The sequence below is a fragment of the Toxorhynchites rutilus genome, chromosome 1, assembly GCF_029784135.1.
Source record: "Toxorhynchites rutilus septentrionalis strain SRP chromosome 1, ASM2978413v1, whole genome shotgun sequence".
NCBI lineage: Eukaryota > Metazoa > Arthropoda > Insecta > Diptera > Culicidae > Toxorhynchites > Toxorhynchites rutilus.
In genome coordinates, this window is record NC_073744.1 from 159185298 (window position 1) to 159256318 (window position 71021).

The 71021-nt window shown below is 42.9% G+C and overlaps 7 protein-coding genes across 7 annotated transcripts; 3 read left to right on the top strand and 4 right to left on the bottom strand.

The window, feature by feature from the left end:
• The first annotated feature begins 2427 nt into the window (after positions 1–2427).
• On the top strand, positions 2428–5274 carry LOC129773701 (transcription factor grauzone-like). Its single transcript, XM_055777347.1, has 5 exons — positions 2428–2832; positions 2897–3126; positions 3185–4738; positions 4804–5002; positions 5068–5274. The coding sequence occupies exons 1-5, from the start codon at positions 2701–2703 to the stop codon at positions 5218–5220; spliced, it is 2268 nt and encodes a 755-aa protein (XP_055633322.1). The 5' UTR covers positions 2428–2700; the 3' UTR covers positions 5221–5274.
• Positions 5275–11174: 5900 nt separating this feature from the next.
• LOC129769437 (transcription factor grauzone-like) lies at positions 11175–14858 on the bottom strand. The gene is given in 6 exon segments (XM_055771719.1): positions 11175–11360; positions 11429–12423; positions 12488–12683; positions 12743–14101; positions 14149–14384; positions 14443–14858. Coding segments are annotated over 5 exon segments (2076 nt in total). The 5' UTR covers positions 14575–14858; the 3' UTR covers positions 11175–11360; positions 11429–12270.
• Positions 14859–17869: 3011 nt separating this feature from the next.
• On the top strand, positions 17870–20941 carry LOC129769429 (zinc finger protein 62-like). The gene is made up of 5 exons (XM_055771707.1): positions 17870–18233; positions 18294–19228; positions 19288–19953; positions 20011–20386; positions 20453–20941. Exons 1-5 carry the CDS (start codon positions 18105–18107, stop codon positions 20603–20605), a joined length of 2259 nt encoding a protein of 752 aa, XP_055627682.1. The 5' UTR covers positions 17870–18104; the 3' UTR covers positions 20606–20941.
• A 3548-nt stretch (positions 20942–24489) lies between these two features.
• LOC129761538 (transcription factor grauzone-like) lies at positions 24490–26102 on the bottom strand. Its single transcript, XM_055759263.1, has 2 exons — positions 25965–26102; positions 24490–25908 (listed from the first exon to the last, which is right to left on the bottom strand). Exons 1-2 carry the CDS (start codon positions 26100–26102, stop codon positions 24490–24492), a joined length of 1557 nt encoding a protein of 518 aa, XP_055615238.1.
• LOC129769446 (transcription factor grauzone-like) lies at positions 25969–40736 on the bottom strand. The gene is made up of 3 exons (XM_055771729.1): positions 40518–40736; positions 35942–40462; positions 25969–26144 (listed from the first exon to the last, which is right to left on the bottom strand). The coding sequence occupies exons 1-2, from the start codon at positions 40656–40658 to the stop codon at positions 39083–39085; spliced, it is 1521 nt and encodes a 506-aa protein (XP_055627704.1). The 5' UTR covers positions 40659–40736; the 3' UTR covers positions 25969–26144; positions 35942–39082.
• A 5776-nt stretch (positions 40737–46512) lies between these two features.
• Positions 46513–50584, bottom strand: LOC129777601 (transcription factor grauzone-like). Its single transcript, XM_055783976.1, has 4 exons — positions 50425–50584; positions 48308–48492; positions 46847–48244; positions 46513–46788 (listed from the first exon to the last, which is right to left on the bottom strand). The coding sequence occupies exons 2-4, from the start codon at positions 48425–48427 to the stop codon at positions 46537–46539; spliced, it is 1770 nt and encodes a 589-aa protein (XP_055639951.1). The 5' UTR covers positions 48428–48492; positions 50425–50584; the 3' UTR covers positions 46513–46536.
• A 6270-nt stretch (positions 50585–56854) lies between these two features.
• LOC129768561 (zinc finger protein 62-like) lies at positions 56855–61069 on the top strand. The gene is made up of 5 exons (XM_055770296.1): positions 56855–56995; positions 57403–57556; positions 57704–60261; positions 60327–60507; positions 60567–61069. Exons 2-5 carry the CDS (start codon positions 57443–57445, stop codon positions 60756–60758), a joined length of 3045 nt encoding a protein of 1014 aa, XP_055626271.1. The 5' UTR covers positions 56855–56995; positions 57403–57442; the 3' UTR covers positions 60759–61069.
• The last annotated feature ends 9952 nt before the right edge of the window (positions 61070–71021 follow it).

Below are 71021 nucleotides of genomic sequence, written 5' to 3' on the forward strand. Positions count from 1 at the left end.
AATAAAATTTCGAGGCAAGCGTCATCTAATGTGCACGCGATGTTGGTGCAGTGAAAAGCGCTCGCACTGAACCGAGCCTTCGCGAGTGTGACACCGCATCGAACATTAGCCAAGTATGCGATTTCGGAGCGTCGGTCGAAAATGTAAACGCCGTTACCCAAGCAGCAACCAAAATCAAGCTCCCTCGCTAGTGGTGAAGGCGGTCGTTCTTGAAAAACTCATCAGCGAATTCGCATCGATGGGTGTTAAAGCAGTGTTACAGCAGTGCCAGAAAATTGTTTCGGGAATACCAAGCATGTTGAATGTCTTACTCGAATTATTTGGGTTCGCGTGCCGGTCGCAAAACTGCCTTCAACTAGGATGGCATTTGCGCTAATATTGATCATAATGAAGCATTGCTACTGTTTTCGAGGTTGTTATAACGAAAAGAGTTTATTTCGCTTATTTAGTCACCACAGTCACAGAAGTAAATGTCGTTCTGGAATTTTGTGTGGTTTCGCTTGCCAGTAGCAAAACTTCCTCCACTAAGGGTGACAGCTGCGCTTCTCTCGAGCATGATAAAGTAATGCAATTTTTTTCGAGCGCAAAATGATGAGAAGTGTTTATATTCCTAGTAGTTTCACTCACCAATGTATGGCGACTTATATAAAATAACAGTGTAGTTCTACGTCAACAATGCGGTCGTATCTTGGACACAACCTCCTATAATTTTTTGTTGCACATTAAATGTCTTCATAAATATACCAATGTCCAATGTCTTTTTCCAATAATCCAATGTCCACTTTTTGCAATTTGCAAGCACTTTTTTCCAACCAGTCTTTTTGCGTATCACTATTCCAATTAATTTGCTACCAACCAGCCAATCCACTCACTCGAATCCAGGGCACAGTTTACTTGCCAATTCGTTGACGAAAATCCTAACGCTATCCATATGGTATCCGGTTCGAAGGACCAAATGTTGATTCACCAAGCAGTGGACTGTATTTTGCTGCGATCCTGTCTGTGCGTGTTCGATCCAAATTTCCACAGCCGCCATGTCCACATTATGCCGAATGACGCCGATCGGCCTGTACCAGGCGGCATATTCGGTTCGTTATGTAATGTGGACGCCCCATCGGGTGCACGAAGCCGAAGTCCCATCGGATCCAAGAAGTCGTCACGAACACACGAAGCACAATGTCGTCAATGCTAATTTACTTCGTTTTGTTTTGGTTCGATTTTCTCGAACCGGACCCATTTGTTTCGGGTTGGGTTCTGTTTGATTCGAATCGGTTTTCGGCACGTCGGCAAGCCCGGGAGGTACGTTCACATTTAGTCGGCTTTACCGGGCGGCCAAGGCCGATTGGCGTGATGTGGACGCGTCTTATGAGTTCAGCAGATAAAAATAACTTCTTTCCAAAGCGGCGGTGGAACCTCAAGTTCCCTCCCTGCACGCAGTGCCGGTTGCTTGTGCTCGCAAAGCACTCTCCCCACGGGTGGGGCGTTTGATGGTATTTGTATGCTGTCTGCTTTACTCGTATCCTTGCGATCGTTGGTTTACTCCCTCCGCTATCCTGTCGAACGTACATTCACACATTCACACTGAACAATCCCAAATCCCAAATACGCATTTTCGTAGCACTAAAAAATGACAAAACACTGCATACAACAAGGCAACAACAATGTAGCGTTGCCTGAACGGTCTTGGCTTTCTTTCATACAACTAAAACTCGACCAATCGTTTTAGCGTGCAACTCTCGACTCTTTTATTTTTCCGAAATTAATTCTACAAACTAATTCTTCTACCTTCGAATTTCTGGGGAGGCGCTTGGAGTTACCCCGCTATATCTGCCGATAAATAATTACGCGCCGAGTAATCAAAAAATGTCCCGTGTGTGTTGAACTGCCACGAACCGAGTGGAAACTTGAGATTTGTTTCACTCGCACAAAAATAACAAAATTGATGTCAGGAAAAAAATGCAGACTCGGTAACAACGTAATTTGAACAAAAATGTAATTAGAGAAGTGTTCGATTTTCGACAAGGGTGATGCACTTTTGGATTTGACGACAAAGCGCAAGTGTGCTTCAATGAAATATGGAAAAATGGAGCGAAGCATTCTCCAAGCGTCTCTACATACATATATGGAGGAATTAGGGTCGCTTCAACAATACAAATAATATTTGAATGCGAACAATAAAAATGCTATCTATTATATTTCGACTCCAGTGACGCTAATACGAAACTATCGAATATTTCTATTGTTCGAATGTTCACAGTTGGACTGTTCACAGCGGGAGTGTTGATATGAGGCTTCCATTGTTGTGTTATTAATAGTGCCAATTACCGATGCAGCAGACTGAAAATGTGAGCGCTAGAATAACACACGAAGATGGTCAGTTGAGGGCCTTGAGTTACGAGCTCATGATCGTCCGCTTAGCAGCGGACACGCAACCAATTAGGCTACGAAGACCCCCTAAAAGTATTTTTTTCAATACAAAATACAATAAAATTTATTCGATACAAAATAGGGTAAATCCTGCCAAACGAACAATCCTAATTTGTTGTGTACAAGCTGTTGCGTCAAAACAAACAAACTGTCACGAGCGTGCTCTCGTTTTTACTCATAATCTGGAAAATAACAACAATCCAATCCTGGACAATGATCGAAACTAGATAATCACCATAATTTTCTTCAAATTGCCACCCATTCGGACGAGTGATGTCCACAACCGAGCTGGAGAGCTGCTTCACCTGTCTTCGACGGACCGATAACTTCCTCTGCATTGCCGAGAGGGACGACTTAAGCGGAGAAAATGTCGAAGCAGTCTTCGCGAAGCATTTTTGGTTTTCCGTGAGTGGTGTCAATGTCGGACAATTTGGGAAATAATATTTATTGCTTTCAAACACTATCGTAGAGAGATGAATATCGGGGTCGGTCGGTGTGTACCAGTTGCTGGGAAAAGATCGATGAATTTCACAAATTCTACTGCGAGGTGGAGCTGTTTCACAATCGTGGCGTGCTGATGAACATTAAAGTCGAAACGCTTGACGATTGCGCCAAGGAATACGAAGTGCTGAAAACAGAGAGTGATGATAGTAGACGAAACGAACAAATAGTTGATAACACGGAAATACCGGAGGGAAGGTTAGTCTGTTTTTTCCTTGGTTGTTATATTCAATTACAAACCTAATCGCTTTCTCAGTCACCAAAACGCTCCGGTATTCGTAGAACCCATCTGCGAACTGGATCTGAAACATGAATCCTCTCATAACGCTAGAAACATGGACGTAGAACGTGTGAAAACTGACGAAGAAAGTGAAAACGATCCTTGCGACACGGAAGTTGATGATATCGACGTCGATGAGATAGAAGATTTGAAGCCGACCGATCGAACAGGAATTAAAGTACCGAGCGACGATGAGTCAGGTTCTGATGTACCGTTAGCAAGGCGGTTGGCGGCCCGCAGGAAGAGAAGGGTTGCCACTAGGAGAAAAATAGCGGGACCAAGGTGTCGGAAAGAGAAGTCTGATAACGATGAGCTGAATGAGTTTATTCGTCAGCGCATGGATATTACCTGTCATAAATGTGCCGAAGAGGGTAACAAACCAGAGGGCGGCGAAATCTTTGAGTCGTTCTATCGACTAAGAGAGCACTTTCGTAGGGTGCACCACAGACCGAACGGGTACGTGTTCTGTTGCAATAAGAAGTGGTCCACGAAGACTGGACTGGCGGAGCATCTCAATAACCACGAACCGTTGAAAAGTGATCGTGGTCGGTGTGTGGAGTGTAACTGCATTTTCAAGGATAAGAGCAGCTATGCGAATCATATGTTTCTGGTCCACACGCCGGAGGATCAGAAGCAATTTAAGTGCGATCGATGTGCGAAGGCATTTGCAGCCGAGGATCTGCTCAGCAGTCACACCAAGTGGCATGAAGAGGTGGAGAAAAAAAATCACTATTGTGCTCTGTGCAATAAATATTTCATGAGCGCGCGAAATTTGGAAAACCACAATCTGAATCACCACAATTTCGGGGAGATGTCCGCCACAGGGCAAGATAATGTTGTCGAGCAGAGGGGTGCGGAATGGATGGAGCAAACGGTGGAGATTCCGACCAATCGCACTTCGCCAGCAAAAATGAAACGACCCGTAGACGATGCCGCGAAGCAGGATGAGCTGATTCGGAAGTTCATCACGCTGAACTGCTCCAAGTGCGACTTTGTGGGACAAACGTTTAACAAGTTAGCTTACCACGCACTGAAGGTGCACAAAATGAACTCCCATTCGGTGGTTTGCTGTGATCGGCGCTTTGGCAAGCGTCATCGATTGTACGAGCACTGTTTGAGGCACTTAAATCCGGATCACTTCAAGTGTGAGATTTGTGGGAAGACTTATGCCGACAGCGCGGGTTTGCAGATTCACAACTGGTGGATTCACACTCCGGTATCGGAACGGCCCTTCAAATGTGACATTTGTGGTGCCGCCTTCGTGAAGGACTATTTGCTCAAGCAGCACACAAACTGGCACGTGAACAAGGAACGCAAAACTCATTTCTGTGAGCTTTGCAACAAGGCATTCTGCAATTCGATCCAGCTGAAGGCGCATCATCAGAAGAAGCACGGAGCCGTGTGTGATTGGGTGTGTGACATTTGCGCTAAGGGTTTCGTCCACCGGGCGCTGCTTGAGGAGCATCGGTTGACTCACACGGAGGAAGGCCTAGCCAGTTTGAAGATACAGTGTGAGAAGTGTCAGAAATGGTATGGTCCCCTTTCAAGAAGCATTAATTGAAGCGTTCGGGTAATTGTTTTTTTCTCCTTTACAGGTTAATCAACAAGAAAAGTTACTTGAGGCATAAACGACGCTGCTACGATACCAACGGACCGGTGAAGTGCGATATTTGCGGTAAAGAATCGGTAAACGAGGCTGCCCTGATGGGTCATAAGAACTTCCACCATTCCAATCGGCCCATGTTCACTTGTGCTTACTGTGGAAAGGAGTTTAAAACACAACTGAGGTTGAAGGTAGGGCTGTTTTTAGTGCGGCAATTACACACGATGAGAAATATTTAGGGTTTTTTTTGCTTCAGGAACACGAAGCTACCCATACCGGTGTGGTGCTGTACCAGTGTCCGTACTGTCCCAGAACTTCCAATTCGAGCTCGAATATGTATACCCATAAGAAGTCAGCTCATCCAGAGAAGTGGGCAGAGGAGGTCGCATCGCGTTATTATACACGATGAAATTAATGTAGTAAAGTAATTGAATGCTAGTTGTGGATTAATAAATATTTATAATTCTAATTGAAATAAAGTTTCTGAAAGTGTTTCCAATCATGGTCCCAGTTGATACCTATGTTATTACAAATAGGGCTTTAAGGATTTATGAGGCGAGGCGAATGAACTGCAAAATTTAAAGCCTCTTAGAAATAAATCATCATTTTTCCCACATCATAAATTGCAATGTGCAACCAAATACCGCTGTCCCAAAATAATAAATAACGTTAGTCACCCTGCTGGAATGTCTGTTTATTACTTTCCATGCGCTGCGTAAAAAAAAGGAAAAGTAATTAAAACATGACCCAGTTGTAACCACAGACACGCTTGCTCTCTCTCTCTCTCTCTCTCTCTCTCTCTCTCTCTCTCTCTTATTATTATAGTTATAGAGGTGAGGTGAGGAACGCTCTATCAGCCTTACCTGGGAAGGGTTAACCCAGACGTCGAGTGGGGATCGTACCCACAAAAACCAAGCCTTCTACTCGTAGCCTCATTCCCCCTGGGACCACATCTAGGCGACTACTTCAGGGGGCGGCTGTGCTCATGCACTTCACGAGTTTTCAACGCTAACTAGCGTTGATCCTTCTCTTTTTCTCTATATTCTTATTCACCATCCGTTGCTCTCCACTGCGCTTATGACCATTGCGCAGGCATCCATTTACCCGTCGAGACGTGCACCGATTAGGAAGCGCCCTAAAACTTAACGCGCGCCCCGTCACATTCTCCCTCGCAGGATTTGTACTCCCAACGGAGCGCCGATTAGGAAGTGCCCTCCAACATGACGCGCACTCCGTCACAGCTACTCTCGTGGGGTATGCACCAGTTTGATGATGGCTTCCTCCATGATGCTCGCTCCTTCAAAATGTTCGCAGTGTTCCTCCATCCAGGCCACGATAAGGCGTTGCCAGGCAGGCATTTTTCTGTTCTCCGCGACATTAGGAAGCGTTAGGAAGCGCCCCCCAACGTAACGTGCGCCCCGTCACAGTCACCCTCGCAGGATTTCTCTTCCCAGCGGAGCGCCGATTAGGTAGTGAAGCGCCCAATATTTAATTTAATTAGTTCCGCGTATGGTGAACTTGGCCCACTTTACGTTTTCATTTATTCGTCAAATGTCCGGAGGGCAAGTTCAACAACGCGCTGTTTGATTGCATAACAGGGTGCGCGCAGAGTCAGCACCACGGAAACGTGTGTGCACGATTCCAGCGCGAGCCACATTTTGTATTAGTAAATAAGAAAATAAAAATTGTAAACTTAAAGTTTAATAAAAGCATTCGAGTCGGTCAGGCTCGAGGGAATTGATACTCAGAACTCGTACCGCGCCGGGCGCGTCGTTTTATTCCCGGGAAAAACCAGTGCCGGAGACCGCCGGTAACGCAGGTAGTGCCCTCCAACATAACGCGCACTCCGTCATGATCGCTCTCGTGGTGTACTCCAGTGCTTCAGATCTCGCTGTGGTTCATCTTTTATAGTGAGGCGTTATCCGCACGCTGGTCTGTCCTCCACTTCCGCTGTAGCTCGGACATGATGTGGACGATTGCACTGTTCACTGCGTTCCAGGTGCCTCGTCACTACACATTTCCTCTACGATGTTCCTAGCATGAAGGGTAGGCAGCCCCTCGCGCCTTGCGGTGAAACTGGGACATACAAATACGACGTGTTCCGGTGTTTCCTCCACATCTCCACACTTCGGACAAAGAGGCGATCTTGCATGTCCAAACCGGTGCAAATACTGCCTGAAGCAGCCATGACCAGACAAAAACTGCGTTAGTTGGAAATTCACCTCTCCATGTTTCCTGTTTGCCCAGCCCATTAGTGTCGGTATGAGCCTGTGCGTCCATCTGCCGTTTTGAGCCGCACTCCACTCTTGCTGCCACCTAGCCATCGACTCTGCCCTCATTAGCTTCCGGATTCCTCTGGTTCCCCGCCACATATAGCACTCGCTGTCTTCCGCCAAGATGATGTCGATAGGGACCAACCTGGCTATGACGCAGACCGCTTCTGTTGATATGGTTCTGTACGCACTCGCGACTCGCATCGCCATGAGCCGGTACGTACTATTCATCCTCCTCGTGTTCCGCTGAGTTTCTAACGCCGCGATCCAGGCTGGACCCCCGTATCGTAATGTCGATGAGGAGACACTAGCCAAAAGGTGCTTCTTGCTGGTGCCTGTGCCAGAATTGTTGGGCATGATTCTTGTCAGTGCATTGATTGTCTTCGTTGCTTTCTTACAAGCGTAGTTGACGCGACTGTTGAAGTTCAGTCGATCATCGATCTGCACCCCCAGGTATTTTAAGTCTCGCTTCGAAGTTATCAAGTGCTCTCCGATGGTGATTTCTGCACGTTGCACCGCCCCGCGGTTGCTGACAATCAACATTTCCGTCTTGTGGTGGGCTATCTGCAGTTTTACACTTTGCATCCACCTTCCGATCATGTCTATCGACTCGGTCGCGAGCATTTCGGCCCGTTCCAAGGATACTCCTGTCACGAGAATAACGATGTCATCCGCGAAGCCAATGATCTCTCTCTCTCTCTCTCTCTCTCTCTCTCTTTACTTATGATGTTTTAATGCTTTAAGTTTAAGCCATGCCTGACCGCGTAAGCTGTCAGGATTGTAAGCTGTGTAGAGTTTTAGGCTAGTATTTAAGCGGAACCCAATAATAAATTATCTGTCTGCACATGACGCAAAAAGTGAAAAGTCTTCTTCTAAGTGTTGAATTCCGATCTCCGGAGTTTCGCGGGAGTTTATAACCACCATTGAGGATTTAAAAAATATTTTTTCAGCATTTTTTCCTAAAAATCAAATTATTTTCCTAAAACTCTTCCATAGATCACTTTTTGTAGGATTTATCATTTTCGAGTAAAAAAAATTATAAAAAAATGGTCAAGAATATTTGGCCCTCTCCATATGTTAGTCTAGATAAATTTTCGGAAAACTAAGTATGCCAAGTTGCTTAATTAGGTATGGTCTTCAAGCCCAAAAGTTTCATTATGTCCTGAGAGGGTCCTGCCAATCCCATAGGCGAGTTGGTGCGAAATCCGTCCATAGTAACTGTGAGGAGCACATATGGTTTAACATCATCAGTATCCTTCCCCCTTAAAGAGTTGTCATACAATGTCCTTGGGAACACTGCTTGACGCAGTGTTGATTGACATCCTCTGGGTTGTCGTCAGTCTGGCATGCGGAACAAGAGAGGCAAATCACGTCGAATCATCGTTACCCTGTGTAAGCGATTGGCGAAATACAAGATGACTGCCTACCCAATACTCTTCCACAGCAGCCCCACATTCACAGTAACTCATGAGTCAGCAGAAAAAAATTGACAGCTTTATCAGTCGAACTCTAACCATGATGGCGAAAACAATGAAGCTATTCCGTTGAGAACTGTGCGCGTTCGAAGAACGGTACACCGCCACGTCGAAAACGGACATCGTGTGGCACCAAATGCGTGGACACCAAATACGCCCGTTCCGGCATCTTCAATATCATGGCTCTATTGGACAACAATCATAGCATCGAAAGAAAGCCCGATTCGGGACGGCTGAGCGACAAGAAGCTCAGAAGGATGCTGATGAGGAAGATCGAGGGAAAAGTGCCTACATCGCTGCGTGCGCTTGGCCGGGAGGTCGGTGCAACCGGCCAAACAGTGAAAAAGTACCTGGCGAACATGGACATACATGTCAGGAAGCGGAAGCTCCGTCCACTGGTCTCGGAGCTGTAGGCAATGACGCAGCGGCAGCGGCTAAATAAGATGATCAAGGCGATTGTAAGTAAGTCGAAGTAATGGACGACGAGATCTATCTCACCCTGGATGTCAACGGCTGGCGTGCACTTCGTATTTTACTTCTCCCACGAAGGAAGTGAGCTCCGAAGTGAAGTTTATTTCACACATCATGTTTTCCAAGAAGGTGCTGCTGTTGCTGATAATCAGCGAGAAGGGGATGTCAAAGCCGCTCTTCTTTAGTTCCGGACTGACCGTGAACGAGAAAATTTATAACACGAAGTGCCTGCCGAAAGTTGCGTCGTTCATCAAGAAATACCATAAGGGCGAAGACGCGGTGATCTGGCCGGATCTGGCGTCGGTCCACTACTCGAAGCGATCATTAGAGATGGACCGGCTGAATATCGATGTGGTATCCAAGTCGGCGAACCCCCCCAATGTCCACCAGCTGCGTCCCATCGAGAATTTCTGGGCAAACCTGAAGCGTAAGATCTACTCCAACAATTTTGTTGCGAAACTTGACAAGAAATTGATAAATAAAACGAAGAAAGAACTCAAAAAAAATCCACATCTTCGTCGATTTCACCACATCTTTCGCATATGATACAATCGAACGACAGCAGTTATGGAGGATCATGGACGAACACGGCTTTCCCGAAAGCTGACAAGACTGATTCAGGCCACGATGAACGGTGTGCGGTGCAGTGTGCCGTATACAAATCCCTAATTCGACCGGTTGTTCTCTACGGGCACGAATCATGGATAATGTTCGAGGAGGACTCACAAGCACTGGGTGTTTTCGAATGCCGAGTGCTCAGAACAATATACGGTGGTGTACAGGAAAACGGAGTATGGAGAAGGAGACTCTACGACGAACCTAGCATCCAGAAAGTCGCCATGGCTGGATGAGTGCGATGGGTAGGGCATGTTGCAAGATTGTCGGACAGCAGCCCTGCAAAGATGGTGTTCGCATCGAATCCGGTAGGAACGAGAAGGAGAGGAGCCCAGCGAACGAAGTGGTTGGACCAGGTGGAGCTTGGCAAGAATCAGTGAAGTCGGGAGTTGGAAAACTGCAGCATTAGCGGAACAATGTTGTGAATCAGATTCTATCTCTTCAAGGAATGTAGCATCATTGTAAATAAATAAAAGAGATTATCTCGATTTACAGAACACTAAATCTTGCTCGGTGAACACACCGAGCCAGTGATTTAGTGATAGTGATTTTATCGACTTCTCGATTCGATTTATATAATAGGACCCATCGTTTTTCGCAGTCCATGGGAGATTTAACCCTCTCGCGTCCAACATCGTACCTCACTCGTGGTGTATCGATGTGAAATGATTACATGCCTTGCTCGAACTTTATGTGTGAAAATTGCATATACAGTAGAACCCCCATTATCCGCGGAATAGTCTGGCTAGGTCACCGCGAATAACGAAAATCGCGGATAACGCAATAAAGAACTAAAACGAGTTCCATACTTCAAAAAAAGATATTTCAGCATGAATCTATGTTTTATCAATACATAAATCATTAAACTATCCTTCTATAAGGTCGTGTACACCAGTAGTTAGAAAATGTGAAAGCCATGATCAAAACAAAAGTGCATGAGTTCCACTGTATTTGAGTGTATTAGAAATGTTTTCCAAATGAAAATATCAGGAACGCAAACCAAAACTAAATAATTCTCTGAAGATACGCAACAAGCAAACCAAACAACTCGAAAAGGTATGACAGTTGCACCGAAAGCTTCCACTCGGTCGATGCTATCGACATGCTCGGTATCTATAATAGTAAAATGGAGCTGACGAGCAAAAACCGAGCAAATTATTTGCTCAGAAACGATTAAATATAGGCAATTTGCAACACATGAAGTTTGAGCAAGATCTCAACCCGGTAAGATATCTCGATTTATAAAATACAAAAGTAAGCTCGGTGTGATAGTGATAGTGATTGTATCGACTTTTTGATTCGACTAACATAATATGGCCCAATGTATTCATTAGGTAGATTTTTGCGATGTTGTAATAACTGATAAAAAGATCATTATTACATTGGATAAATTTTATTTCTAGACTTTTCCATCTACGCTATCGACACTCGACAGGTCTTAAGACGAATGACCGTTATTTTTCAGATGCTTATACAATTGGCGATCTAACGCAAAACGTAAACGGTCGGTGAGACATCTGGATTTTGTTTTTGAACTAAGAAAATGATGCTAATGTAACCTAAAACTCAAAAACAAATCACGTATATTTTACTTCCGGGCTTTCCAAGGTAGTTCTCACATGCAGGAATCGTGCATTTTTCTACTTGTGTTTGATTGTGCTCTCGAATTTCCTTCTTTAATTCAACCATTGTCAACATTTTTATAGTTTTCACTACTGAAAGAGGTAAATAAATAACATGTTATATATAAAATTGCGCAGAATTAAATTTCTTACAAACTCACCGCAGCGCCGCCTAGGTGTAGATTTGTACGTTAGATCGCCAATAGTTTTCAGAACATACTCCTGAGGAACTAGTTGAAACGGAATACACATACATCAGAAATACATCAAACATAGAATAAAACGGAATGCAATCGGGAAATAAATAGCTGTTTGGCCTTTGATTCCATTGTTTTACTTGAATAAATAACTAAATTGTGTACATATAGGGAGTTTATTTTGTTTTACGCGGTTTTACATAGGTTTTTTTTATCTGATTTATTTATTTATTAGGCTCATTAGCATTTTAGCTGTTACAGAGCCGGGTTTTAATCGTGTACATGTACATATGTTTATGTTTCTATAAATTGTAAATTACACAGTCATTAGTAGTAGCCATTTAGGCGTTTTAAAGTTTTTTTTCTGTTCCATTACATTATGGTAAATTACACAGTAGTAGCCATTTAGGCGTAAGGGTATTCTTTCTGTTCATCCATTGTTCAGCAGACCGGACAGCGGAGACAGTTGATATTGATCATTGTTGAGTTATTTATAGAACAGCAGCCCGATGTTTCTTGCAGAGCAGAGCAGTTGTATGGATGAATCGATCTTATTTCGACCGTGGATCGATTTCCATCGCTGATGATGGTTGCGTGGACGTAGTTATTCTATAACAACACAAAGATGGTCAATTGAGGGCCCTGAGTTTGAACTCACGATCGATCGCTTGGTAGCGAACGCGTAACCAAGTGGCTACGAAGACCCCCAACAGGAGATTTTATCTTACACGATTTTGTCGGGAACCTATCATCAGTGTAAATCGAGGGATAGGTTTATTTCTATTTCTGAGAGTGTATTCAACACTCTAGCTTCGGCCATCACGAGCAGCCATGGCTTCTGCCCATTCCTCAGGATGGGCCGTCTTTTTATGAGTGTACATGTTGGAGCTGGAATTGCACATTCGGGGACAGAATGGACATTCATACAAAATGATTCCTGCATGGGATGCTTCGTGTTCCTGAAAAAAATACAGAAGTGCAATTTTAAACCTTTCAAACAACGGAGCAGAACAAAACGGAAACCTTTAATCGTAGCTGCTTTTTAAACTCCTTTCCACAATATGTACAGGTGAATTTCGGACGGGATCCATGTTGTAGCTTTTTGTGTGCTACCAGCGAGGCCTCGTTTACCGACACGAGACCACAAATATCGCACGTGGCTGGTTTACTGTCGAAACAGCGTATTTTATGGCGTAGATAGCCTTTTCTATTGGTTAACCTATGACGGAGAATCAAGAGTGTTGAAAAAAGAAATTTTCGAAAAAAATTCCATTTTACCATTTGTTGCATTTCTCACATTGCATCTTCAAGCTCGCCAAACCCTCCTCGGTGTGAGTCTTCTGATGGTCCTCCAGCAGAGCCCGGTGGGTGAAACCTTTGGCGCAAACATCACAAACCCAATTGCTGACCGCTCCGTGTAGTTTCTGCATGTGTGCCTTCAACTTTGTCGGAGTGGTGTAGGTTTTGTTGCACAACTCACAGGTATGCGTTTTACGTTCCTTGTCCATGTGTCGTTCCATGTGCTGCTTGAGGAGGTAATCTTTCACAAAAGCATCCCCACAGATGTCACACTTGAACGGTCGCTCTGAAACAGGAGCGTGTATCCACCACTTGTGATGCTGTAAGCCGTAGCTATCAGTGAAGGCTTTTCCGCACAGCTCACACTTGAAGTGATCCGGATTCAGATGTCGAAGGCAATGCTCGTACAGCCGATGCCGCTTACCGAATCGTCTTTAGCAACATACCACCGAAGGAGTCGACATTTTATGCACACTTGATGCATGTTCGGACAGCTCTTTGAATGTTTGCCCAATGAAATCACATTTCGAACAGTTCAATATAATAAACCTACGAATAAGTTCCTCCTGCTTGGCAAAGTCTGCAGGTGTCCCTCTTTTTCGCTTTAGGGGCATCTCCACCTTCTTGCTGACCAGTTCTTCTCCGGTCGACGTTGTCGTCACCGCCGCCGCATACTTGTTAATCTTGTGATGGCTTAAATTGTGTTTCTCCAAATAGTTAGCGTTTAAAAAATATTTATTGCAAATCGGGCAGTGATGATTCTTCTTCTCCACCTCTTCATGCCAATTGATGTGACTGTTGAGAAGATCTTCGGCAGCGAAAGCCTTTGAGCATCGAACGCACCTGAACTGCTTCTGATCCTCCGGCGTATGTACGAAATACATGTGCTTAGCGTAGCTGCTCTCATTGTTAAACATACAGTTGCACTCTAAACATCGTTTCTGATCAACTTTCGTCGCTTCGTGATTATCAAAGTGTTCAACAAAAGCCTTTTTTGAGGTCCATCTCCGATTGCAGCAAAATACATAACCATTCATGTTATGCTCTTTCTTAAAGTGAACATCCAATCGAAAGAACGTTCTGAATTTCTCCCCATCATTCGCACCACTTTCGAGGCAAATGTGGCAACTGAACACATGTTGACCCTTAGCCGCATCAGGTCGTTTCCTTTTCCGGGCAGCTAGTCGTCTCGCCAATGGGATATTTTCCGAAGCAGTGGAACTGGCAGAATCTTTGTCTACCATGTCATCGTCACCGTTAATCTCAGATTCATTCCCACTTCCTGCAACCAACTTTGGTTTTTCTGCTAGTTCGCAAATTGGCTCGCAGAAAATGAGGCTGAAATTCATTTTTAGTAGAAGGATAAATCTTTTGTTGATTCTCACCTTTTAGGTAGTTCCTCCTCATCTTCCGGGTTTTCCACCTTTTTAGCACAGTCATCATGGGCATCCTTCCCCGTCAATCCACACCCTAAAACAACCTCCTCTGCGGAAGGTTCCGACTTAATCTTGACTAATTGTGATGTCCCATGGATTTTCTCCACCTGACAGTAGAACTTGTGGAATTCATCAATCTTCTCCCAGCAGCTGGTACAGACAATCCGGTTTCGGTAATCATCTTTCTAAACAAAACAAAATTTTAGCAATTTGCACTCCCCATCCAAACAATCGTTCTCTCACGGTAAACTGAAAGTGCTGCGCGAAGATCGCTTCAATGTTTTCGCCACTCACATCATCGTGGTCGGTGATTCGGTGGAAGCTTTCCGTCTGCCGGAGGCAGGTGAAACAGCCCTTGAGTCCTAGCGAGGACATTAGGAGTGAATTCGGCCGGGAATTCCCAACAAGAACAAATGTTTTAATGCAATCGAAAAATTCAATTCAAATCATCTCACAGAACGGAGTTCAGCGTGACGTTTCTACGCCGGGCCCAGTGGAAAATATATGGGCAGCGTTCACCAGATGCGCATTGTTAAAAAAACATTTTTCACGTAGGATTACGTCTTTCTGGAGCATATTGGGGGTACAAATTGAAAAACTGGGCTAGGCTAGGTGCAAATTGAGAAGCGAATAGCGCTCGCGAGCTAACACGCGACTACCAACACAACTCGTATATGCCACACACGTCGCGAGGTGCTGCGCATATTGAGTCGCAGTTCGATGAAAATAACGTGCCACTCGCATACAATGTCTGACTCAGGCTAGGCGCAAATTGAGACGCGTATAGCGCGAGTAGCTTGATGCTGCGTAGCGCCGGTTTTTGTAGCTACACTGAGAGAAATAATTAGTAAATATAACGAATTTTTTGGTAAATACTACCAATCTATAGTCATTTTCGACCGTACTAATAAACACATATGTCAAGCAGAACCATGATTCGGAAGCCCAATATCGGCTACATTTTCTCGCCGAAAATGCACGTATCAGAATTATATCCTTATTATACCTCCGTATTGCCTTATGGGAACAATGAAAATGGTTAATACGCGCTTTTCTTACCAATTTTCAGATATGACAATATACAAGCTTACTAATGTTATCGAGTAAAATATACTAATCTCTGGTAGAGATGCGGGTTTGTTGACAATATGTACAAAAAAATTTGTACATTCTACTAATTTTGCATTACCAAATGTATTTAGTAGTTTTCGACCGAGGATTTTTCTAAGGGTAATGAAAACAGGTAGAATAGTGCAAATTGGGCAGGCGACGCGAGATAGCGCAGCGCTCGTAAGATCCGACTCGCGTGATGCTGTGGCTGAACCACAGTTTCCCGTGCGGTCGTGCCGAGGTTGGTGATTGTGTTGATAAACAATTATAAAGTTCCGTAAGTCTGACATTGCATGGTTGTGCTGATCGGGTGGTTGTGTTAGTAAATTAATATATCGTAGAATTATGTGTGAGTCAGACATTGTATGCGATTGGCATGTTATTCACACCAAACTGCGACTCAATATGCACACCACCACGCGACGTGTGTAGCACATACGAGTCGTGTTGGCCGTTTCGTGTTAGCTCAAGAGTGCTATACGTTTCTGAATTTTCTCATATTTATTTACTAACACGACCACCCGATCGCTACAACTCACGGCGTTTGTTCAACAACACAACCACTACAGCCGGCAAGACCAACACGAGAAACTGTGGTTCAGTCAAAGCATCACGCGAGTCATGTCTTACGAGCGCTACGCTATCTCGCGTGACCTGGCCAATTTGCGCTGTTCTGTCTGTTTTCATTAGCCACAAAAACAGACACTATGTCGTGTTGGTGGATGATATAGTTTGCCGAAAATAAGCGATCAACATCATTCTAGTACACCTTTTGCACATTCAGAACAGCTGAGAGAAATTATTAATGATGTCACGAGTAGCGGAGGTCTGATTGACGCACTTTAAGGTCCCCCGCAGACTGCAGATTATTTTTCTACCGACAGTTTGATTGGCCGACTTAATCAGTAAGGAGAGATATGCATATGCGCACATCACACCGATTCAGTAGGGTCGGATACAATCTGCGGGGGCTCTAAGTGGAACGAAGATTTACAAAAACCATTGCACATAATTGCGTCGACATACTGCAGTTCACTAGCACACGAGAAACAGATGTTGTTTATCTCCGTTGTCCTTGATTTGGTCAGCTTAACAAAATAACAGAGCAATCGGTTTGTCTACACTTTCGGAGAAAGGATGACTTTCAAATTTTATTGGCTTTAATTTGATATGTAGATCATCTAAATCGGTCCAGTAGTTCAAAAGTTAGAAATTTATGTGGTGGAAAAAAGAGGTAAAAATAGGTTTTTCTGCAATCTGCGGGGGCTCTAAGTGGAACGAAGATTTACAAAAACCATTGCACATAGTTGCGTCGACATACTGCAGTTCACTAGCACACGAGAAGCAGATGTTGTTTATCTCCGTTGTCCTTGATTTGGTCAACTTACCAAAATAACAGAGCAATCGGTTTGTCTATACTTTCGGACAAAGGATGACTTTAAAATTTTATTGGCTTTAATTTGATATGTCGATCATCTAAATCGGTCCAGTAGTTCAAAAGTTAGAAATTTATGTGGTGGAAAAAAGAGGTAAAAATAGGTTTTTCGGACCATCGGTTAATTTTGAAAAATCATGAAAAATCACTTAAGAACCCAAAAAATACGTTTCTCTGATTTTTGAGTATGTTTTGTTAAAAAGCTCAGCTTTCAAAAAAAAAAAAATTAAATATATAGCGCCCTTGACCAGATACCATGTAAACTATAAAAAACAAATACAATCAATAATTACGTAAACAAACGCCTGAGAAAATACTTTTTATTCAAAGAGGACTAGCTCATTGGCTTCAATTCGATAAGATCATCGTCTAAATCGGAGTAGTTCAAAAGTTACGAGTTTTTGAAAAGTCATTTTCAGAAAAAAAAAAAAGGGGGGGGAAAATAGTTTTTCTGGACCACCACCCATAGTTTTTCTGGAACTGGCACCCTAATGAAAAAATGTTCAAATATTTGACGATGAGGAACAATACTATCACTTTTCACGAAAATTTGAGAACCACTATATCGGTTTGGAATGGCTATATATCGATTTTTAATTTTATTTAATTTCATAGGACGCCTCGCACCATTTGTAACCACCCTACCTACGCAACCTGACGCGGGCCCTGTGTGCTGCATCATTCGAACCAAAACGTGTCTATGGTGAAAGGTGAGGCCGTTTCGTCACTAAGTTGGTTAGGGGAGCGGTATATGAAAACAGCACTGAAAAAAGCAGGAGAATTATTTGCTTGAAGTGTGGAAGAGACAGACTGATCACGAGCGAGTTTGGGCACAAGTGTATTGTGTTTTGTTTACAAACAAAACACAGTAGATTTCCAGAATGGCTGAAGAGTTTTTTTAAGCAAGTTGGCCCACCTTAGGATATACTTCTAGGCACCTTGGGTTTCAGCAGATTGGCCCACCTTAGAATCAAGACGGGTCTATGGTACTAGGTGAGGCCGTTTCGTCACTAAGTTGGTAAGGGGAGCGGTATATGAAAACAGTACGGAAGAAAGTAGAAGGAAAGTAGAAAGAGACAGACTGATCACGAGCGAGCTTCGGCAATAGCGTATTGTGTTTTGTTTACAAACAAAACACAGTAGACTTCCAAGATGGCTGAAGAGTGGTTTTAGCAAGTTGGCCCACCTTAGGATATACTTCTACGCGCCTTGATTCGAACGTCAGTTTGTTTTGGTTCATTCCATTCATTCGCTTTCGCAGTGTTCGGATCGTTCAGATTCCGTAAATGTAAACAGCTTTGATTACATTAATCTTACTGCAAATTGCGTCCATCATAGTGGAAGATAAAAAAAAGCAGCAATGAGCAGCAGCGAGACGTTGTCAGCCTGTTTCACCTGCATGCGGAAGACGGACACTTTCCTGCGTATCTGTGACGAGTCCAATACGGAATGTGTCGATCAGGTTCTATTTAGGCACTTTTGGTTCAACGTAAGGATATATGTTTTCGGCCTGAGCCTACGGAACTAATTGATGGAACTATACTTGCAGAGAAGCGACTTTGAACAATCCGTCCTTTGCTCCAGCTGCTGGGAGAAGATCGATGAATTTGACAAATTCTACTGTGAGGTAGCCAATTTGCACCAGGCTGATATATTACATCATGTACAGATAAAGGAGGAGAAATCGGATGAGAACGATGAGATCGCGGTGCAATCTGCAGCGTCAGAGTGTGGGTCTACAGTTCGAAGAAAAAGGGGTCGAAAACGGAAAAATGAGCCGGCTGAAGACGAGGTTTTCCAACGAATTGAGGAAGAAAGTTTTTTACGTGTAGAAGTTGACGAAGAATATCCAACAGAAGATCTGCAAGAACTGAATCCTTACGAAACGGAGGAACAATATAGTAGCGATTACGAAGAGAACTATGACGAAAATATTGAAGATGAAGAGGATGACGCCGAAGAAGAAGAATCAGATGAAGAGTCAGCCAAACCGATTGCGATACGTCGACGCTCGGCTAGGTTAACCTCAAGCAATCGACGGACCCTTAAATCATCCTCCATACGAACCTCCGCCAACAAAGATGATCTAATTCGGAAGCATTTCGAAAATTTGCGGTGTGATCAGTGTAGTCATGTTGTAAATACTTTCAATCAACTGGAATCACACTGCCGAAAGGTACACGATTCTCCTGCTGTGGTAATTTGTTGCAATAGGCCATACCAGAAGCAGGTCGGACTGTTTAACCACCTCTGTCGACATAAAAGCATCTACAAGTTTCACTGTAAAGAGTGCGATCGGTGTTTCAAGAATGGGGACGGTCTGAGTATGCACAATTTGCTACATCACACGCCGGAGGAGGAGAAAAAGTTTCGCTGTAAGCTGTGCGATCGAGCGTTTGCGACGGAAACGTTCCTCACGAGTCATCTCAACTGGCATGCCACTGTTGAGCCGAAGAATATTATCTGTCAGAAGTGTAACAAATAGTAAGTATTGCCGAATAATCTCCGCGAATACTTGCAAGCTTCAAGTGTCTATCGTTTAGTTTCACAAACACAAAGATGCTGGAAAACCATATCAAAACCCACCACCCGGAGGAACTATCGCCGGAAGGCTACCCAACCGATTCTGAAGGGCTTTATCAGTTGCAACAATCTTTCGATGCCTCCGAGGGATTCGTTGGATCGGAATCTATCAAATTTGAATTCGTGGCCGGAGGAGGAGGTGAAACGGGCGAAAGTTCAATCAGGAGACCACAGGAACTGGCAAAGCCTATCCGTCGAAAAACACAGCAGGAGTTAGCCAAAGAGGACGAATTGATCCGGAGGCATTGTGCGCTCAACTGTGACCAGTGCGATTTTTCCGGGGAAACGTTCAGTAAGCTGGAGATGCATTATAAAAACGCCCACGACATGAAAGGTTACGCGACCTGTTGTGCGCGCAAGTTCAGCAAGAAGAGCCGTCTGTACGAGCACGTTTGTGTGCACGAGAATCCGGAGCACTTCAAGTGCGAAATCTGCGCCAAAACGTTCCTCAACAGTTTCGGGCTGTCCAATCATATGATGTGGAAGCACACGCCCGATTCTGAGAAGCGGTTCAGGTGCGATGTTTGCGGGAACCGCTTCTGGAAGGATTATTTGCTGAAGCAGCACATGGAATACCATCTGGCACTGGAGGAGAAGAAATATGCATGCAAAGAGTGCGATCGACAGTGAGTACTTGGGTTTTGTCGGATGACGCGAGCATATTTCGAATCATTCTCTTTCAGTTTCGGTACGAATCTCCTACTTAAATCGCACGAGCAGACGGTACATGGCTTAAGTGCCAGCTGGGTGTGCGATATTTGTGCCAAAGGATTCCCGCTTAAGTCGGCGCTGGAATTCCACCGCCAGCAGCACACGAAAGAGGGTCGGGCCGCTCTCAAGGCACAATGTGAGCACTGCAAGCAGTGGCTGAAAAACATTCGCAGCTTGCGTAGTCATCGGAAGCGTTGCACGTCGGATCCGGTCAATTGTGACATCTGCGGCAGACAGTGCTCCAACATTTATGCCCTGCAGGGCCACAAAAAGTTTGTGCATCAGAATACTAACACGTACTCGTGCGCGTTCTGTGCGAAACCGTTCAAGCGATTGCTTCGGTTGAAGGTGAGCCTTGCGATAATCGGTTGACTGTTGTTTGCCGTTGTAACGATTCTTTTTTTTGCTGTGCAGGAACACGAAGCCGGACACACGGGAGAGCTGTTGTACAAATGCGAATACTGCCCGCGAACGTGCAATTCCAGTTCCAACATGTACACCCACAAGAAGGTTGCACATCCGGAGCAGTGGGCGGAAAAGATGGCCCATCGGTTTCATCAGCGGTAACTTAGAGTCAATCGGTCGGTCGGCCTTTTGGATTGATCGTTTTCTAGTGAGACTTTGAATAATTTCTCACTGACTTCCACGTGGGACTCACTGGTTTCCCATTTCATTTAAAATTTATATCCTTCAACTTCAACATCGAGAGCATTGTTTTGAAATATTTAAATTCATTAACGAACAGTTGTTCGAAAATTCGAAACGGTTGCTTTGGCATCTTTTCATGTCTTTGGAAACCAACCTTAATACCATAAATCAATAAATTTGATTTCAAGCAACTATATGCAGAAAGTGCATAACCTAACAAATAACAGAAGCTAATAAAACATAAAAATATGTAAACTTTTCCACAGTATTACTTTGATAAAAGAACACGCATTGACATGATTGAACGATTGAACACATAAAAATGTAGGTTGCAGTTACTACATAAGGCTAGAAGTGATAATTTATTGATAAAGAAGAGAAAAAAATAAGTTGCCACTACTACACTACAACTATCAGCTAGTAACATGCAATAAGCAGTATCATCGCCAATGGGTTTTTTCCATTACATATTTGTAGATATTGCACCCCGTCCCGTACCGTATCGTTGTCGCCTTTGTAGAGCAACATATTTTGCTAGGAACACGACGTGTTGGTTGAAAAGCAACTTAGCGCCCATAACTTGGTAAGTTTCGTTCATTAGGCAGATTGTTTGCAGAACATCAGGCGTTTTTTATTGCTTCAGTATGCAAAGTACAACAAAATATGTTGCCTGTAGCATATTGAAGGATCTGCCGCAGTGTAAAAATCTGGTCCATCGTCTAGCAAATAGGCATGAATCCGGCCTGGTAACTTCCCACAAATTTACTCACTATTGGCGATAGACGACAAATGAGGATCTGAGACAGAATTTTGTAGACATCATTCAAAATCGTGATTGCACGGTAGCTCCCACAATCCACCTTGTCACCTTTTTTATAGATGGCAAAGATTACCCCGTTCTTCCACTCCTCCGGTAGCTGTTCTGTGTCCCAGATGTATACACTCTTCAAGTTATCCGGGGCCTCTTTTGAAGAGCTCCGCTGCGAGGCTATCCGTATCAGCTTATGTTAGCTTGGTTTTTTAGCTGATTAATGGCCTCCTTAATTTCGCCCATCGTCGGGGGTTGTACGTCGTCGTTGTTCTTTATTGTCATCGGTGCTAGCTAGATGCGGGCTGTTGACGATGATAATAATGCTGCACATTCTTTCGTTGATCGACCACCAGCCAATCGCCCATTTCTGCATCTCCCCCATCACGATGATAGCTGTACCCAGCTCGTGTGTGTTGCCGCAGCTCTGGCAGATGGTATGACCACCTTGAAACGATCGATTAGGGTTTGATACTTAGTTGAGATTTCTTATGCCAAATAACACGCCTTGAATGTACTCTAAGTAATATTTCAGTTATCGCTTCAAAGTTATCGAGTGGTCCCCAATGGTGATTTCCGCCCTTTGCACCGCAACGCCGGTTATCGACCATCACGATTTCCTGCTTGTGGTAAACTATCTGCAGTTTCACACTTTGTATGGATTTGTCAGGATGGTCCCCATAGACATCACCTCGGCGGAGGACAACGCGAGCTATAAGCACGTTTTCACCATTTACTGCACCAAGGCTTCCATCGTTATCCTAATTTTTACCAGTACGTGATCAGCTGTTTATCGAAACTCACGAACGTTTCGATCAACTCACGAACATTGGTCAAGATACTCCCACCATTATTCCGACACATTTCTGCTGGTTGCATGAATCCTTTCCGGGATGTGTTGAGTTTCCGGTAGAACTTCCGCGTTTCATGAGAGTGGTGTAGTGGTCCGAATCGATGTTAGCCTCTCTATAGGTGCGACCAGAACAGGGTCGATCTGGGATTATGTTTAATTTGACGAACTCCAAAAGTATCGGTGGAGGAATTTGTGCTGGAAGGAGATACTACGTACGGTCATACTCTTGAAGGCGCTGATGTGCCTTGTATATAGCATTTACCGATGCGATCATGTCTTTCCACTCGGTTGCCAGCGTTACAATCCGTTCCAATAACGCTCCTGTCATCAGGATAACGATGTGAAGCCAATGATCTCCGTACCTTTAGGGAAATTCAGCCTTAGTACGCCGTCGTACATGCCGTTCAACAGGGTTTGTGTCGTAGACTAGCACCTCGTTTTCGAAGCAGCTTTTCACGAGTCTGCAATGATAGTGTGGGACTCACATCATGTGGAACGCAATAGCGATGCCCCCCCCCCCCAGCTGACACTACCGAACGCGTTCGTAATGTCAATCGTTATCACTGCACAGTATCGGTTTCCTCTACGGTGGATATCTTCTCGACCACTGTACAAATGGCATCTTCCGCAGATCTTCCTTTCCGAAATCCGAACGGTCCACAGTCCACAGTCCTGTCACACAGTCCATGAGCTCTCTCCGTGCATTCCCTCAATCTGTTAAGGATGATTCTCTTCAGAAATTTCCCAAGAATGTCCAGCAGGCATTTGAATCTATACGATGTTGGATCACCAAAACTTCCAAAACCTATTGCATATTACGAAACAGTCCTAGGACATACATTACATCAATGCTCTCTATTATGATGAGGGTCGCCTCACTAGCAGAATGGAACTCATCGCATCGATGCGATCCAGCGTTAATTTATTTGTTTCGCTCAACGTAATTGATCCTGCAATGGGTGAAGTATCAAATAACGTAAATGATTTTGGTTTGTCCAGTCGAAAATATGATCATGGTTTGTCCACTTTTTGAATGCTCTAGTTCAGCGCACGTATGTCAAATTAGGTATTCGAATATTTCAAAACAATATAAATATTATTTCAAAACAATATAAATATTGTTTTCTTCATGATTTACAGTAGTTTTATAGGATTCAAATGTTTCAAAGGATTATAAAATCCACATTCTATTGGTGTCAATGCACCGCTCACTTGAGTTAACTTTCAATCAATCACCAGATGATTATTTGGCACGTATTCAGACCTTTTCTGGATTATAACACTTAAAAATGTTGTAAACATCATGCTTGCACACCATTTGTATCAGATTTACATAGCTAAACCATGTAATTAACGAATTTAGATGATCTCAATTCTGACCATGAGTTGTTCGATTCACTAATGTTGTTTTGTCCACCTGATTTCTATGGAAACCGCTTGGCGCGCTGCAGTTTGTTTATGGTGTCCTTTGCGCATAGCAGGAATAAATTTCTCTGTGTTGAGTGTGTTGAAGTGAATACTTTTAAAATGCCCAAGAAAAGGCAATATTCTGAAGAAAGCCTAAATTATGGATGGATCAATATGATGACAGTACATTCAAGCAATGAGAAATGCAACATCTACTTTTAAATGGGTTTTTTTTCCATTCAAAAATAGTGATTCCTAAAACTGGACAAACCATGATAATTTTTTGGACAAACCATGATCAGAGGTGAACAAACCTCTTCGAGGAAAATATTTAAAAAACATAAGTATTTGAATAAATTCTTATGGTAGAACTAGAAACTAGAGACTCAGGGCTTTCCAACAACCGCAAACTCATCTTGATTATATGTGATTTTCATGAAGAAAAATCGATTTGCATTTACTAGTTGCGTGAAAACACCCTAAATTGGACAAACCAGAATCATTTACCCTATACGTTTTTACGTGAATGATAGAGACAGTTTTTCTAGTTCTTTCTTCTGTAGATTTTAGAGACCAAGCTTAACTTGGCAACTTAGACTGTTGAGAAATATTGCAAAGATAGAAACATAGAAAAAACGAAATCGTGAAAAAGGCATGTGATACTCACTTTGGAAATTTGAAGTCCGTTATCCTAATAAACTTCATTATGTCTCAGCTCACACATTTATTACCACTTTATTCCGCAAACATCGCCTCATTCTGCGACCGAGCTGTAGTATCCGGCACAGCGTCCTTGTTGGCGTATCTGGCCAACCGCTGCTCGAGCCATTCCTTCGGGTGTATCTTTTTCCGGTGGGTGTGCATATTTGCACTCGAGCTGAACGGTTTCTCACAGTGTGGACAGTAACAGAGTCCGTCTCTCGTGTGGACCGCAGCGACATGTTCCTTGAGGGTGCTTGCACGCGAATATTCCTTCCCACAGAGCGTACAGGGAAAAACACGTGGTCCCAAGTGCATCCGTGCCTTGTGACGCCTCAAAGCCACTAGATTGGGAGAGATGTGACCGCACGCCTCGCAGCTTAGCTCCCCTTCGTTCTTGTGTTGACGCACGTGGATGCGCCAGTAGTCATGATTTTTGCACCATTTTGAACAAACCGGACATTGCTTGCGCAGCTCTTCCGCGGGCACTTCGTGCGTCTTGCGATGAGTCATAAACATTGATCGCATATAGAATTGCTTCGAACATACATCGCAAATGTATTGCATCTGTTTGATGTGACGATACTTGATATGATTCTTCAGGACGTTAATGTTGCTAAAACATTTGCCGCACGTTTCACACTTTGCCGTCCCGTTATCTAACGTTTCGTGATCGGAGAGGTGTTTCTCCAAGGCACGTTCCCTGACGAAGGACTTGGGACAGCGGTGGCATTGAAAGGCACGTTCCAACTCTGTAGCATGACTCTCTTTTTTATGGCGGTTGTAGCCGAACCGATTCTTATAAGTTTTTTCACAAATCTCACACTTGAACGCATCCGGATTCATGACAAACTGAACATGTTGATAAAGCATGGACCGCATCCGGTATCGAACACCGCAACACGTTATGAAACCCTCCTTTTTGTGTATCTGTGAGCAGTGCCTCTGAAATACGTGAAAATGTTCAAACTCAACATTGCAGTTCTCGCAAACATATCGCGTGTGCTGTTTGATGAATATATCTTCTGCTTCGCGCTCTTGTGGCGTTTTTGATGGATATGGATAAGAAGCTTTGTCATTCTTGCTTTTTTTCTGCCGCCCAGTTACTGTCCTTTTAGTATACTCTCGCGTCGCACGGGGCTTCTCTTCGACAACTTTCGGTTCGTACTCCGAATGGGTTACCTCCTCGTTGGAGAACTCTTCTTGCTCGGAATCTTGCTGATCGGCGGAAGTTACAACCTGCTCTTCCGGACTCGATTCTCGCTTTATCTCTGTAAAACTTTCTGTCTTGACGAATTCTAAAATGAACTCTTGCTCTTCTTCCTTGACAATCACTGGCACCGGTATGGGTTCCCTCCGCTGGTGCAATTTCTCCACATCCAGGTAGAACTCGTGAAATTCACTGATCTTCTCCCAACAAATCTTGCAGATGACATTATCCCGTAGGTCATCATCCTGATGTAGAATAATTTACTAAAAACGAGCTCAGAGAATAATTTACTTATACTCACCCGGAACCAGAAATGCTGGAAAAGTACACCGCTAATGTGGCTGCTTTTATCTGTATCGTTGTTCTCGTCTAGAATACGGTGAAAATTGAGCGACTTTCTCGCGCACATTAAACAGTTTTCGCCCGATTTGTGGTCCATCTTTTGTTTTTGTTTGCGCAATTCGTTCATATGGCTGTCGGTCTGTGGACGGAAAATGAAGCTCTACGTGTTGTATCAGACAAATCGAAAGCATACGTAAATGGGTAGATTAAAAATGGAAATAAATAATAACGAATTCGTTTTTGAACTTGGATTAGTTCCAAACTGACCGTGTAATAAAAAAGACGGGTGGGTAATGTCGGGGACATAACCGGAGTGACGTAGGACTATACAAAGGGGACATCTTTTGTTAAATATATATTTTAAATATATTGTTTTATTTTCTTCTCCTACGTGAATACCAACCTATCTACCTGAAAAATGGATTAGTTTACTGTTTACTCTTTATGAATATGTTGATGGTTCTGAAAAGAACCTTTGGTGTTGTGTTTTTGTTATCACTCGATATTCTCATCTTGTTCGGTTAAACCTTCCTGTTTAGCTATTGCGTTTGCCACTCGCCACAGGTTTCACAGTTGGAAAATTTCTTCCCATCCAGCTTGTGACATATTCTTCAGTAAATTACATTTAATGCAACTTTGCCACTCACTGAAACTAATTGTTGCCTTGCCGAACCGAAGCTGCTCTGTTCTTGATGCGTGTTTTCTGATTGTCGTGAGCAGCTTTGCAAGCCAACTCGAGCACTCCGACGGCCGAAACTCTATAATCGCTGTTAGGTATACTGGTGCTCCGGCACCAATCCGTTCGGCCTAGTTACCCTTGCAGAGCAATCAGTGAATGCGGCCAACAGGGAACTGGAGACCTGCACGGTTCGAGTGAGACTTTGCCTTTCCCTTAACTTGTCCTCCTTTGTTACGTCCACGATGCCGATGCCGTACAACCACACGGGTTTACGGTTTGAAAGAAAATAAGATATTTTTTTGGGGTCCGCGTGTTTTATACTCTAGCGCAATTTAAGAATTGGTGAAAATCAATAAGCTCAGAACAACTACCAAATTCACATACTCATCATATCCTGGCAAACAAATTATGAAAAAATCAATTAGTGTTTTATTATTATTTTGGATAATGTTTCAGAAAGCATTGAACTGGATTTCCTAAACTCTTTTTTAGAGGTTTAATGGCCCTGAAAAGCGCCTTGTTTTATGGAATGGTTCCAATTTAGAAAACTTAGTACTCGTGGTTTTGAAAAAAAACCATTTCGAACGCCCTCGATGCCGCCTTGTTCTGGATTTGCCACCAAAGCAGTTTGTATAAAGAACAAACTTTTTTCTTCTGCTACCTGATGCCGTTTTGCGATTGCGTTTGCCACTCGCCACTCGCTGCAACTGCCTGTTGTCTTGATGTCCACCGAACCGAATGTGTTCTGTTCCGAATGCGGGTTTTCTTATCGTCGCGAGCAGCTTTGCCAGCTAACTCGATCACTTCGGCGGCCGAAACTATATAACGCCGGCTAGGTGGACTGGTGCACTGGTACTAACGCGCTCGGCCTAGCTACCCTTGCGGGGAACTCCAGATCAACACGGTTCGAGCGGGATTTTGCTTTTCCCTTCACTTTTCCTCCTTTACCATGTCCAGACATGGCTGCTTGGGTTGGTTTGTTGATGTGTTGTGATGCGAACCGATGTGGTGTACGGTTTGAATGAGAATGATCGTTACGGAAGGAAGGAAGGTATTGTATTATAGAGACTTTAAATTTTTGCAGTTCATTCGTCTCTAGCCTTGAGAAAGGCCCTTTGAAAACTCTACTCTACTCTACTCCAGCGCTACCACCTCCGCCCTCTTGCCTTGAGAAAGGCACTCGATCCCTCGCCGTCCAGCTCGTCCAGCAACGATGTTGTCCAGTCGGTGTCCACACAAAGAATGATCGTTACGGCAGCGGTGCGGGGATTTTTAAGCTGACTGGCTGGCTCGAGAATTACGCATGTGTGAGACTGCGACCAATGTTCCGTTCATTTTTTCCTTTCCTTTCCAATCGTGCTTCATTCTATTTCGCTGCTGCTCTGGTTGCCCGTTTTGGTCGGTACGATTTGAGGAGCACAAAATGAACCAATCAAAAATGGGCACATAGTGCATTTTGACAATGCTTGATATTTGACAATTATTCAATTATTTATCTCAAGAAAAATGAAATGTTATTCGTTATGATAGATGCGTAGATATATTTCCTATCAATTGATGCAAAAACCTTTGCGATCTATTGAGAAATGCTCGAGTTATAAGCGTTCCAAATCTTGCATTTTTTCCTACTTGTTCAGTGCCTAGATTTCCATTTCACCCCCTATATCTTCCGGTTAGACGTAGTCCTACGTCAAAACAAACCTTGTCGGATTCACGAATGATACGATTTGTTGGTGTGTGTTCTATAGTCTGAGTTATTTATAGCAAATTCATTTTTAAAACTGAGTTAGTTGCAAACTGACTCTGCAATAAAAAAAACGTTTTCAGGTTCACGAATGAGGGGGTCTTCGTAGCCACTTGGTTACGCGTTCGCTTACTAAGCGATCGATCGTGAGTTCAAACTCAGGGCCCTCAATTGACCATCTTTGTGTTGTTATAGAATAATTACGTCCACGCCGCGTCCATAGCCATCATCAGCTATGGAGATCGATCCACGGTGGAACAAAGATCGATTCATCCATACAACTGCTCTGCTCTGCAAGAAACATCGGGCTGCTGTTCTATAAATAACCGAACAATGATCAATATCAACTGTCTCCGCTGTCCGGTCTGCTGAACAATGGAAGAACAGATAGAATACCCTGACGCCGAAATGGCTACTAGAGTGTAATTTACCATAATGTAATGGAACAGAAAACCTAACGCCTAAATGGCTACTACTTCTACTGTGTAATTTACAATTAATAGAAACATAAACATATGTACATGTACACGATAAAAACCCGGCTCTGTTACAGATAAAATGCTAATGAGCCTGATAAATAAATAAATGGGATAAAAAAAAAGGCGCAAGAGCGGGCCACCAGCCGGGTTCAACCCGAAGAGCTACCGCCACACGGAAACAGCAGTCATCGACATCACCCAAGAAACGCTGCGCCTACGAGGCGTGTTGTGACTGCCAGACGGCAGTCTTCCACACTCGTGGGTACCACTAGGCGCCGGATCATGTGGACACACGAAATGAACGAATTCGTGATCCGCGCCTATTACATCTGCACTGCTTTGGAGACGGACATGAGCGGTCGCCCTCGAATACTAACAATGTTCGAGGAAGCGTATCCAGAGTTCGTTGGGAGGCTTGATCAGAACGCGATGAACGCGAGGCGTAGAGCGATAGTACGCAACAACATGCTCTCCCAAACGCAAATCGACGAGATCAAGCAGCAGGTGCAGAGAGAAATAAGCTCCAGGAACAACAGAGCAAGCGATGTGTCGAGACGAAGTTCAGTACGGCTGAGCAATTCATTCGCGAGTGGGGCACGCGAATCAGCACCAGTGGAGGCCACAGTACAACAACCCCCTGAGCCGGAAGACCCACAGCCAGATCAACAACTACTACGCGATCTGGTCTTCCACTACGGCGAGGCGATCTCACAGTTCCGCGACACAGACCCATTGTCGCGCCCCAGGATCCCGAAGTTGCAGCATTCCCGCAGGCTGACAAGTGCAGTAAAGCTCATGAACGAGCACGTTCTTCCGCTGCACTTGGTTGATGCTGAGAACATGGAGGAGCTGCAACTGAAAGTTTACTGCGCTACTGTGGCGACCGCCAAAAGTTTAGGATACCGTATTAGGCCAAGAGGCGGACTGCTCCAACATCTCCGTGAAAGGCGTGAGCCTCCATGGCGAAGTAGATTGGAGCAACGGATCCTAAACAAGCGCGCCGCAATTGGAAGACTGATGGCGTACAAAAGAGGCAGCAGATCGGCGAAATTATGTCGCCAAGTTGCTGTGATCGTGCGGCCTACTGAACTTCGCCAGCTGGGAGCTCACCAGCTGACGGAAAAACTCGACACACTGGTACAGCAATTGAGCGTCCTTACAAAACGGCTGAAACGTTACTCTGACTCTGCAAAGCGCCAGGAACAAAATCGGATGTTCAGAGATAACGAGAAAGCGTTCTACGACCACATTAGCGACGAGACGCCCGACTACCGCGAAGGTTTGCCAGATATTAGCGATGTGACGAACTTCTGGGCTGGTATTTGGGAGACCCCAGTAGAACATCGCGACGGGCAAATGTGGTTAAGACGGGAGGAGAAGTGTTGTGGTGAAATTGGAGAGATGCCAGCTATCATCGTCGGAGAGAACGATGTCCGCGAAGCCTGAGGAACTGGGCAGCACCGGGCCCCGATGGTGTTCAGAACTTTTGGCACAAGAAGCTGACCGTCGCACATCCAAAGATAGCTGAGTGTTTCAACAAGGTGCTACGTGACCCACACAACCTTCCTGAATTCGCCACCCGTGGCGTCACCCTCCTCCCGAAAGACAGCAACACATTGAACCCATCAAAGTACAGACCGATAACGTGCCTATCGAGTCTGTACAAAATACTGAGCAGCATAATTACCGCCAAAGTTTCTGCTCACTGCGAACAGCATCACATCATCGCAGAAGAGCAGAAAGGATGCAGGAAAAATACGCATGGCTGCAAAGACCAGGCCATCATCGACGCAGCCATAGTCGGCCAGGCGGTATATAACCAGCGGAACCTAAGTATGGCCTACATCGATTACAGGAAGGCTTATGACTCCATACCTAACTCGTTTCTCGTCCGGGTATTGGAGCTCTACAAAATTGATCCCGTCGTCGTTAGGTTCCTGCAGCATGCGATGAGGCAGTGGAGTACGTCTCTGCACCTCAGTGATGGGGAAAATGTGTTGCAGTCTAGAACGCTGCAGATAAAGAGGGGGATATTCCAAGGCGACTCTTTCAGCCCGCTTTGGTTTTGTCTGGCACTGAACCCCCTCAGTAGGACGCTCAATAGAAACGGTCATGGCTATAAAATAAGGTATGGCGACGGCGCCCACGAAGAAGTGACCCATACCTTCTACATGGATGATCTCAAGGTCTACGCTGATTCACGTCAGCGTCTAGGTGTAGCTATCCGGGTTGTCGAAGACATAAGCAGGGACATCTGCATGGAGTTCGGCCTCGACAAGTGCCGCTGTGTCCAACTGCTGAAAGGGCAGCTTACCGAATCCGGAGGTTACGAGGTCTATGACGGCGAGTTCATAAGAGACATGGTTCGTGGCGAATCCTATAAATATCTTGGATTCCGACAGCTCACCGGGATTCGCCACTCCGACATCAAGACGGAGCTGCGAGACAAGTTCTTGAGTCGAGTGAACTGTGTCCTGAGGACTTTCCTCAACGCGGGGAACAAGGTACGCGCGATCAACACATTCGCGGTTCCCCTGCTGACCTTCAGTTTTGGTGTAGTCAAATGGAGCAAAACTGACCTAGAGGACCTTGAGAGGAGGATGAGGAAAGCATTTAAAGAGGCCGGAATGCACCATCCTCAATCGGCACTGGAGAGAGTTTCACTGCCACGCAAAGAAGGGGGACTTGGAATAGTCGACATATCTGCACTGTGTGTTGCCCAGGTACGACAACTGCGCGAGTACTTCGCAGAACGCGCCAACCAAAACGCGCTATACCGGGCTGTCTGCGCCGCCGACAGAGGATACAGCGCTCTGCACTTGGCGCAAGCGGAGTACCAACTCAACTGCAATCTGCAGACAGTGGAGGAGAAGATTGCAGCTTGGAAGCAGAAGGCAGTGCATGGTGCCCACCCCCATCAACTGGACCGGCCACACGTCGACAAGGCCGCATCTAATCTGTGGCTAACGCGTGGTGAACTCTCTTCAGTAGTAGAAGCCGACATGATAGCCATCCAGGACAGGATAATGTCGACGAGAAACTGCAGGCGGTACGTCTGGCATCAAGACGTTGATGACATTTGCCGGATGTGCCATCAACCAGGTGAAAACATAGAGCACATTATAGGAGGCTGTCCCGTTTTGGCCAACGCAGCCTACACCGAGCGCCACAACAACGTGGCCCGTATTGTTCATCGACAACTGGCGCTCCAATGTGCTCTACTGGAAGACAACGTACCAAACTACCGGTACCTGCCTGCACCTGTCCTGGAAAATGACCGTTTCAAGCTGTACTGGGATCGCACTGTTCTGACCGACCTCTCGATCCACCACAACCGCCCAGATATAATGGTTTACGACAAGAGCGACCGCAAAGTCACCATCATCGATGTCGCTATTCCACTGAACCAAAATCTGGAGGAGACCCATGGTCGCAAAATCTGCAAGTACCGACCATTGGCCGTGGAGCTCAAGGAACTGTGGGGGCTAAGGGAGGTCCCAAGAATTGTTCCAGTCGTTCTCTCTGGAACTGGAATTGTCCCGAAGACACTTCTGGAAGCGCTAAAGGTGTTGAATATGGAGAAGGAATTGGCCGGCATCCAAAAGTCGGTCATCCTTAGCACCTGCGCGATTGTCCGACAATTTCTCGGTCAGGACTGAAACAGCACGAGCATGCAGATACGTGCATTCCGCAGAGCCTAGTCTCCCTTTGGCATTCAGAAGCCCGGGGGCAGGTGAAAATTCTGGCTAGGTTCGCCTAGTTAAGAAGTGAGATAAGTCTGATAAAAAAAAAAGGTTCACGAATGCGGCGGAGTAGTCTGATTTGCTTATATTCAAGGGATTGCTAATATGGCCCCCTCTTTGTAGTCAGCATAGAAACTCATGAGCATAGAAATCATAACCTAGAATCAAAAATGGAGTGCTCCGCGCGATTCTCCAGCAGTGATATAGGGCCGATTCTCTAATACACTTCACGGTGGAAACGAAATAAACGGCACGCCATTGAACTACGTTTTATGAGTTAGTGAAGTTTCGAAGATAATAATGAGTTTTCAGGCAGAATGAGCACTTTTCAAATAAAAAATTATTAATGAAAATTAAACTTCTTCGTATCAAACTGGTATTCAATGTGAGTGGAAAACTTTGTTTTCTTCATGTGGTATAATAATCTCATACAAACATATCAAGGACGGCGCCAGTGGTTGTATGGTTAGCGTAACAGCCTCACAATCCGATCGGCCTGGGTTCAATCCCAGCTGGCGTCGTTGGGATTTTCTGAGGCGAAAAATCTCTGGTTACGTCTTCCTTCGGAGCGGAAGTAAAAGAAGTTGGCCCGGCTCATGAGTTGTTGAGTCTGATAGGTAGGAACAGGTGGAGTCGCCTCCCTGATGTCGGTGATTGGCACTAAAGTGGCGGAAATAGGCCGACGAAAAATAAGCGAAGATAAAAAAAAAAAACATCAAAATTTAATTTGTTTTCTTCATGTGATATAATAATCTCATACGAAAATTTCATCTGAAGATAATTTGATATTATAATGATAAGTTTAGTGGGAAACTAATCTCGTATCCAGATGTCGACACCGTACCGTTATACGATACGTTTCATTCTGTTTCATTCATTTATACCGTGAAGTATATTCGAGAATCAGGTCCTCCGTTTCCACCGTGAAGTGTTAAATCAGGCCCGATATGAACGGCACGCCATTGAACTACGTTTTACGAATTAGTGAAGCGTCAGAGATAATGATGGGTTTTCATGCAGAATGAGCACTTTTCAAACAAAAATTGTTAATGAAAATATACTTCTTCGTTTCAAATTAGTGTCCAATGTGAATGGAAAACTTTGTTTTCTTCATGTGGTAAAATAATCTCATACCAAAATTTTATATAAAGATAATTTGATAAGTTTTAGTGGGAAAATAATTTCGTATCCAGATGTCGACACCGTGTCGTTGTCATCGCGGATACACTTCATTTTGTTTTCATCATGAAGTGTATTTGAATCAGACCCATTAGTTACAAATCGCCAAGAAAGTTTCCAGATGGGTATCCAAACATCGCTTGCCAAAAGAAATTATCCAACGTAATCAAATATTAACATACATGACTCCAAACTTTAAACAATACGCGAGCCTCCTAAGCGCGAGCCCTGTTTTGTTGCCTACGCTCAATTTGCATTGGTTGGGATAGGGTTGCCAGGGCCCGGATCATATTTGCGATGAAAATGTACAGTGTCGACGTCTGGGGCGATATTAGTGCTTGGGAGGTAATTTTTTCTCTATCATATCAGAAGGGCCAAGTGCAGTGTAAAAATATAATAGTTTGAATGAAATTTTTTACTTCATATTATTTGATTACCTAACACATGAAGTCCTGACACTCACTTAACCATTTGTCGATGCATTTCCTGTTTGTTCCACAAATGATTACTATTTTAATATAAAATCATCATTAGACACAGTTTTCGTCAGGGCACGGCATAGTCATAGTCAACTGAGGATAGTCGGCTGACTAACCGACTGACTATCCGTAGTCAGTTAGTAATGGCTTTTGGCTTCTTCATGCGGTTTCTCCGCCAAAACGACTGAACAGTCAGTCGGGCGTTTAGTCGCTATCTCCCTCTACCGACTCGACTATATCATTTCATTCTTCCCAGTCAAATTGTCCTCATTGCATTTTGAAGTGACTTCCCCCAAAACGAATTCGTTCCTCTCTCTCTTTCCCATGTATCTTTATGCATGCATCGATGTTTGAGTTCACCGTGGTTTGACAAACGCTACAGGTGAGCTAGATTTTTTTGTATCGTACACGAAAATTACTCACACGTATAAAATAGCGTGCAGTGTGTGAGAGCTATTTTGCATGCCTAATACTAACTAATACTAACGCGAGGACCTATATATGATAAATGTCTAGGTTCGTTGGTATGAGTTCACGATGGGTAGAAAATAAACCGTCCATTGATGGGGTAACTACTTTTTTGCATCAGGAGTCATGTTTTCGTTCCTCTTCATATGGACGTACAATAAGATTGCATACGGGGGTACAAAATTAGTGTCAGGGGGAAATGGAAATGTGGATTGAAGTCAGTTGAATGAAGAGGCAGATTTGTATTCATTAGTCGAGTCAGTGAAAATAACCACTGACTGGACTAGTTCAACAGTCATCCTCGCTAGTCAACGCTAGTCAATTCATTTTCTAGTCAAGTCATTTTTTGTTGGCGGTGACTGCCGAAGCAGCTCTAGTCGAAGCGGAACTACTGGGAGTAGAGTAGGTCTTCATTTTTTACCGTCGAAGATTTCGGGCCCTGATTTTCGTTCAATATGTTTCTACGATATCGATAAAAAACCTCTTATTTCGTCATATAAAATAAATATTCGATTCGTTAAAGAAAATTTTCATTCATAATTTTGATTTTGAAAGCATGTTTATTCCGCCTGAATATCCATCATTATTTTCGCCTCCCAATGAAAGCACACGAAGCTTAATGCCGCCTACGCGAATAACTCTTCAAAATCAGAATCCGAAATGGATTCCGATTCCAATTATACAAAAGCAAAAGCAGCAGGTTTTAGATTTCCATAGTCTTTATTTTTAGATTTTCCTAAACAGTACTCGGAACTTGACAGTTCCGTTGTATTGGTGAATCCGAGTGCAAACCCGTGAAACATCTCAGTGTGAAACTAACAGCTTCCGGGTTGAACCTAATGCGAAACTAGGTTGAAACTGAGTGAATAAAAAAAGTTTTGATAGCAGTTAGTTTGACACTGGAGTTGAAACTGGACAAAAACGAATTCGTTATTGTATTCGCGATGAAAAATATACAGTGTCGACAATCGACAATAAACAGTTCGACTCAATCGAATCTATTTCTCAAGTGCATTTTGCTTGAAAAAATATCCTGATTAATAAATGATAAATTTATTTTTATTATTAATTTCCCCATGCTGTCAAACGTTTCTTTTATAAAAGGTGCAAACGATTTCAAGCCTCGGGCTTTGTTTATTTAGATTTTGTTACCTAGCTTACTTACTTAATCAGCAAAAGGCCCCAGTGGCCTGTGCTGTACACGGAAGTCGTCTTCATTCACCTCGGTCCATAGCTGTTTGTCACCAGCCATGTAGTCTGCGTAGGATCCGCAAGTCGGCTTCCACTTGGTCGTACCATCTTGCCCGCTGCGCACCTCTTCTTCTCGTTCTTATCGGATCGTTGTCGAGGACCATTTTCACTGGGATGTCGTCCGACATTCAGAAAATCCACAAGTATATAGAATGAATTATGAACACACGATTATCCCTAAGGTCACGACGAGTACATGGTTCAAGGGATTGAATGTAGGTCGTGATTTCATTCGCGTGATATCTCGGCTTATGTCCAATCACTACAACCTAAACGCGCATCTTTATCGCATTGGGCTCGCAGCAGACAATCTTTGTGATTGTGGCGATGGCTACCACGACATCGAGCATGTTGTCTGGTCGTGTATCCGGTTCCATGCTGCCCGCTCTCAGCTCACCAGAGCATTGAGGGCACTAGGCAGACAATCGGTTATCCCCGTCCGGGATATCTTAGGTAGCCGCGATCCTGATCTTCTGCTTCATCTATACCTGTTCCTCAGAAACGCCGATGTCAACGTTTAATGATGTTTCCTCCGTTGTATCCCTGTATCATATCCCTCCTATCCGATCGATAAACTTTTACTTAGTCGCGGCAATACATACACATACTCTTTACAGATACACATGTCGAAGGTTGTGCAGGCCACTGAACATTCAACAAGAGCCAAAGGTTGTACCGCTCATGACAACTCTACACGAGCTGAAGATTGTACCGCCCAGTGACTATTCTACCCTGGATTTCTCGAGTACAGACTAGGGGGGCGTCGCTGATTAATGATCAGTTGCACCCCAATAGGAAGTATCCCATGTCGGCCACACAGACATAGTACTGGAGACTGCAACATCCCAATTATGAGAATCTTTGTAATACTAACCTCGAGCCAACCGCGAGTAATCGGTTACATATTACTAACATAGTCGTAAGACAAAAATTGTCAAAATATTGAACTCCCGGCCCCCTCAGGCTAACGCCATATGTGCCTTAATGAAATATATATGTTGGAAAAAAAAAATAGAATGAAATCAACAACGAGGGACCTCTAATGTCTCTAGTAGACATTAATTCATTTGCACTAGAAAATTTGAATGATTATGACATTGTATTTTTATTAATTTGGACCTTTATTTTACAATAGATTAATCTAGATCCTTCAAACGACCACTTCACAAAACGAAGGTATTCCGGTTACACACCGTTTCAATAATCAGTTTTATGGATATGGTTTGAGCTACAACCAAAACTTCAAAGCTGAAGTAAATTAAGTTATCACAGTTCCGTTTTTGTTGAAAAACTGGGGCGATGTTCACTCAATCAACCGTATATCAGACTAGTTGTCATTTCTAAACTCATGAAATTTAGTTCGTAGTTGTGAAATATATTCTTTGTTCACATTTATTGAAATAAACTACAAAACCTCAAGGCAAGTTTAGTGAAATGTGCTATATAACAATGCCAATTAATATACAATTGAATAAGCCATCAAACTTGGTCCAGATGTAAGCTATGAATTTTAGTTTTTTTCGATATGACTGTGAAGACTTTTGAAGACATTTCTTCGTACCATGTGAAGACATTTTTACGTACAATGTGAAGACATTTGAAAAAAATGCCTGTCATCCCTGCTTGGCAACCACACCGGTCTCAGGTGATACTCACTAGGAAAACCCCAAATCCGTCTTTCTAATAAACTTCATTATTTCTAAGTCCACACAGTCCACTTTTTCCGCAACCATCGCCCTATTCTGCGACTGGGCTATAGTACCTAGAGATGTCGGTTAATCTTTCGATTAGTTCAAATAATCGAATGTATGAAATTAAAATCGAATAATTTTGTATCGAATACTCAAATACAAAATCAAAATATGAATACATCGAATGATTGTCATCGTATGGGTCTTCGTAGCCACTTGGTTACGCGTTCGCTTACTAAGCGATCGATCGTGAGTTCAAACTCAGGACCCCCAATTGACCATCTTTGTGTTGTTATAGAATAACTACGTCCACGCAACCATCATCAGCTATGGAGATCGATCCACGGTGGAACAAAGATCGATTCATCCATACAACTGCTCTGCTCTGCAAGAAACATCGTGCTGCTGTTCTATAAATAACCCAACAATGATCAATATCAACTGTCTCCGCTGTCCGGTCTGCTGAATAATGGAAGAACAATACCCTTACGCCTAAATGGCTACTACAGTGTAATTTACCATAATGTAATGGAACAGAAAACCTAACGCCTAAATGGCTACTACTTCTACTGTGTAATTTACAATTTATAGAAACATAAACATATGTACATGTACACGATAAAAACCCGACTCTGTTACAGATAAAATGCTAATGAGCCTGATAAATAAATGGGATAAAAAAAATGATTGTCATCTTTTTCTTCTTGGATGGCACTAACGTTCCACTGGAACTTTTGCCTTCTCAACGTAGCATTACTTGCGTCATTTTTATTAGTAGTATTTGGTTGAGATTTCTATGCCGAATAACACGCCTTGAATGTACTCTGGAGTGAAAAGCTCTGGAATACGCGTGACCACAGTGTAAGTCGGAAGAATTTTCTTTCACGAAAAATTCCCCGGCCAGAACGGGAATCGAACCCGAACCCCCGGCATGATAGTGTGGGCGCTAACCACTCGGCCACAGGAGCACTGATTGTCATAGTAATCGCGATTAATAAAAGAAGGAGCCATTTTCAAGGTTAATGCAATTTAGGTTAAGAGTTAAGTGCAATTTTTTATCCAACATAGACAACCCGATAGAACATGCGACCACAATGACAACGTGATACGTTATACATACTTTAATCATAATGCTTTTAGTGGTGTCGTGTCCACTCTTAAAGTGTATTTGAATCGTAGTGAACCTCAGCTATTGGCACTGCGAACCATAGTTCGATTCTAGTCAGTAGTTTTTTCAGTTTATGCATTCCGTGGCTTTTCGAAAAAGTTTGTATGTCCCGGCGTGAATATTTTTTAGAAATAAATTAAAAAACATTGTTGTAAAATGTCCCAACGAATAATCGATAATCAAATAAATGAAAAATTTAGAAATCTCTAATAGTACCCGGCACAGCATCCTTGTTGCCGTATTTGGCCAACCGCTGCTCGAGCCACTCCTTTGGGTGCATCTTCTTCCGGTGGGAGTGCATATTAGCACTCGAGTTGAACGTCTTCTCGCAGTGCGGACAGTTATACAGTACGTCTCCGGTGTGGGCCGCCGCGACATGTTCTTTGAGGGTGATTGCTCGCGCGTACTCCTTCCCACAGAGTGTACAGGGGAAAACGCGTGGTCCCGAGTGCATCCGTGCCTTGTGACCCTTCAAAGCCATTAGATTGGGAGAGATGTGACCGCAAACGTCGCAGCTTAGTTCCCCTTCGTTCTTGTGGCGACGCACGTGTACACGCCAGTAGTCATGATTTTTGCACCACTTCGAACAAACCGGACACTGCTTGCGGAGCTCTTCCGCGGGCACTTCGTGCGTCTTGCGATGGGTCAGAAAAGTTGATCGCATGAAGAATCCCTTCGAACATACATCACAAATGTATTGCATCTGCTTGACGTGACGATACTTGATATGATTCTTCAGGATATTGATGTTACTGAAACACTTCCCACACGTTTCACACTTTGCCGTCCCGTTATCTAACGTTTCGTGATCGGATAGATGTTTTTTCAGAGCACTTTCCCTGACGAATGACTTGGGACAACGGTGGCACTTAAAGGCACGTTCCACTTCTGTAGCATGGCTCTCTTTCTTGTGGCGGTTGTAGCCGAAACGATTCTTATAAGATTTTCCACAAATCTCACATTTGAACGCATCCGGATTCATGACAAACTGAACATGTTGGTAAAGCACGGACCGCTTGCGGTGTCGAATACCGCAACACGTTATGAAACCCTCCTTCTTATGTATCTGTGAGCAATGCCGCTGAAACACGTGAAACTGTTCAAACTCAACGTTGCAGTCCTCGCAAACATATCGCGTGTGCTGTTTGATGAATATGTCTTCTGCTTCGCGTTCTTGTGGCGTCTTCGGTGGATACAGATAAGCGGCTTTGTCTTTCTTGCCCTCCTTCTGCTGTCTAGTTTCCGCCCTTCTGGTGTACTTTCGCTTCACACGAGGCTTCTGTGCGACAACTTCGGGTTCGTATTCCGAATGGGTTCCCTCTTCTTGCTCGGAATCTTGCTGATCGGCAGAAGCTACCGTCTGTTCCTCCGGGCTCAATTCTTGCTTTAGCTCCGTAGAACTTTTAGTCGTGACAATGTCTAAAATAAACTCTTCCTCTTCCTCCTTGACGATCACTGGCAACGGTATGGGTTCCCTCCGCTGGTGCAATTTCTCCACATCCAAGTAGAACTCGTGAAACTCACTAACCTTCTCCCAGCAAATCTTGCAGATGACATAATCCCGTAAGTCATCATCCTGAAATAAAATAATTTACTAGAAACGAATTCGAGAATAATTTACTCACACTCACCCGAAACCAGAAATGCTGGCAAAGTACACCGCTAATAATGTGGCTGCTTATTTCTGTATCGTTGTTCTCGTCTAGAAGACGGTAAAAATTGAGCGGCTTTCTCGCGCACATCAAACAGTTTTCGCCCGATTTGTGGTCCATCTTTTGTTTTTGTGCGCGGTGATGGTAATAATCGAATTTTGTGACACCACTCTCCCACAGTTTGTTCGTCTGGCTGTCAGTCTGTGGACGGAAAATGAAACTCTACATGTTGTACCAGGCAAATTGAAAGCGTATAGAAATGGGTAGATTAAAATGAAAATATCTAAAAGGGAAGCAGAAATCGCTTTTTTTTCTTCCCGAACGCATGTTTGATCTACTTTTCGGTGGGCGCTTAAAAACTTTAGTTTGAAAAGTTTTAAATGATTGATAATGGTAATGAATTAGAGAGACTTTAAACTCTGAGAGTTCATTCGTCTCTTATTGATAATGCTTGTTTGGTCTCCATTTATAACATAGGTTTCATATGACACCAATTTTAACCTTTTTGTCCAGTGCCAGTTTGAACGGTTTTTATCATGGCAGCTTAGCCTGCTTCTGTCCTGCGTTGCATTAGCATTATTTGGAAGAACTTTATATGGCTCTGCAATGATCGCAACATCGCATTTTGTTTAGGGCGTCTATTGTCACAGCAGTTGCCGTGCTGCATCGCAATTAAGGTGAAGGTGGAAGCTAGCCATTGTAGTAGTATAGGTAAACCCACGTATAAAAATGGGATACTAGTGTGTGTGAGAGAAGAGCAAAGCACACGTAAATAGATCAATTCACTTATCAGACTGTGTGGCGCTTCACTGACACGAGTCTTAGAATATATTTGAAAAAAATAACAATTAAATATTAAAGTAAAATGTATGAACGATATGTTCCGATGAACAATTACAAATATAAATATATACAGAAGGTGCATTGTACATATGAAGGTGCATTGTGCATATGAAGTAAAATTCTGATCATACGCGAGCGTAACATGAGCAAATTTATAACACATGCGAATTGGGGCTCTTTTGGTATTAACAAGTTTTCCCGCACAGTAGCTCGATGTTGGTAATTCCTTACCTAACCAATGTTAAAGTTGCTAAAACTTACATTATAAACCCAAAAACGTAAAAATAATAATTGTATTGATATCAACAAAATTTCATTTTGTTAATTTCCATGACATGAAACGCTATGACTCAGGAATAACATTTTATTGAATGGTTTTTATAGCTGTTTCGATGATGTTGTCTGGTATAAGTGTCGAAAAAGTAACGATGTTTTCACCAGTACAAACCAAACCATTGCGGAAAATTGAAAAGTTAACTTTCAGAGCACTAGCTCGAGTTTTACGACGTTTTCCACTATAAAGTGCAACGGCAGATGAAAATTTAATATTTGGTTAGTAATCGATTAGATTTTGGTTAATATTACTTTATGGAAAGTGTACCCAAACGATCATTTTCTTCACACTGTTTCGCACCGCCCGTTTCTGTTTGCAGTTGCTTCGTACAAAAATAGAAATGGATCTGCTCGCGGGTCCGAGAGGTGATCCCTCAACGAGCACACGTTTCCTTCTCCTTTTGACGTAGGACTACGTCCCCAACACAGATATCAAAACTGAAAAGCCTGGAGATATCGGCATTGCAAATACGAGGGCGGTCCGATAAGTACTTAGCCTCATCACCCGATGGTGTCAGTATCGCGAGAGATTACTTATCGTGTAGTACATTCTCGTAAACGGCTACTGTCAAAATTTCAACCGAATCGGACTCGTAGTTTTGTTTTGACCGTTTGTGGAAGCGGGCGTGTCCGCGGATTTTAGAAAAATGAAAAAAATGGATATTTCGCCGTTCGCCGTTGTACGTTCACGGAAACTTTACAGCACATCATACATGGTCGATTTAGCCACTTTCAGCGACTTCTCGATTTTAATGCCAGACCACGCCGGATTTTAAATGTGTCCAAAATCAAATTTCTTTGCTCGGCTTCCATCCTGCACAACTTTTTTTAAACAAAACGGACCAACTTGAAATTTTTATCGTCGAAAGATACAGGTTTTCTAAACAATTTGCTGTCGAATTGTTTGGAAATCCTGATTCAGGTATGCCTACTACGACCACTGCTACAAAATGAACAGTGATTCCGGATTTAACTGAAATCTTTTTTTTTTAATTTGCAGTTGAGTCTTCTGATCAAGGATGGAAATCAAGGGAGCATGATGAGATTTACGATTAATCGCAAACTGCATAGATCGTAATCTGTGCAAACTGCGACTAACTATTAATCCTCTCCCATCATAACCAAATGATTTTCTCTTGGTAACTCTGAGTTGACCAAAGCATTGCTAGACTGAAACTAGTTCGAATAATTGAGTTACTCTCCTTCCTCGTTCTGTTTACAACTCCTAACAAGAATTTGCTCCATGGGAATGAGTATCACTATGACGTACGCTTTACGATTCTTGCTCTCTCGTCCGGGCGTTCAATTTTTCTCTCCGAGCGCGTTTACTCCGATGAAACTATGTGAGGAAAAAATGCGTTACAGCAGATAGGACGACATTAATGTCCAATGTTCCACAGAGGATTTCTCAGATGGCGTTTAAATTAATCTACAAGAAACTACAAACAGTAATCCCCCTCAAATCACTAATTTTATGAGTAAATTTAATGCGTTATTGGCCAAGGCTATTACGATATCGAACACGTGGTCTTGCGAGATATATTTTTCCGCCAGCCCAAATATAGAACACTCCTTTCGGGCCTGAGTAAACTTGTGACTAGAAAAGACCATAATTACCTTGAATTAATCAAAAACATAAATTAGCGCAAATATGTCAACATGTGTTTTTTGTGTAAGTACGTAAATATTTACTCATAACATTTTAGGATTGTGGAACTTTACATAATTTGTATGCAGATAGACTATCCACAATTTGTGGGGGAATACTCATACAACTCAAATAGGTAATGATTATCTGCTATCACAAAGCTGAGAAATTTTTTGACGTTTTGTTTTACAACTGATTCATTCAAATGCTTTATTTTAAAATGTTTTCTTATCCTGAGACTGGCTCATCATATTGCACTGCTACTAAAACCGTAGGCTAACCTCAAGGATATTTTTTTATACATTTTCGGCGAATAATTAAAAGAGTGTCGTGTTATGAATCATCAGAACAATTGCAAAAACAATATCACGATCATAAGGTGTTGGTTCGGTTATTCTAGAAGACATTGGAATATATTCCATCTGATCATGTTTAGGAAGGTGAACGACCTTCAAAGGATAAATTTATCTTGGGAACATTAAATTGATGTTCATGACTTCCAGTCGGACGTTTATCCGCTCTGATAATAATTGTGTGGTCCTCACAAAGCATATATTCCAATGCCGTCAGTTCACTTAAATTCTTCGCATACCGTTTGATAATTAGGTAGGATGTTGATAAACATTTTCTGCGATACCGATTGTTCCAATAGTATTTATTCGACAATATGGAGATTGATACCTGAAATTAACTAGATTCAACCAAACAAATCAGCGGACAAAGCAGTATGTACACTCAGGAGATGCAACAAGTTTGAAGGGATATGAAAAAAAACATTGGTCGTTCAATAAATCTACTGCCACATATGTCGGAAGTCCACGATATATGAATAACATATGTCCATACTAATTCATTACATTTATTTGCAACGAAAAACGTAACCACACAGAATTGAATTAATCAAATATGTGATCCGTTTTATCTACAAAATAAAAAAGGATCTTAAATTCCATTGAATTCGAAAAGTGTTTCGTGAAATCACTAATTGAATTATTATTAGTAAAAAAAATTAGTGGGTTATATCTATGATATAACCGCAAGGTTCACGTGGAACTACCTTAGCTTAGCAATCATTCGTTTGTATTGATTAAATTCTTGATTGAATGAAACAGTTTCCAAATTCAATTGAGTTCAATATATTTGCTCTGTGAGTGAAAAAAATGAACAAATGCCGTGTAAAGTCAATTCATTTATTGTGATTGATTGTTCTTCGTTACAAGTAAATTTAATGACGGACCTTTTACGTTTGGTATGATGACTAGAACAAAATATATGTACGGAAGAATTATCAAACGTTTGATGAACCAGCCTAAGGCTGAAAATCTTTCCAATAAAGACAAAAAAAAAATTATCAAACGATTATTTTATTTTACATTTCCCTCTGAAGTTTACATCCCAAAAGTGTACATACTTCTCGAATCTCGAATTTGCTTGAAACTGGGAAGTTCATTCGCTTCTAGTGGCTGCACGATTTTCCCAGGTTCCTAAGTTTAGAAGATCATGTTAGGACAGACATATTCCACTCTGCACAAAGGCAAGCGAGGACAAAAGTACTCGCAGTTTGCATTTATTTGCAGAGCCGATTTCCCCAGAAACCTCGGTTTTGAAGTCTGTGTTAGGGAAACACATTTCAATCGGAACAAAAATGCCCCCGATTTGTATGAATTCGCAATGCCGATTTCCCCACGCTTCATGGATTTGAAGTCTGTGTTAGGGAAACACATTCCAGTCGGAACAAAAATACCCCCGACTTGCATGAATTTGAAATACCGATTTCTCCAGGCACCTTGGTTTAGAAATCTCTATTAGGGAACACATTTCGGTGGGAACAAAAGCTCCCCCTACTTTCGTGTGTTCTTTTTCTTCTTTTTGGCTTTAAGAGGGTTTAAACTTTTCAGTTCACTCGCCTTTAGGCTCTTTCGTGTGCTTGCAATGCCGATTTCGCTGCTTGGTTTTAAAGTCTGTGTTAGGGAACATTTTTCGATGAGAACAAAAGTCCCCCTACTTTCATGTATTTGCAATGCCGATTTCCCCAAGGCTGCTTGGTTTTGATGGCTGTGTTAGGGAAACCGTAAATCGGGCCAATCAAAACGATGCAGTTAGGGCGTTTAGATAACGCCTAATATTTTACAGTTATTCAATTGTTTATCTAATGAAAAACAACATTTTGTTAGTTGCGATAGATGCGTAGAAATATTCCCTATCAAGTGATGCAAACATCTCTCCTATCCAGTACGAAATGTTCGAGCTATAAGCATTCGAAATCTTTCATTTTTTCCTGCATGTTCTGTGTTTAGGTTTTCATTTTACCCTCCATATATTCCGGTTAGACGTAGTCCCACGTCAAAATATTTGAAGAGAAATGTGAATGTTCAGAATTATTGGAATCTAAAAACGATTTTGGGCGGGATTAGATTCGCCCAAATCTGCTGGTAATAAAATTAATCAATTGCATCCATTTCCCGTCTTCTGTTTATCGGGCGGGAGACGACAGCAAAATAAAATCGACACGAGACTGAGTCAGCCACTCACTGCGGACAGTGCAATAGAGAATTAAAAATCCCTCGACGAGTGTCGTAAGATTTCAGTTGATTGTCTCTTGTTACACTTTCCGATCAAGAACTCATTATCCGCTCTATGGGATGGGATTAATCGTTTGTGGCTTGCACTCACGAGTAGCTTTGAGTAGTAGAAGTAATGTTTCGAGAGTGCATACAGTGGGGATTCCTCTATCATATTGCTTTTTTGAGATCTTGGTAGCTCACCGTTCCAAGTATTCTCTCTGTGTACATATGAAGGATAAAAGAGCATCGCCTGCTGGGGGTGATTTAAAAACATCCGACTAGAGGGATATACTTATTTATTGATCGTTGAATGTGATTTTTTACCATCACTGCTTCTGATGCTACTTCAGTATCGACTCCAGTTGACAAGAACAATGGTGATCGGAAAAGCAGTAAATTTCGTTGTCTCCTGAGAATTCGTGAATTGAAGCACCTTCTACTATCTAGAAATCCACCAAATACGGTGTATTTTTGAAAAGCAAATTCCCACTGAAGCCCCTTATAACTCGGGGACTAAGAATTGATCCCAATATTTGGCGTAGGCGCGTGGGACGTTCGGATTATTTTCTTATGCCTAGGAACATAATATCATTCTGAATCAGTGCTATATTCAAACAAAGTTTTCCACATCGGGAAGCAATGCTGGCAATTCTGACATGCCCTCTATTACCGCTTCTCCTTCCGTTCCCGCCGGAGCCTGTTGCATTGGTTGCTTTTTCATCTGCAGGGCCAACTTCCACTCCGCGTATTCAACCGGATGCATTTTCCGCCGATGCGAGTACAAATTCGAGTTTGAGTTGAAGGTTTTCGGGCAGAAATTACAGGTATATAATACTTCCCCGGTGTGGATGGTTTCATGTTCCTGTAGCAAGAAGATTAAACATCAGTATAGTAGTATAAACAGATTCTCCAAAATCCACCTTGAGGTCGATGGGTCGTTTAAATGCCTTCTCGCAGTAGCTGCACTGGTGAACCCGTTGGTCCTGATGCATGAACTTTTTGTGACTTTTAAGCTGCTCCGGATTGGGCGCCATCTTGCCACAGATATCGCACGCAACCGGACCGGAACTTTGACAGATGCGTCGGTGCGTCCAGATCGACTTCTTGTTCTTCATCCACTTGTGGCAGTGTTCGCACTGTATTTTTAACTTTTCCAGCCCTTCCTCACTGTGCGACAACTGATGGGTAACCAAATCGGATTTTTGACGAAAACCACGAGCGCAGATATCGCATACGTACTTCGCAGCTGCTCCGTGTTTTGAGTGCTGGTGGGTTTTATAGGACTGATTCGTGCGGAAGGCTATATCGCAGGGTTGACAGTAGAAACGTTTTTCCGCTATGGACGTGTGCTTCAATCGGTGCGACGTTAAGTGATATGCTTTTGCAAAACTGGCCTGACAAACCTCGCACTTGTAGATTTTTTCCTCCTCTGCGACGTGGGTGTAATCCAAATGAAGTTTGAGCGCCAATCCGCTGTAAAACACTTTCGAGCAGGTCTGGCATTTATATTTATCTGGATTTTCATGATATTGAGCGTGTTGGAAGAGGAACGATCGCTTGTAGAATTTGTGCTCACAGCACACAACCAACGGATTGCTATTGTGCACAGTCGTAGTGTGAATCTTCAATTCCCCAAAGGTATCCGAACTGAAATCACACTTATCGCAGTATATCGGGCAGTATTTTTGGATGAACTCATCCTCTTTCGCAATGTCTTCTTTCGTTTTAGCATTGGCTGGCCGTTCTTCATCCGCTTTTCGAGGTTTTCTAGGGGCATACTTTTTCCTCGGTTTTCTTTCCACTCTTCGCCTTTTCCCTTTCGGTTTAAATTCCTCAGCAGAGTCATCGTCTCTTATCGGTTCCCAGTCAGAGTCATCCTCTGCTTGTATTTCCTCCTGATCGGCTGTTTCTTCAATGGCACGTTCAGATTGAGATTCAGACTCCGGTTCCGGTTCGGGTTCCGGCAGAGCGGCCTTGCGTTTCCTCCCACGTCTACCTTTCTTCACTGGTGGTTCCGGAACACTTTCGCTTACTTGATTCTCCTCATCACCTTCATTTGAGACATTTTGTTGCATCTCCACTTTATCGTCTTCATTATCAGTTATTGATTCACTGGGTGTTGCCTTTGCTACATTCAATAACCTTTCCGGTTTTATGGTGTCCAGCATCGGCTGCTCCAATGGTTCAATTTTGATTTCCGGCTCGTTCAGCTTCCCTAACTCCGTATGAGCAAGCTTCACTTCACAGTAGAACTTGTGGAAATCGTCAATCTTTTCCCAGCAGCTCGTACATAGGACACTGCTGACGCACTCCGATTCCTACAAAAAAAAACGAAAACACATTACGATCTCCAACGCCACCGCTGAATGAATTCAACTAACCGAGAACCAGAAATGGGTTCCGACGATTCTTCCAACATCGTCCGCGTTAGTTTCGTCCGCTATGCGTAGATAATTGTCCGTTTTCCGGAAGCAAGTGAGGCACGGTTCTACTGTGGTCATCACGGTTTGTGTTGAAATTGAGAATGTTGCCTCTTGTGTTTACTTGTTTTTTGCATCTTTGGACACTGAAAGAAAAACCAACATTCGATGTTGTTTACTTCGGCGAGAATGTTATACCCTTCGGAAATAGATCATTTATCACTTAATTTTTCAAAAGGTTCTATGTAAATAAATGTAAAGAAATTGAGTTTATGAACGCATTGATCTGAGAAGCAATGGAGTTCAGTTGTGCGTGAAGTTGAAAATTCCTCTGAGGAGTGCATTTGTTCTAAAGCCTGGTTTAGAGTTCCCGTGAACGTGAACTTGAACAGGTGGTGGAATAGTACGATCATTGCACGATGAACTACATTGCGAACGAACAGCTCAAAAAATCGTGGTGAATAGAATGATTTTGTTCGCGTTCACGTTCATATCAAAAGTTCGTCAGTAAACGTGAAGTAAATAAACATCGATCTTCAATAAAGTAATTCGGATAAAATATACAGTTGTTCACGAATCAATCCGAAGCAACGAAGTTTTTCAACCCGCGCAGAGATCCGACTGAATGAAATTGCATCCATATCAAAATTTTCATTGAAAACTTGAGAATTGCTAAACATATCCTTTTACAGTCCACGGTGAAATAATTTTCAGAATGCCTTGGGACATTCGAACGTGAACATGAACGGGGAAATATTTTGACGGCTATATTCACCACTGTTTTCACGTTCACGTTCACCGAAGTCGGTGAACTATGGTGAGTTCACCAACATCTCGATTCCACGGTGGAAATTCAGAATCGTTGTGAAATATTGAGTTAATCCACTTTTATCAATATGAACTGTGTTTAAACATGTTTTATAACTAGCAAATGTTTCTTCTTATTGTTTCAAGATGTTTTCCTCGCGTTTTATATATGGACTAATGAATTATTAACAAAAAAGTGTTTGTCCGCGTTCACGTTCACGGGAACTCTAAACCTACCTTAAGGACTTACACAAACTTTGAGAAGTATATGCCTTAAGAGTCTAACAACATTTGTCGCAAATATCGTTTGAGAACGTTGTTCCGATGTTATCAAATGTTTCTTGGTCAGTGACATTTCTAGTATTGTTATTTACGACATGTTCAACTTTCCACAGATTGACGAAGCCCGTCCGATTCCTCCTGTTTGATTTTACGCTCAAACGCATCAATTGTCGTCGGTAGAGGTCCCCCGTAATGGTTTCATTCGGTTTTAGCAGCTCATAGCTCAGCCACACCCAGCTGGTCCCACCAAATAGACAACATACCCTTCTGGCCGTGAATATTCCGCGCGGCCGTCGATGTTGATGCATGGCCGGGGTATCCATACGTTGCCCGACGTTTAGAATTGTCGTAATTGACCCACTTTTCATCGCTAGTAACGATTCGATGCAAAAAAACCCTTTCTTTTATGCCGTTGGAGCAGTTGTTCGCACGTGAAAAAAACGGCGTTCGACATCTCGTAGCTTCAATTCATACGGCACCCAATGTCATATCTTTCGCCTTATTCAAATTGATTTTTAACGATCGGATATGGTTTGCTGAGCTACTTCGAGTGTATCTGTAAGTTCTTGTTGCGTTTGTGACGGATCTTGATCGAGTAAAGCCTCCAATTCTTCATCTTCAAAATTTTTTGGCGACCCGAAACGTTCTTCGTCTTCTAAGTCAAAATTACCACTTTTAAACCGTGCAAACCACGTCTGACACGTTCGCTCAGTCGGAGCGTGGTCACCATAAACTTCCACCAAAATGCGCTGACTTTCCGCAGCTTTTTTCTTCATATTGAATTAAAGGAGTAACACTCCCTGCAAAAACACTCTCGTTGGTACGAAATTCGACATATTCGAAGTGGCAAAAAAAATTTGCTGTTTACGCTTCAACTTTTTGACATATACTGAAAAAGACGCGCAATGGCAGTAGCTTTCCAACGAATGTCTGATTCACTGGAATAATAATCAAGTTACGTCATCTGTTGTAGAATCGAAGAAACTTACCGGTACACCTGATAGGTTTGAATTCTCCTAGTGAATCTTGCGATTCGGTGACGTCTAAGCAGCTGTGGAAGAAGCCTTCTTACTTTGAAAGATATATGTCGGATTAATTCAAGCGATTGAAGTGAGCTCGGTAACAATGGCGGGCGAGCAATTGAATGAGTTGATCTGAACTGTGGGAGAGAGAAAAGAGAAACGGGGATTCGTTCGATAACCGCTATTGCAAAATCCGTTAAATAAACATACATTTTGAATTATACACTTCACGTCATTTATTCTTGAACTCTTTGATATCCGAAGTCATTGCAGCTGCAAAATTTTGAAGAAATCGAAAGTATCGACTTTTCTTTCTGTGATAGTTTTGTGTACTACACATACAGAAATCAAAGGGAAAAATATAAAACTATGAATTACGAAAAAAATATGAACTTGTAGTTTGATAATGAAGTATTTTTCAACTATCAGGTTGTTTCAAAAGTTCTTACCCTCAAAGGCCAAACGTTATCTAAGTGTCTGGCAGCATACTGAATAGCACATTCATCACCACCTTGACATTCTTGACAAACAAGAGATTTTTTATTGGTTCATGCGATAGAGAGATGCATACAGACTGTATTCATATAAATTTGACATAAATCGGTTCAGTAGAATTTGAGATATCGTGTATGTTAGTTTTAAGAAAGAAACGAGTTTTCAGAAAAACGCATGTGAAGTTAATTGTTTTGGCCTACAACATCACTAAAATGACTGTTTAAATAATAAGATGCTCGTAAAGTCCTTCCTAAGGTCTATTCTAAATTTTGTTTTTTTTCTTCTAATTTTTAGACTACATTACTGTCTTTATACTAAATGTTTTTGTATTAATAAAAAGAAAAACAACATTAGATATAACATACAGGGTTTTCCATTTCGGGTTTCCGAAAGTATACAGCCCTGCGCTGACACCCGTTTGACATAGCTGTCAACCAAAGCGTCATATCTTTAGTTGAATGTCTGCCATTTTACAATATGGATCGTTTTAGCATCGCACATTGTTAAATTATACTATAAAAATTATGAAAAACCGGCAAATGATTTTCGAGCAATACGGACGGATTTTGGTCGTCATGGTCGGCCTACAGAGCACACAATCGCTAATGTAGTGCGTAAATTCGAACAAACTGGATCCGTAGCGGATATTGTGAAACCTGTGCATCATCATAATGTGCGTTCGGCCGAAAATATTGCTGCTGTTGCTATTAGTATGGAGGATGACCCGAATGTTTCGATTCCACGGCGTGCTCAGCAATTGGGCTTTGCAGCAATTGGGAATTTTGCATTTGGACTTGCACCTGTTGGGTCGAAACGGCAGCAGAATCACGCGGAATGCGTTTGGAAGAGGGACAATTGGAACCACTTCGAGAAAGAAACAACGCGATACTTAGGGAAAACAAAAAGCACGTTTAATTAGTAGCGTTCCAATTTTTGGAATGGATACATCGAGAATATAGTGTTGCTAGTTTCATTATAATTGTGACACTTGATAACTATTCAACAAGGGGTGATTAATTGCGCTCATCCCATACCAACACTCCTCCTGGATGAGTGCTGAATCCACCTAAGGCAGCAATCCAATTCGTTCCACGAACTTCCGCATCGCTGTTGGTCCGACGGGTTTGGTTAAAGCGTCGGCAACCATTTCGTTCGTTGGACAATAAACGAGCTTCACAACCTTCTCCTCGCAAAGTTCTCGAACAAAATGTCGCTTTGTATCAATATGTTTAACGCGACCACTTGATCGTTCCGCCTGGGCAAAACTAAGACATCCTTGATTGTCCTCATATACAATCGTCGGTTCCTTCTGCGGGTGTCCCAATTCGACCAGAAGACGTCTAAGCCAAACTATCTCCTGACAAGCCAAAGAAAGAGCGTTGTATTCGGCTTCCAAAGATGACAGTGCTACCGAACCCTGTGCCTTGCTTATCCAGCTGATTGGACCGTCACCGTAAAAGAATACACATCCTGTAGTAGTGTCTTGTCTGTCTATCACCACTCCAGTCTGAATCCGAGTAACCAGTTAGAGTCCAACTCTTCGTCGCACAGTACTTCAATTTCCAATCCTTTGTAGTGTTCAGGTACTGGAGTACACGTTTTGCTGCAGACCAATCCATGTTGTTTGGTTTGCTAACCTTCCTTCCTAGAAGTCCAACACTCAACGACACATCAGGCCTAGCGTTCACTGCCAGGTATAAAAGCGCTCCAATAAGGCTTCTGTATAAAAACAAGTCGTCGAACAATTTGCTACCAGGATTCTCCAAAGTATATCCTGCGTCCATAGGGGTCTTCACCGGTTTGGAATTTTTCATTTGAAACTTACGCACTAAGCTTTCAATATACTGTGTTAGCTTCAGCGTGAAATCCATTTTCTAGTTCGATCTCGTAACCAAGAAAATGTCGAACAGTACCGAGTGATGTCATGTCAAATCTTTTACGCAGGTTCTTGACCACTTTATCGATCTCCTCCTCAATGGAACTTCCAATAATTAAATCGTCCACATAAACAAGTAAATACACTACACATTTTCTTCGTCGTATGTAAAGACACGGATCCGAATCACACGCTTCGAAATTTAGTTCAAGAAGCGCGGCATGTAGCGTTTTGTTCCAGCATCTTGCCGATTGACGTAGTCCATAAATACTTTTCCGGAGTCTGCACACGTAATTCTCTTTACCTTCCACCGTAAAGCCAGGAAGCTGACGCATGTACAGCTCCTCCTCAATCGTACCGTTAAGATACGCAGTCTTCACGTCATACTGCTTCAACACTAGACGTTCTTGCCCGGCGAGTGCTGAAAATACACGTAATGTTGTCTGCCGCGTCACTGGGGCAAACACCTCCGTAAAGTCAATTCCTGATAATTGTGTGTATGCCTGAGCCACTATACGAGCTTTGTGCTTCACAACGCTACCTGTATCGTCTCTTTTAAGCTTGAATACCCATTTCGCACCAATAATTTTCTTCCCGGCAGGTAATAACACGAGATCCCACGATCCACGTTTATTCACTGCATGAGCCTTCAATTCATTTTTCATTGCACTTTTCCACTCAGGAATACCCAACGCCTCCCGATAGTCACCAGGTTCTTCGTCAGATGTCACTAATCCCACCATAAAATCGTCATATCTCTTTGGAATTATACCGCGGGTTCGCCGTCCTGCTCTATTCAACTCTAGCTCTTCAGTAATTTCAGTAATACTTTCTTCAAAATCACGAAAATCACTCGAAACCGATTCATTCGCATCATTGTAAAATGAATGTTCCTCTTCGCGCACTATATTTTCTTCGCTGTTTTCATTAAGCACTTCTTCGTTGTTACAGTACTGCTGTACATAAACCTCGGAATCTTCCGGCTGCTCCTCCTGCGTGACAGGTGTTTCCGCTTCCGTCTGTAGCTCCTCCTGCTGCTCAGAGCTGTTACCGAGCTCCAGAAACTTTACATCACGACTGATGACAACCCGATTTGTAGCGCGATCGAGAAAACGATAGTTTTTATGATGACTTGAGTAACCGACGAATATAATTTTCTTTGCTTTGGGTTCAAATTTCTTCCGTTTAGATTCGGGGATGTGGACGTACGCCTCGCATCCGAATATCTTCATATTCATCAAATCTGGTGGCGTACCTGTCCACAATTCGTAGGGAGTCTTCTCAACTGATTTAGTTGGCATCCGGTTCTGAATATAATTGGCTGTCAGAATCGCCTCACCCCAGTAGCACTTTGGGAGATCCGCGTCTAACAGCATACAGTTGGCCATCTCCTGCAGTGACCTGTTCTTTCGCTCTGATACTCCGTTTTGCTGCGGAGAGTAGGGAGCGGAAAACTGCGATTGGATCCCTTCGTCTCTGTAAAAATGCTGCAAGCTTTCTCCGATGTATTCGCCGCTTCCATCCGACCGGATCACCAGCGGCTTTCTCCCGAACATGTTCTTTCGATGCTAGCTTGCGCACCGAGATCAAACCTCCTTCTAAAGCGAGAACGTACAGCACATTTTCCAATGTAATCACGACACGCTGACCATTGCCATTAACACCCATGACAATGCCACTGCCACAACCAGCAGATTTCGTTTTCGAACCATTTGCTAGTGTCACTTCAATAATTACACCGCTTTTGAACTCCGTGAAAAATTCTCGCTCATTCGTCATGTGACAGGTACAACCGCTGTCAATGACCCAAGCACCCGGAATAGAATCTCCCGCCATAAAACACATTGCGCCCCAGACTGAATCGTCTGCCACCACTGGTTTCGGCTGCTGCTCTCGTTCCACTTGTGCTAGCTTGACCTGCTGATCCTGGGCCGTATTCTTATTAGAATCACTTTCACTTTTCTTTATCGCGAGAAACTTGCGACAATTTCGCTTGAAATGTCCCGCACGTTGGCAAAAGAAACACTTTTTCTGCTCATATTTGACACTTTTTGCTTCTACTTTGAGCACCTTTTCTTCCTTGGTCATGATTCGACCAGTACCGCTTCGCTTCTGACACTCATCACGTAATCTCGCAACCACCAAGTCCATCGTAAGATCATCTTGTGGGCGATTTTCCAGCGAAGTAACGAAACTACTGAATGAGGATGGTAAACTTCTCAAAAGCATAATGACGCGCAATTGCTCATTCAACTCAACACCCGCACTATCAAGCCGCTCGAATAAATTTTCAACTTCTTCCAGGTGTTTTTCCACGTCACACCCTTTGCTCAAATTGATTGAACATAACTGGTGCAAAAGCATAGCTTGAGTTCCGATAGTGGCCTTTTCATGAAAACACTTTAAATTTTGCCACATATCACGCGCGGTTTCCGCCTTTTCCACAAATCTTAGCTGACTGTCATCAATAGACAAAACAATCGTCGCGCGAGCCTTGGCGTCGTTTTTCTTCCACTGAACATAACCTTCATCCACTTGTTCAGGCTTCAAATTTTCCACCGTTTCCCAGATATCTTCGCGTTCCAATAACGCCTGCATCCGGAACTTCCAAGACACGTAATTCCCATTAGTGAGCTTGGGAAAAGATAGCTTCGATTGATCAGCCATTTTGTTTTCTCCGAACATAAAACTTTTTCTTCAGAAAAACACATGTGGTAATTTCCGGAAAACCGATTTTCTCGACTAAAACACTTTAATTGTCTCTTCCAGCACCTGGGCCCATAACCTGTTGGGTCGAAACGGCAGCAGAATCACGCGGAATGCGTTTGGAAGAGGGACAATTTGAACAACTTCGAGAAAGAAACAACGCGATACTTAGGGAAAACAAAAAGCACGTTTAATTCGTAGCGTTCTAATTTTTGGAATGGATACATCGAGAATACAGTGTTGCTAGTTTCAGTATAATTGTGACACTTGATAACTATTCAACAAGGGGTGATTAATTGCGCTCATCCCATACCAACAGCACCTACATCCATATAAAGTCCAACTGGTACAAAAATTAGAGCGTGGTGACCATGGAATGCGTCGGGCATACGTCGATTGGGTGAACGAACAACAGCAGCAAAATGCTGAATTTTCGCATCAAATTTTCTTCGGCGATGAGGCACATTTCTAGCTCGGTGGCTATGTGAACACCCAAAATTTACGTATATGGGGCTCAGAAAATCCACATGTGATTGTTGAGAGGCCATTGCATCCGCCAAAAGTCACTGTTTGGTGCGCATTATGGTCTAGTGGAGTCATCTGGCCGTATTTCTTTGAAAATGAGGACGGCGAGACGGTAACTGTGAATGGTGAGCGCTATGGCCGCATGTTAACCGATTTTTTTTGCCACAAATTGAGGATATGGATACGGATGACATGTGGTTTCAGCAGGATGGCGCCACGTGCTAATTTTTAGACTACATTACTGTCTTAATACTAAATGATTTTGTATTAATTTTGTTTTGAAAATTACCTGTTCCGGATCAAGGTGTGCGAGGAAGCCCTAGGTGGACATTTGAATGATGTTGTATTTCACACATAATGGCATAAACCAAACTTTAATTTGAAATAAAAGGTTCATCGAAATTCGAATTCTAAGTGTGTTTTATTTTAATTTACGGAATTTAAAGTTGGAAAACCCTGTATAACAATACATAAAGCATATTTAAAATAACATTTTACCCAAAAAGATATGGATGGATGTCTACTTGGTCAATAGGGGAACGGGCTTAGGTTATGACCACGCTAGTGCACGGAGTGGGAGGGGGTGTCTAAAACTGTGCTGTTTTGCTTTCCACTTGGTATGTGGACAGCCCCGATGCAAGGTCAACTGGAAACGGACCGAATCGGAATATTCCTCGCAACGAAATGAAGGAAAGTAGACTGAACGATGTAGTAAGTTTTGGATTGAAGGTTGTCTCAAAAGAAGTATCTGGCTTTGCTGGCAATACTGCATAAATTATTGTTGAAATATGTTTGACAAGACTTCGGTTTAATGCTTGTTTAGGAACAATTTTTGGGGTCTATAATGTTTTTTTTTGTGATTTTGTGAGGGTAATCACACAATTTACTTGATGTTCGAGTCTGTTCTATGCGTGTAGGATAACGTTTTACAGGAAGGTAAGTGAGCATCGCATTCTGATCATTTTATATCAAATGTTGAATTGTTTAGAGCTGTAAAGGCAAAGGCAAATTTCAAAGTCAAAAATACTGAAACAAGATCTTTCTCCGGAAGAAATAATTTGATAGCTTTGATAGATTTATTTGGAAATAAACTTACTACTTGGTTTATTTCCAAAAGTGATTTTGGTATTGATAATTTGTGCTGCATATGAGCTTTCCATAGTCTCATTTGATCATATTATAGCCGACATAAATAATAATTAGAAACGTCTCTTTTTCCACGATCAAAACTATGTAAAAAAACTTCTGGACGATGGCTTTACAAGTGGTATCAACGTGGCAGATATCCAATCTAAGACACGAGAATAATATCAATTCATTCTAACGCTTCCCTCTGTTTTCAGTCACGAACGATCTGTATTCTTAACTCTCTAGAAAAAAGGAATGACGGAACGAATTTGTCTCACCTGTACTAAGCTCACCGCACCGGAACAATTGGTAGTGGTCGGTGACCATAAAGCAGTTCTGGTGGCATTGTCCAAGCATTTTTGGTTCAGCGTAAGTTTAGCTCTGTTCCATACAGTTTACATGACGATTTATCTAAAACAATTTGTTATATTTTAACGTTATTCGGTTCAATTTTTATTCGCTTTGGATTCACTTTTCCGATATTGAATAATTAATCATAAAAAATTAAATTTTCAGAAAGATGAAATTCAGAACAGTATTCTCTGCTGCTCCTGCTGGGGTAAAATAGATGATTTTCAACAGTTTTATTGTGAAATCGAGCGTCTGTACACATCTCGTTTCCCTGCTGTCCAGGGCGAGTTTGTGGAGGTGAAACAAGAACTACATATTCACGAGATAGATGAACAAGATAGCACCACTATTGATGATACTCAGAATGACATCGATGGGGAGCAAGAGCATCCGACCGTTAAAAAGGAAATGTTTCATGCTGACCAAAAGTCTCTTTTCGGTGATGACGACTACGATGGAGGGTCGGATGAAGCTGAAATGTCGTCGGCTGTGAACGAGCTCGAAATAAAGAGATACTTATCAGGAGGAAATTCGTCTCCGCAGAAGCAGAGCAAAAGGGGAAATCGAGTGGAACGATCGGTGCAACATTGGCGGAAGAAGCTCAATAGTGAGCGATTTATCGCGGAGAACGTCAACATCGAATGTGACACGTGCGCACAGAAGTATGATAGCTTTCAGCAGCTACAGCAACATTCGCTGGAAGAACATCAGAGGCGGGCCTACGTGTTCTGTTGTAAACACAAGTTCAATAAAAAACCCCGGTTGATCGATCACATCCAATTCCATTTGAATCCAATGCAGTTCCAGTGCGATATATGTTTGAAAACGTTCCGACACAGCGAGGCACTGAAGTACCACAAGGACAAGCTGCACAGTGGGGAAGAGAAAACTCTGCAGTGCAGCGTGTGTCCGAAAAAATTTTCAACGAAAAAGTTTCTTAACATCCACGAAAAATACCACCGAAAGTTGGGTGAGAAAAAGTGGCACTGTGCGACCTGTGACAGATACTTCGCGTACGAGTCTATGCTTCGGCAACACAATCGGACGGCACATTCCAACGAATATACGTATGTGTGCCAGGACAGAGACAATGCTATTGATGATACCCAGAATGACCCATTTGGGGAGAAAGAAGGACCTAGCGTTGGAAAGGAAATGCTTCATGTTGATCAGAAATCTCGAATCGATGATGACGCTGATCAGGACGAGGGGGCTGATGGGGAGTCGGATGAGGATGAAATGTCGTCGGCTGTGAACGAGCCGCAAATAAAAATGGAATCATCAGGAGTGGATGCGACACCAGAGAAAACAAAAAGAGTAAATAGAGTGGATCAAAGTTGGCGGAAAAATCTCAATAGTGAGCAATTTATCGCGGAAAACATCACTATCGTATGTGACACGTGTGCAGAGAAGTATGAAAGCTTCCAGCAACTACAGCAGCATTCGCTGGAGAAGCATCAAAAGCGGGCCTACGTATTCTGTTGTGACCTTAAGTTCTGTACGAAACCCCGGTTGATGGATCACATTCAATTCCATTTGAATCCGTTGCAGTTCCAGTGCGATATTTGTTCGAAAACGTTCCGACACAGCGAAGCTCTGAAGTACCACAAGGACAAACTGCACAGTGGGGAAGAGAAAAATTTGCAGTGTAGCATGTGTCCGAAGAAATTTTCACAGCAAAAGTTTCTTAACATCCATGAAAAGTATCACCGTAAGTTGGATGAGAAAAAATGGCACTGTGCGACCTGTGACAGATACTTCGCGTACGAGTATATCCTCCGGCAACACAATCGAACGGTGCATTCCAACGAGTATACGGATGTGTGCCAGGATAGTACTACTATTAAAGATACTCAGATGGACACAGTTGGGGAGCAAGAGAGCCCCAGCATTAAAAAGGAAATGCCTTATGTTGATCAGATTTCCCTTTCCGATGATAACGTTGATGATGAAGGCGTTGATCGGCAGTCGGATGACGGTGAAATGTCAAACAAAGGATTGTCGTTGGCTGTGAACGAGTCCGAAATAAACATGGAATTATCAGACGTGGAATCGACATCGCAGAAGCAGCGAAAAGGGGGAAATCGGGTGGGAAGACCGGAGCAAAGTTGGCGGAAGAATCTCAATAGTGAGCAATTTATCGCGGAGAACGTCAACATCGAATGTGATACGTGCGCAGAGAAGTATGACAGCTTTCAGCAGCTGCAACAGCATTCGCTGGAAAAGCATCAAAAGCGGGCCTACGTGTTTTGTTGTGACCATAAGTTCTGCACAAAACCCCGGTTGATCGATCACATCCAATTCCATTTGAATCCATTGCAGTTCCAGTGCGATATTTGTTTAAAACCGTTTCGACACAGCGAGGCACTTAAATATCACAAGGACAAGATGCACAGCGGGGAAGAGAAAACTCTACAGTGCAGCATGTGTCCGAAAACATTTTCAAAACAAAAGTTTCTTAACATCCACGAAAAGTACCACCGTAAGTTGGGTGAGAAAAATTGGCACTGTGCGATCTGCGATAGATACTTCGCGTATGAGTCTATCCTCCGGCAACACAACCGAACGGTACATTCCAACGAATATACGTACGTGTGCCATGTATGTGCAAGGGGCTTCTACGTACGGACGTCGTACGTTGCGCATATGGAGACACACGATGAAAATTTGAAACGAACTAAGCCACCGGATGAGCGAGTTCAGTGCTCAAGGTGTGGAAGTTGGTAGGTCCTTATTCAGCAAATAAAAAGTTGACGTGATCAATTTTTTCAATATTGTCCTCAATCAGGGTATACAAGAAGGGACTGCGAAAGCATATGCTCCGCCACTCGGGTACCCAAACGTGTGAACATTGTGGCCAGGAGTGTAAGAGCGAAATGGCGCTGAGGTATCATTTAGCACAGCACCGGATGGGTGATTTCAAATGTTCGCTTTGCGGAAAGGCTTTCAAACGACAGCTCACGTTGAAGGTGTGTTGGTCACAGTAGGCTTAGAAATACAAAATCTGACATTCTGACATTTTTTTAAGGAACACATGGCCTCCCACACTGGTGAAGTATTGTACCAATGTGACTTCTGTGAGAAGACGTTTAATTCCCATGCAAATCGTGCTTCGCACAGGAAGAAGATGCATCCGAAGGAATGGTTTGAAGACAAGATGCGGAAAAATCCTGAACACCAGAATGAGGAGAGTCCAATAACTGCTGAAGCAATTTCATGAAGAATACCAGAAGAATTCCACGCCAAATCAGCTGGCCGTTAACCCGACCCTCTCGGGTTTTTTTTAAACTTGGTACTTCTGATGGAAATTACCTATAATCACAATTTTCATTATCGTATGACCAATTTAATTTACGACTATTTTTTTTAAAAGGGCGTTCTCAAAATCTTTGATCTTTCAAAAATTCGTAACTCGAAATCCAGATGTCTGATTAAAATGTGACAAAGTTTTTGGAAAATTAGGAAGAATAACATTTTAAATGCACTTGTGGGTATAAGCATATGCACAAATACACGGATACATAAAGTTTATTAATGTTGCTACCTTGTAATGAGAAAACATCTTGTTTATTGTACGTGCTTAAATGAAACAAACGTTCGCTGAGTTCTTTTGGTAAAAGTTGCAAGGCATTGGACCTTATTCCCGTATCCACATACACTTAAGGTAAGATGACATTAGCTCGGAGTACGCACGAAAATTTGATTGTACGAAGTATTTTCCAGTATTACTAACCAAGGCGCGTAGAAGTATATCCTAAAGGTAGGTTTAGAGTTCCCGTGAACGTGAACGCGGACAAACACTTTTTTTGTTAATAATTCATCAGCCCATATATAAAACGCGAGGAAAACTTGAAACGATAGGAAGAAACATTTTCTAGTTAAAAAACATGTTTAAACGCAATTCATATTGATAAAAGAGGATTGATTCAATATTTCACAACGATTCTGAATTTCCACCGTGGAATCGAGATGTTGGTGAACTCACCATAGTTCACCGACTTCGGTGAACGTGAACGTGGAAACAGTGGTGAATATAGACGTCAAAATGTTTCCTCGTTCATGTTCACGTTCGAATGTCCCAAGGCATTCTGAAAATTATTTCACCGTGAACTGTAAAAGGATATGTTTAGCAATTTACATGTTTTCAATGAAAATTTTGATATGGATGCTATTTAATTTAATCAGATCTCTGCACGGGTTGAATAACTTCGTTGCTTCGGGTTGATTCGTGAACAACTGTATATTTTATCCGAATTACTTTATTGAAGCTCAATGTTTATATACTTCACGTTCACTGCCGAACTTTTAATATGAACGTGAACGTGAACGAAAACGTTCTATTCACCACGATTTTTTGAGTTGTTTGTTCGCAATATAGTACACCGTGAAATGATCATACTATTCCACCACCTGTTCAAGTTCACGTTCACGGGAACTCTAAACCAGGCTTAAGGTGGGCCAACTTGCTAAAACCAAGGCGCCTAGAAGTATATCCTAAGGTGGGCCAACTTGCTAAAACCACTCTTCAGCCATCTTGGAAGTCTACTGTGTTTTGTTTGTAAACAAAACACAATACGCAAGTGACGAAGCTTGGTCGTGATCAGTCTGTCTCTTTCACGCTACAAGCAAATAATTCCTCTTCTGCTTTCTTCCGTACTGTTTTCATATACCGCTCCCCTAACCAACTTAGTGACGAAACGGCCTCACCTAGTACCATAGACCCGTCTTGTTACTAACAAAAGCAAATAATTTTGTTGATTTTGTTAGATAGAAGCTGACGAATTCGAACGAAGCAAGAAGGAAGCAATGTAACCACACCAATACAACTCAATGTGGTTGTTTACTTTCTCTATTGCATTCGGGACATCGAAGCTGAGTTTGACAGCCAGTTTATATGAAGCAAAGATAAATAAAACGCAAAGCAAAAGTGGTGGATTTTAACAAGTAGTTTCACAACTGTAGTGAATTGATTTTGATAATGGTAAGCGTTGAGTGGAACAATAATGTTCTACAGAGCTAATTAGGTTGAAATATATACACTACCAACATAAGAAACATCTTTTTATTGCTGTAGAAAATGACGCTTTCTCTGCAGCGGGAAAAATGAACACAGTTTCAGGAACAAAATTATCAATGAAAATCAAATTGTCCGTATCAAATGAATATTCTAAGTAAAATTGTAACGAGTTTTGTACAAGTGATAAAAACAGTGTCTAGTAATGATTTTTTTCGCGTTTTATCAGGATCCATTTTTGGGAGAAAACGCAACATGCAATGAATTTGTGGGCCTGGGAGATATTTTTAATTTCACTACCGGAAGAAGTCGTTTGGTCGTCGAGGGTAATTTTACATACCTGGTGGAAAAAATGCAACGCGTTGATATGAAGACATCAGGTATGGTTGTTTATCAATGGCTCAATTTCCATCCTGAGCCGTTAAAGCCATTCGAATATCAGGTTTCATCTGTTTTCGATGAAAGGTTACACTATTCTGGCCCAATATCTTAATTTATAATCTGGAACGACTATACAAATCGAGCGACAGTAAGATTCAGCGTTATGATCATATTTTTCAGTATTACTAACAAAAACAATTTCCTTACTGTAAAGGCAATTCGTTCAACTTTTCAAAGGTTCTGGAGAAAAGATTTAGAAGTTCTTCTAGTGATGATTATACACGGATCCGGACTATGTAACCTGACCATGCAAACAACATTTCAAATTAATTTTCGTTCAATGTATGACAATTTACAACTGCATTTGAGCATGCTAGTCTCATGGAGGTTCTAGTTTGTAAACTAACGCAAGGATGGTTCTTTCTTTTGGGGTAAAATTTCGTAACTTAAAAGGAATGACAATAATTGTGCTTTTTCCAAATTGAGAAAAAAATATTCAAACATTTCTGACTTTGCCGAATTCCATAAAACAATTTTAACAAAACAAAACAAAGAAATAGAAGAGGAACAAAAACTATGCGAGAAATTCTAACATCCAAAAACTATGTAGACATTCATAAAAAAAACAGTCAGTTTGAAGTTCATTCGTCTCTAAAAAGGTGAAAAAGTAGAATGTGAAAATGTATGATAAAAAAAAAGGAAAATTAAAAATGCTACGATATTTACACCACCGGAGCAAAATTTTTATTATGAATTTATTCATTATGAGATTCTTTCTGAGGTTAAAGTAATGGGGGAGAAGTCCTCATCTAACGAGAATTAGATAACGAGGCGACCCCATGTCGCCGAGATGATGCAATCCAAGTCGGTCGCCAACTCGCCGTCGGATGCGGCGGTCTCTCGCAAGCAAACCTGTGTCCACCGATTGCCCGGTTAGTTTGAAATATAGGAGACGATGCTTCAATTAGGTTTAGCATCCGTTTGCCTGGTACATGACGTTTGCCCGGTAATTTTTTGCTTTGAAATTTAATTTATATATTTCAAAGCAAATACAGGTCGGACTCGATTATCCGGAGTATTGATTTTTGTTTCACTCCGGATAATCGAATCCTCCTGATAATCGAATCATAAAAAAAACGAATTTTCTTTCGGTAAACATAATATAATTATGATTTGCACTTATTGATTTATCGCCACTTTCAACAAAATCATTATCGAGGCAGCCGAAGCCTCCATTCCAAAAACGAAGACCACTCCGGGCAAAAAAGCGTTGCATTGGTGGTCCGAGGACATCAAAGGGGAGGTCAGGAAGCGGAGGAAGTTCCTCCGTGCGGCCAAACGACTACCACTCAGAGACCCTATGAAGGAAGCTGCCCTGAACAAATATCGAGCGCAACACATCAGGGTACGTCGATTAATCCGGAAGGCAGTTGGACTCGTTTTCTTGAGTCCATCAACGAGAACCAGTCCTCGGCGGATCTTTGGCGCAGAGTTAAGGCGCTGAATGGAAAGAGGAGACTACACAACCTTATTCTTCAAGTGGACGGTAAAACCCTCAGCGACCCGGTAGATACTTCGGACACGCTCGGAGAATATTTTGCGCGACTGTCCTCCATCTCCGAATAATACCCCGATTTTATCCGTCGACAGGGAGCGGGAATCACTTCGGTCAGCAACTTAGTCCCTATGAGTCGTCCTGATAATCCTCTCAACCGGAATTTCACCATCGAGGAACTTTCCGTCGCCCTACGTTCCGCGAAAGGTGAGTCAACCGGCCCTGATGGTATCGGCTATAAGATGCTGAAACAACTGTCCCTGCTCGGACAGTCCGTCCTTCTCAGCATCTTTAACGACCTGTGGAGTACACACGAATATCCCGAGGGTTGGAGACACAGCCTAGTAATACCCATACCTAAGGTCGGCCAAAGCAGCAACAACGTCAAAGGCTACCGTCTAATTTCCCTAACCTCCTGTGTATCCAAGATCCTGGAAAGAATGGCGAACAGACGCCTGGTTACCTTTCTGTCCGAAAACAGGAAATTGGACTATCGGCAGTTCGCCTTCCGACTAGGTATGGGCACCAACATCTACTTCGCGACCCTCGGAGACGTGATAGCCGAAGCCAACAGGAACCGTCAGCACATGGAGATGGTAGTACTGGACCTGGAAAAGGCGTATAACAGAACATGGATCCCGTTAGTGCTGAAAACTCTGGGAGATTGGGGTGTTGACGGTAAACTACTTCAATTCATCAAGAACTTCGCCACAAGCCGAACCTTTGAGGTCAAAATTGGGAACACCAGCTCCCGAGTTTTCCACGTAGAGACAGGAGTACCTTAAGGTTCCGTTCTAGCCGTCACCTTCTTTCTCGTCGCCATGAATAACCTGTTCCTGGTCCTGCCTAGGGGTGTCTTCGTGTTCGTCTACGCGGACGACATTCTTCTGATAGCCTGATAGCCGAGAGAGGATTGAAACTTTCAGCGCAGAAGAGCGGCCATATGGTGACATGCAGCCACAGATATCAGAGTCCCACTTCCAGGATCCATCTATACAAAGAATACATTCCTCGTCGAAAAACATTAAAGATCCTCGGAGTGCTGGTTGACCACAAACTTAGCTTCCTCCGCCATTTCGAGGAAGTTAAGAAGAGCTGTGCCACCCGGTTGAGCCTTCTGAAAACCATTTCCAAACCGCACCGGAGCAACAACAGGAAGATCCGGTTACGGGTGGCCAAAGCTATCGTCAGCAGCCGCCTCACCTATGGCCTCGAGCTGACGTGTTTGGCCGGAGACAAGCTCCCAAAAACTCTGGCACCGATTTATAATAAGGCACTACGGACTGTCTCCGGCCTCTTGCCATCAACACCAGCTGCCTCTGTCTGCGTTGAAATTGGGGAACCCCCTTTCGACCTAATCATCGATTTGGCCATCGTATCTAGGACTGCCAGTTCTTTGTCGAGAACCAGCGGTAGGGGGGAGACCCACCTGATCGCCCTTAGCAACACGATCCTGCAGCGGGTGGTGCATTCCAACCTTCCCCCTGTGGCAAAACAATCCTGGTTTGGGCGAACGATTGGAGGTTCCCAACGACTCTCGTGGAGAACGGTATCAGGAACAATTTCCGAGCCGGGGTAAGCTCAGCCGGTCTGCTAGAACATTTCAAGGCTATCATAGCAAAAAAATACCGCCTCCACGAAATCAGGTATACGGACGGCTCTAAAGGACAATCAGGAGTAGGATTTGGGGTAAGCGACGGCAATAACAGACTGATTTCCAGCAAAAAAGTGGCGGACATCTGCCAGGTCTTCTCGGCAGAGGTGGCCGGCATTTTAGAGGCAACCACAATCCCGTCCTCTAAGCCGCTGCTGGTCGTCTCCGATTCGGCAAGTGCCATTGATGCCATCGGTGCGGCTAGGTCCAAACACCCATGTGTACAGGCCGTCAGGAAGTACCTATTGCCCGACACTGTGCTCATGTGGGTTCCCGGACACAGCGGCATCGCAGGGAGTGAAGCGGCCGATCGATTCGCCGGTATCGATCACACCAGACCGTTTTTCACTCGGGAGGTGCCGCCTGACGACACGAAGTTGTGGATTACCAATTCTTTCCGCTCCTTTTGGTCTAAAAGGTGGCTGGCAGAGAGAGGGCTGTTCCTCAGAAAGGTAAAGGGTTCGATTGCAGGGTTCGAGGACGTAAAAAGGATGCGAGAACAACGTATCCTGTCTAGACTGAGGACCGGTCATTGCTCGGTTTTGCACGGCTTCAAAGGAGGACCTTTCCGACTACACTGCGATCACTGCCAAATCCACAACTCTGTCGAACATTTTCTGTATGGTTGCCCAAAATACGACGATCTGCGAAATCTTTATGGAATCAGCGGGAGCGTGCGAGATATCTTAAGCGACGAACCAGCGAAAGTAGCAGCGCTTTTCTGCTACTTAGAAGATGCCGAACTATTCTTCAGAGTCTAACGCGTGAACAATGGATCAGCCACGAAGATCCTTGTTCCTTCCCCTCCACGATGAAGGGGAATAAGAATTTCTCGGCATCTTCAACGGTACGGCTTCCTCTCCACTGGCCTGGAGCCATGGTCCGAGGACATCCTTACCATCTGGTCCAGTAAGCAAGCAGCAATTGGAGAAAAACTAGTATTTTTTATTCAATTTATTAAAAAATGTTTTAATGCGTTCTTCTTTCGTCGTCATTTCAAGGTCCAGTCAACGTAGTCATTTTACGTTAATGTTTTATGTACATTTTATGTAAGTTGTTGTACCTTGCGGCAATATTTACTGCCGTCACTACAGAGGCGAACCAGCCCAGGAGGCTGAAAGCCTCTCAAATAAAGAATAAAAAAAAACTTATTTATTTAACGGCTTTTTTTATTTTTTTTATTTAAATCGTTTATTTTTACAGGCTCAGTTACATAGGTTTAAAGGAGCCGAACTCCTTATTGTATTGTTACTAGTATATATACATTTTTCCTTAATTTTAATGTTAATAATATAGGAAACCGATTACTCGCGGTCGACTCGAGTTTAGAAGGGTGACATATTTTCTTCAGGAAAAGGAGGGGATATGAGGATATGGTGACAATGATCACACTCACACTCTCAATCACACTCATCACACTCAATTCTTAAACCTATCTTATATCTAATATGTATTTACATTGTAGCAACCCTAGCTGGCAAAATAGCTTTGCAGTTAATTAATGCAAAGCAAAAATATGCGCATCAATGAAAAAAAGACCACACACACGCAATATTCTCATGTAAGAGTCGCACATGGCATACTCGTCGTGAGATGAGCGAACGGGTGCAAGTCGGGAGAAAGCATTCCGACGGCATTCGAACGGTGTGAGAGAGGGAGCGAGAGATGATTTCACCACGGGAGCTTTTTTCCGATCGTTCGGTACGATCGAGGCAAGGATGTAGATGTTACGGCAGTATCGGAATAGCGTTCAAGGGAGTATCCCACGATTTTGGGTAGAAGATTTGGCTATTGTGTGGTAAATTCCGATACAGTATTTTGGAAAAGTTCAGAGTGAGCTCGTTCCGTGAGTTGTTCATACGTGGCATCAAGTATCGCGCGAGTGATAAATTAAACGTTGATTTCGGTCAGTGATATGCCGATAATTCGGGAGTTTTAAGTGATAAGAACTCTCCAACGTTTCGGTGCTGGCTGGCTCGGGGAATAGATATTAAAAAGAATCCCCCCAGTAAAGGAGCAACATATTAAAAGTGAGAGTGAGAAGAACCCATTAGATCGTGTGAGCGGCAGCGACGACGACGATAACGGCAGGTGAGTGCGAGAGCATAGAGAGAGTGATTGCGAGCGTGTGTTGAGAGCTTTCGTGTGTTGTTTTCTGCTCCGAAAGCTCAGGTCTAAGTTTTTCGTTGCACATGTTCTGCCAGTGTTGGCAGTTGTGGTGATCCGTTTTCCCTCTTGTGAAGGGAAATAAAGAAAGACAGAACAACATTTCATCTTATTCTTAAGAAGGGATCCGATCTCTCACAAAGGAAAAGGAAAAGGAAAAACTAAGGGTATAAGGACAATCACACACGAAGATCGATAGCTTTAAGGAATACATATATTTGGGACATGTAATCAAGGTCTAACCGAGCCAACACGTCTCTCAACGGCACCATGGGCTGCCTTCCTCGGGCCCGAAGGGTGTCTTCTAAATTCGATCTGGCGACAAGATACAGCTCGCACGACCAAACAACGTGCTCGATGTCGATGATGGTAACCTTGACCACAAACACAAAGATTGTTGTCGGCAAGATTAATACGAAAGAGTAGCGCATCTAACGAACAGTGATTAGACATGAGTCGAGAGAAGGTGCGAATAAAGTCCCGACTCAAGTCCAGACTTTTGAACCATGGTTTGAGGCTAACCTTAGGGATAATCGAGTGGAGCCACCGGCCCAATTCATCTTCGTTCCATTTGCGTTGCCAGTTAACTATGGTATTTTTGCGGACTAAAGAATAAAATTCATTGAAGCCGACTTGACGCTGATAAATATCGCCTTCAATTGCACCTACCTTTGCTAACGAGTCAGCCCTCTCATTACCCGGAATTGAGCAATGTGAAGGGACCCAGACAAAGGTAATGACATAACAGCGTCTGGATAAAGCACTCAAAATTTCTCGTATTCTCTCAAGGAAGTACGGCGAGTGCTTTTCCGGCCTCAGTGAACGGATAGCTTCGACAGAGCTAAGACTATCCGTTACAATGTAATAGTGTTCAACAGGTCGTGAGGCGACGCTGTCCAGCGCCCAGTGTATCGCTGCCAATTCAGCAATATACACTGAGCAAGGATTCTGAAGACTGTGGGAGGTGCTAAAAAATTCGTTGAACACTCCAAATCCTGTGGACTCATTCATCAGTAAAGTACATATTATCACAATTGATATCCCCATACTTTGCATCGAAGATCGTTGGAACGATCCTCGATCGAAGATAATCTGATGTTCCATGGATATCCTGCTTCATGGACAGATCAAAATGCACAGAGGAATTGATGTAGTCAGGAAAACAAACACGGTTGGGAATATACGAAGAAGGATCAACCTGCATGGAGATGAATTCATGATATGGACTCATGAACCCAGATTGAAAATTTAGCTCGATTAGCTGTTCAAAATTTCCGATCACCAATGGGTTCATAACCTTACACCGGATGAGGAACCGAAGAGATAATAAATTGAAGCGATCTTTTAGTGGGAGCACGCCTGCCAAAACCTCGAGACTCATGGTATGCGTTGAGGGCATACATCCCAAAGCAATACGGAGACAAAGATACTGAATTCGCTCGAGTTTAATGAGGTGTGTTTTGGCAGCTGATTGAAAACAGAAACTGCCATACTCCATCACTGAGAGAATAGTTGTTCGATACAACATTATAAGATCTTCGGGATGGGCTCCCCACCATGTGCCGGTGATTGTACGGAGAAAGTTTATTCTTTGTTGACATTTTTTACTCAGATACCTAATATGGGCCCCCCAAGTACATTTGGAGTCGAACCAGACTCCAAGATACTTGAATGACATAGCATGAGTGATCGGTTTACCCAAAAGTTGAAGCTTTGGTTTAGCTGGTTTATGCTTCCTAGAAAAAACCACCATCTCTGTTTTCTCCGTGGAGAATTCGATCCCTAGCCCAATGGCCCAGGTTGAAAAATTGTTCAAAGTATCTTGTAAGGGTCCTTGCAGGTCGGATTCATTTGATCCTACGACAGACACCACTCCATCATCTGCAAGTTGTCTTAGGCTGCAATTTTGTGTAAGGCAATTGAAAGGAGAGCAAGAGAGAATTCTACCATCGAAAACTCGGAATCAAGATCGCACCTATCTTGTGGTATATCTCGAATAATTCTTTGCACTGGAGCGGAATCGGGACAAACCTTTCGTGCAAAATTAAAAATCCATCGATGTGAATATTCCTCGCTTTCATTGGATGAAGAGCGATTTCTCATGTTTCGAGCCACTTTCCATATTTTTTTCATTGACGTTTCTCGTGATAAACCTCCCACGAAATTTCGCCAATAAGCACGTTTTTTCCCTTTGATCAAGTTTTTAAATTGATTTTCAAGGTCCAAATACGTTTGAAAATTCTCAATTGTTCCACGTTTCCGAAACGCTTTAAATGCATTCGATTTATCTCCATAAAGCTTGGAACACTGGCTATCCCACCATGGATTGGGAGGCCTTCGACGAATAGTGGAACCTGGGATGGGTTTCGTTTGAGCGCGAATCGCGCTGTCATAGATCAAACGAGAAATGAAGTTATACTCCTCCAATGGAGGCAAACCATCTCTGGAATTGATGGCTAGAGCAATCGCGTCCGCATATTTTTTCCAGTCAATGTCTTGTGAGGTCGTATGCCATGTTTATTGATTCAGAAGAATTCAACCCATTGGTGATAGAAATTTTGATTGGCAAGTGGTCACTACCGTTGGGGTCCTGGATTTAACGGCTTTATCTTGCTCAGACCCGTTTGTATGTTTGTGACGTTGTATCTTTGTAACTTTGTCTGTAGCGCTATACCACATTAATAGTAATTTAACTCCCTTCCTGTTGACCGTT

Coding starts and splice junctions, on each gene's coding strand:
- LOC129769446 (XM_055771729.1), bottom strand. CDS start 40,658: ATGGACCACAAATCGGGCGAAAACTGTTTGATGTGCGCGAGAAAGCCG. Junction 40,463..40,517: donor GCCAGCATTTCTGGTTTCGG/GTGAGTGTGAGT, acceptor ATTTTATTTCAG/GATGATGACTTACGGGATTA.
- LOC129761538 (XM_055759263.1), bottom strand. CDS start 26,102: ATGGACCACAAATCGGGCGAAAACTGTTTAATGTGCGCGAGAAAGTCG. Junction 25,909..25,964: donor TCCAGCATTTCTGGTTCCGG/GTGAGTATAAGT, acceptor ATTCTACATCAG/GATGATGACCTACGGGATAA.
- LOC129773701 (XM_055777347.1), top strand. CDS start 2,701: ATGTCCACAACCGAGCTGGAGAGCTGCTTCACCTGTCTTCGACGGACC. Junction 2,833..2,896: donor CGAAGCATTTTTGGTTTTCC/GTGAGTGGTGTC, acceptor ACACTATCGTAG/AGAGATGAATATCGGGGTCG. Junction 4,739..4,803: donor TGTGAGAAGTGTCAGAAATG/GTATGGTCCCCT, acceptor TCTCCTTTACAG/GTTAATCAACAAGAAAAGTT.
- LOC129768561 (XM_055770296.1), top strand. CDS start 57,443: ATGACGGAACGAATTTGTCTCACCTGTACTAAGCTCACCGCACCGGAA. Junction 60,262..60,326: donor TGCTCAAGGTGTGGAAGTTG/GTAGGTCCTTAT, acceptor GTCCTCAATCAG/GGTATACAAGAAGGGACTGC. Junction 60,508..60,566: donor AACGACAGCTCACGTTGAAG/GTGTGTTGGTCA, acceptor CATTTTTTTAAG/GAACACATGGCCTCCCACAC.
- LOC129769429 (XM_055771707.1), top strand. CDS start 18,105: ATGAGCAGCAGCGAGACGTTGTCAGCCTGTTTCACCTGCATGCGGAAG. Junction 19,954..20,010: donor TGCAAAGAGTGCGATCGACA/GTGAGTACTTGG, acceptor ATTCTCTTTCAG/TTTCGGTACGAATCTCCTAC. Junction 20,387..20,452: donor AGCGATTGCTTCGGTTGAAG/GTGAGCCTTGCG, acceptor TTTGCTGTGCAG/GAACACGAAGCCGGACACAC.
- LOC129777601 (XM_055783976.1), bottom strand. CDS start 48,427: ATGACCACAGTAGAACCGTGCCTCACTTGCTTCCGGAAAACGGACAAT. Junction 48,245..48,307: donor GAACCCATTTCTGGTTCTCG/GTTAGTTGAATT, acceptor TTTTTTTTGTAG/GAATCGGAGTGCGTCAGCAG. Junction 46,789..46,846: donor AACGACCCATCGACCTCAAG/GTGGATTTTGGA, acceptor TTCTTGCTACAG/GAACATGAAACCATCCACAC.